The sequence below is a fragment of the Lytechinus variegatus genome, chromosome 4 (assembly GCF_018143015.1).
Source record: "Lytechinus variegatus isolate NC3 chromosome 4, Lvar_3.0, whole genome shotgun sequence".
In the NCBI taxonomy this organism is placed as follows: Eukaryota; Metazoa; Echinodermata; class Echinoidea; order Temnopleuroida; family Toxopneustidae; genus Lytechinus; species Lytechinus variegatus.
This window is the reverse complement of record NC_054743.1, coordinates 56,944,702-57,010,497: the sequence shown is the minus strand read 5'-3', so window position 1 is coordinate 57,010,497 and position 65,796 is coordinate 56,944,702. Positions and strand designations below refer to the sequence as shown.

Genomic DNA, 65,796 nt, shown 5'->3' with positions numbered 1-65,796 from the left:
GAAGCAGTTTAATACATGTCTTCATGAATATGCAATGACCATGATGAAGACGCTTATGATGACATTTCAATATCATTTTTGTATTGTATGAAATTACATTAATTCAAGCATTGTCAACAGTGAATGAACAAAAATAAGATTTTTATTACAACACTGCTGTATTTTTCGGACTGGTTTCGTTGCAAGTGAGACATACCATATCCAAATGTTTAATTTTGTATTGATATCATAACAAAAGAAAGCCGGGAACTGAAATCATCAGCACAACAATTGCATACTGTCTTCCTGACAGCGTAATTGACTGTTTTCGTAAAATAATTATTGAAATTCAATAATTAAACTATACATCAGATATTGCCGGAATTTACAGTTTTTGGTCGTTGAATTTCACATTATTTAGATATAATTATTATTTTTTTTCAATTCAATTCATCTTTATTTCACAAGCCAATTAAAAAGGCTCTTTTTAAAAACAACATACATACAGTATAAACAGTTCAAAGATAAAAATATAACAATGAAAAGTGGCTCATCGCAGGATATATAAATGTTCCATAAGGCATTGTGGTAAAATACAATACATGTTGACTAATTATTAAAATATAAGGACGTGTTCAGAAAATAAAGGCTTGTGAGGCACACCTAAAAAGGCCTAGAGGCCTGCAGGCAAGGTAGCCTGAATAGGAAAAATTAGCTATTAATAAAAGAAGAGAACACATAGTTGGAGCAGGAAGCTTAGAAAAAAAAGAAGAAGAAAGGGGGTACAAAACAAGAGAAGAGATAAGAGAAGGGGTAGATGTGGAAAGAAATAAGAAAAGAAAGAAAAGAGGAAAAGTGAAAAAAAAAGAGCTCCAAAATAGGGAAGATGAGCAGGAGAGATTGGATAGAGATATGCAAGTATATAGAGTAGACATTCCTTTAGACCAGACAAACCCAGCACAAAAACAAAAATACCTTGATGTAATGTACCTATGCTATTATTCGATGTGAGCTTGTAGAAAAGACTTGTAATATTTTTTGAAAGTATTTAATGAAGGTGAGTTCTTTAAGTACGATGGCGTATTATTCCACAGCTTTGAACCATTCACTGTGATCGAATTTGAAGAAAGTACGTTGGATTTCATGAATGGGGTGCGGATATGTTTGTTATGTCTTGTGTAGTAAGAATGAAGGGAGTCTGCAGTGGAGAACATGTTGTCAAAATATGGGGGAGAATTTGCTTGTGGTATTTATACATGAATAAAGCCGTTTGGTATTTAACAATGTCTGGAAGTCGTAGGATATTCAATTGCTTATATAGAGGGGGTGTGTGAGCACGGAAATCTGCATGCGCGAGGATGCGAATGACCTTCTTTTGGAGGATCAGTGTACGGTTCAAAGCTGTGGGAGATGCTCTGCCCCATAATATGTTACCATAATTTAAGTATGGCAAAAACAAAGTATTATACAGTACATGAAGTGTTTTTAAAGGTAATACATGCGACAATTTATAGATTATACCACAATTTCTTGACAAGATTTGATTAAGACTGTCTATGTGACTTTTCCAATTTAAGTTTTGGTCAATAATCACACCAAGAAATTTAATACAATTGACTCTCTCAATAGTGTTCGAATTAAGAGTTATATCATTATTTTTTATCAATTGTTGATGAAAGCCAAAATTCATGAATTTTGTTTTTTGAACATTAATAGAGAGTTTGTTAGCTTGAAGCCATTCTAATAAATTGGCAAGATTATTGTTAATATCCTCTGTGAGTTTTGCAGAATCTTTGTTACTAAATATTAAGTTTGTGTCATCTGCATATTAAACAGTGTCACAATGTGTTAAGGAATTATTAATATCGTTCACGTATAAAAGAAAAACAATGGGCCAAGAATTGACCCTTGCGGAATTCCGCACTTAACAGATAACAGAGGGGAGGAATAAGTATCGACACAAGTGAATTGTCTCCGCCCTTTAAGATAACTTTCTATAAGATCCAGGGCGGTACCTCGAATACCATAGTAATACAATTTTTTCAACATGATATCAAAGTCTAGGGTGTCGAATGCCTTGGAGAGATCAATAAAAATGCTTGTACAAAGTTCTTTTTTGTTCAAGGCATCCGACACCCTATTTATGAAATATAAAAGTGCATGTTCAATGGAATGATTTTTACGAAAACCGAATTGGCTTGGATGTAATAACTTATTTTTTTCAATATAGAGTGATAATCTTTTATAAATAATTTTTTCAAGTATTTTGGAAAAGAATGGCAGGATAGAAACAGGTCTGTAGTTATTTACTTCATGTTTATCACCCTTTTTGAAAATTGGAATAATTTTAGAGACTTTTAATTTATCTGGAAAAATACCTTTCTTTAAGCAGTGATTGAAAATATAACATAACGGATCGGCTATGGAAAAAATTACATGCTTTATGACTTTTGACAATATACCATCAAAACCACTGGAATTGCTATTCTTCATGCTTTTCACATGTTGAATTATTTCACTGGGGCTAGTAGGGGAGAGAAATATTGAGTTGGGAAAATTTGTGTTCAAATAATCGTTAAAACATTTTTTTGGAATTGGAATATTTTTATTGAGTTCTGGACCAATATTCTGAAAGTGTACATTGAATAAGTCGGAAATTTTTTGTTTATCCTGGGTTACATCACCATTACATTGAACATAACTAACATGCGAACCTGCATTTTTGTTGAGTGCATGGTTTATTATTTTCCAAGTCTTTGTTGTGTTACCACATGCAGTATTTAATGCATTATGATAATATTGGCGCTTACTGAGTCTAATAAGTGAGTTTAGTCTATTTCGGTATGATACGTACTTCAACCGTTTCAGGGTGGTTGGCTTTTTCAAAAATTTGCGGTATAAATCATTCTTCTTATTAATTGATTTAATAATGCCCCTTGTAATCCACGGTTGTCGTGGACATTTACGATTTACAACATTCTGAAGGGGCAAATGTTTATCATATAGCTCCTGAAAATTAGAAAGAAAAATATTGTATGCTTCATTTGGGTCTTCAATTCCAAAAATACCAGACCAGTCATGCATGCTCAAAATTGACGAAAAGTGGTTAAGGTTGTCGATTGATAAATTTCGTTTTTGAAATTTTGTTTTGGGTTGATTTTGTAGTTTAGATTTTGAAATATGAAATAAAGGAAAATGGTCAGATATATCGGAGTATAAAACGCCATTGTTTGATTTTTTATTACAGAGATTGACAAAAATATTGTCTATACATGAAATTGAAGTAGCTGATACACGCGTTGGTTTCGTAATAAGCGGTCTGAATGAGAAAGACGCAAGTGTATCAGAAAAAGTTTGAGTGGATGCATGATGAGGTCTGAGTAAGTTGAAATTAAAATCACCCATGATATAGGCTGGTTTATTTTCCTGGGTTATATGGCATAGACATTGTTGTAAAGAATTAATAAAAACATCTGGATTACAGTCAGGAGCGCGATATATGATCCCTATAATACACGAAGTCTCTTCACGTGTACCTGATAATATTTCTATAAATAAAGTATCAATTTTTCAGAACTGAAATTCAGATCGTCACGTGTATTATAGACAAGTTGATCAGATACATATAAACAAACCCCTCCACCTCTTCTTCGTGGTCTATATTTTTGTAAAAAAGAATAATGAGGAATATTATACAAAGTGGAAACAGAGCTCTTGAACCAGGTTTCAGTGAAACCATATATTTGAAAATTATGTGATAAACTCTGTAATAAGTTCATGCAATAGGGGAATTTCTTGGCTAAGCTCTGGGCATTCATATAGAATATAGAAAAAGATGAAGTGTTCAAGTTAGATGTACTACATCAGTGGCGGATCCAGAGGGGGGCGCCCCGGGCGCGCGCCCCCCCTATTTTCGCCGGATTTTTTTTTTTTTTTTTTTTTTTGATGGTTATATTTACTGGATTGGTACAATGTAGTCAATTTCAAGGGCTAGATCTAGTCAAAACTATATTTTAACTTACGCTCATGGCCTTTGTGTTCGCACAAATGCACCTCTGTCATACTGTATTGCAATATGTAAATTCCGGAATTCCAGGGCGCGCAAGTCGATTGGTTGGAAAGTTGCACCACTTGTAATCGGGAGTTGCAGTGCAGTGACCAGTGTGAAGATGTTGGATTGGATATCATTTTTTCCCGAAATTTTGTGTTTTTTGTAACATGCGTTTGTCCGTCTTTATGGCAAATACATGTAAATTGTAAGTAACAGATCGCGAGAGAAAGTGTCAACGATGCGAATGATGTCTATCCCCGAGATTATTCTTCACTCAAAGATGAAGCCCTGTATCGGGCGCCACGTGCGCAGCATTATCATTCTGCCTTGGTCATGTACGTTTTCACTGAAATGTATAGGTCAGACATATTTGTATTTAATGTAAACTAACTTTTACACTTTCTGGTAGATTCAGAGGCATATTATCCAGGGCGCCCCAACCATAGGCGGATCCAGGGGGGGGCCCGAGGGGCCCGGGCCCCCCCCCCCCTATTGGCGGAGCAAAAAAAAGAAAAAAAGGGGAAAAGGAAGGAAAAATGAAAAAAGGAAAAGAGAGGAGAAAAGAAGGAAGGCAAGCATAAGAGGAGGAAGATGAGTGAATAAAATAAGATAAGGGGAATTAAGACTTGGAAATTATTTTTTTTAAATCTTTCATGTCGGGATATAAAATTTTCGCTCGCGCTTTGCGCTCGCATTGCCTTTTAGGTGATATCTTGCTCAATATGGACCTTAAAATATCAAATTCTGAAGTCAATATACAAAACATATTTCAGCTGGGAAATTGAACTTTCATTATTTTGTTTTATTCACAAATTGATTTTTTAAAAGTGTAAACAATTCTGTTTTATGGTCTGAATATTAACAATTTCTGCTTGCGCTGCGCGCTCGCAAAATTTGATTTGTCAGGTACCTATTATTTTCCTGTATTCCATGAAGTTCTCAAAATATCCCTATTTAGGTCAGATTGTCAAAACGTATCAGCTAGCGCTGCACGCTTGCATTTTGATTAGTGAGTTATGTATATCTCAATATTAATTCTAAAACAAACTACTTAAAATCACCATTTGATGACAATTAATCATAAATTTCTGCTCGCGATTTGCGCTCGCATTGATAGATTTTAAACTCGTGCATCTTATGCATAATTACAAAAGTGCTTAAATGTCCAATTTTCAGGCCATAATATTAATAGATTTTGCGCTCTCATGCTTAGGAAGAGAAATAAGAAGATAGTCATCATTTTCTTATGATGACATAATGTCCTTATAGAATATCCCGGTCCTATGTCAAAACTCAAAGTAACAATAATTGAAAATATCAGCTCTGTTTTAACTGTGATCCTTCTTCACCTCACAATTTTTCCACAAAGTGCTTGCAATACAGAGCTTAAAGTGACCCCTTTTCAGATCTGAATATCATATATTTTTAGCTCGCGCTTTGCGCTCGCTTTATTGATTTTCATGGTAAAAAAAAGGTATTTAGAATACCCAAATTCTAGGTCGATATCTCAAACACACGTTTATTCAGATACGCACCTTGTTCTCCATTTAAATAATTATCCAGTTTCAGATAACAATATAAAAAATTGTCTGCTCGCGCTTTGTGCTCGCATTATTAATGTATGAAAATTTCCAATAGCTTAACCTTTTCATGATTTACAAAACATGAATAGAGTGTCCAGAATTTTTCCGCTCGCGCTTCGCGCTCGCATCAATAATGTTCAGTTTTTGTCTTATCCTTTCCACGATTACAAAAAGTGCTTGAAATTTCCATTATTCAGGTAGAAATGTCAAAAATTTCAGCTCGCGCTTCGCGCTCGCAATATTTGAATGTTGAAATATGTAACGTCTTCATGGCTAAGTTCAAGCAGTCCATAACAAATACGTTTTCGATCAGCTCAAAACGTATATAAAAATTTTCCGCTCGCGCTCTGCGCTCGCATTAATAATGTAAGGAAGATCCCCACTTCCTCATCCTTTTCATGATTTACAAAACTTGAATAGAGTGTCTCGTTCAGTAGGTCTAAATCACGAAATTTTTTTGCTCACGCTTCGCGCTCGCACTAATCGTTTAGTTATATACCTATTCTGTTAAGCTACAAAAAGTGCTTAGAATTTCCATTCCTTAGGTAAAAATGTCAAAAAATTTCAGCTCGCGCTTCGCGCTCGCATTATTTGATTTTTAAAAATATGTAACGTCTTCATGGCTAACTGCAAGCAAGTCCTTAACAGTACCTTTTCCATCAGTTCATTTTTGCTCGCGCTTCACGTTCGTAATAATTATTCACTTGCATACACATCTTTTTTCAGGATTGCCCAGAATGTTCAAAACTTTTAGAAAAAAGTAAATAAGATTCCCCCAAAAAAATAGCTCGCGCTTCGCGCTCGCATTATATAAATAATGATTATGGTATTATATATTTATGTTTATTCATAAGAATAAAGCTAAGAAGTGACTAATATGACTACCCCTTTAAAGATACCAAAAATCCCGGCAAATATCATATTCGAGTGGCCGATCGGGGAAAATATGGCTGAAAAAAAATTCCGGGCCCCCCTATTGGCGAAGGCTGGATCCGCCCCTGCCCCCAACTAAGTTTCGCCGAAGCAATCATTCCAACGAATTATCAAGGAGCAAAATTGTATATTCTCAATCACCAGTCGACCCCACTCCGCGTTTGCTGTGTATAGGCAGCTATATGTCAGCGTAAGGAGCGAAGATTTTATGTGACGGGGGGGGGGGGGGAGAATAAAAATACTTTCGTGCAAGCAAGTGAAGAGCCTTTGCCAAATGTATGTTTTGAATGACCGCTTATACGGTGTGTGACTGGAAACCAGCTCCTAAATGAGTCAGTATGTGTCTTTTAGTCATGAAGTTACAGTGATTTAAGTGTGCATTTTTCTTCTAAAGGTGCTCTCAAAATACGACTTTTGGACATGATTTTTTGAAAAAGTCCTTGCCGTGGGAGGGGGTATCCCCCCTCCCACACCCTCCCCGCGCTCGGTCGCTTCGCTCCCTCGCCGCTGGCGCCCCCCCTATTTCAAAATCCTGGATCCGCCCCTGTACATGCATTATTAAAAGAGTCAATCGAGTAGTATTTACAGCTATTGTCAGGCGCGCCGGAACACTTTCAGTTTTGGGGGGGCAAAATCCCGAAGGGGGCACAATATTTTTGACAGCGTGAGATACCAAAGCGATCGAGCGGGAGAGGCTCTGGGACCCCCCCCCCCCCCCGGTAAGGCTTTTGTGTAAAATGGAGTATAAATGTTGCGTTTCTAAGTGCATTCAAAAATAATTTTTTTGAGAATTAAACAGTCTTGGAGTTCTTTTTGCTCCTTCTGTTTCCTCCCTTCTGACCCAGCCTGGTGTTTCTTCATGACCAGGGTCGCAGTTCCAGCAAATTACGAGCCTTATTGCAAACGAAATTTTTTCGAACCAGTGTGATATAGGCCTTTTAAAGACTTTAAGATGACAAACATGACCTTACGCAGCCGGGGGCTAGCCGATCGAGAGTGCAAAATTCACCAAAAGTGTGCACGAAATCCTTCAATTTCATTCTAGAAAATGCAAAAGCTCCCCCATCACAAATCCCCTCGCTCTTACGTTTCTTCGAAAATTTAGGTCTTGCAGCCCCACCCACTCCCGGGTTGTTGTTTTTTTATTTTTGCAAACGTCCATGAAAAACAAAAGCTGGGATGAACCAGAGAACATAGCTGCCATCTCGATCTGATTAGTAACAGGTAATGGGAAGAAGTTTTGGAATCTAAAATACATAAGTTCTATATATGAGCTGAAATAGTATCAGACAAAACGCCTTCCAATCATGCCAATGAAAAGGAATAGAGGAAATACGGGGCTGTGAAAATATCTTAAGATTTTTTTTATAGTAGAGCACTACTGTAACGCTTATTTTTTTTATATTCTTTACATTTTTATTCATATCTCGGATAATATCTACCGGTCAAGAAGACACTTTCACAGATGATTTTATTTTTTTCATGTCTAAACATCTCTAAGTTGCTTTCGAGTGGGATTCACCATTTTTAAATAATTATAAATTATAATCCTCAACACATGATTATTCTGAGTGTAATTTTCTGATAACATGTCTATATTGAGTTGAAATGACCTTGGTATTTTCTTTAGGGAACTGAATTGTTATTATTTGTTTGGGGTCACCTGTGCCTGGGAGGCGAAAAGCGAACTGAATCACTATGATCCACAGGTCTCTCCTCCCGATATAACTGATGGGTGGGGGGGGGGGGGGGTGCAGGTAGATCTCGACACCGGGGTTTCCCCCTACTCTTATACGAATAGTGCAGTGGGTTCTTAACGTGCAAAGGTGGTGACTCTCCTCTACACGGGGCCTCCATTTAACGTCCTATCCGAGGGACGGAGTGTTTTCCATTGTAACATAGCCTGCATCTATGAAACATGGGAGAGACGTTTACACACAACGCACTGACTTCAGTCATCCGCCCAGGGTGGACTCGAACCTACGATCTTTGGTTCGACTTCGACGGGCAGACGCGTTACCGACTGAGCCAACACCGCTCTCTTGTTATCACTGTATTAACTCAATTTATATTTAGTTGAAAATGAAATAATTGAAACAAGTTTCTCGAGATGTTATGGTTTCTGGGCTTGACAGCTATGACATAGATTCCATATCTTGCTCGAGTAACTAGTGTTCACGCGCGTTAGTTATCGGGTCCGGTCTGAGCATAGAGCTATTAACAGAGCTCCATGGTTAGACGACACAGCCAGCATCATAGAATTATAAACCTAATCATTGGTGGACCACCATCAATTTGCCATTCGCTTTTAGTCTGAAATGTATTCATTAAAAGGTTAAACGTTATCACACTGTAATAAGATGGAAAAGGGGCTTATCAACTTGAAAGCTATGTTTCACAGAGGAACTGTTCGTCAAAAGACGCAAGGCTTACTATGATAATGTATTTGCTCCGTCAGGGGCAAAATTTTTCATTTTTGACAATGGAAATGACAATTTTCAGGCAGAAAAGTGCCTTCATTTACTTTTGTCCTTAAATAATTTATCATTTTTCATCTTTCAGGGGGGCACGTTGGGGGGGCAAAATCTCGTTTTGCCCCCCCAAAATTTTATTTGGGGGGGCAAGTGCCCCCCCTGCCCCCCCGCTTCCGGCGCCCTTGGCTATTGTCATCCCTAAAAGCTACGTCAAAATTTGACTCGTCAAGTAGAGAAGAGAAAATCTCTAGGTTCTCAAAATGTCGAGTTTGTACAGGTAAGCATGAGGAACATGAGACTGCATTAACAAATTCTTGTTCATTTTTGATATTATAGAAAGGTAAGATAGAGGCAAGGCAAGATGGACATGGCGAATATGTATTGATACCGAGTCCTACTTTATTTAGACAAGTGATGTGTGCAATGGACTCACATATAGTACAGTTAGCAGTATCAGCTATGTCATTCACATCATTTTTGCAGATAGAGCAGGTGTATGACATGGGCAACACAAATACAATTAACAACCAACAACAATTACACAATAAAAAGAGAAAAATTAAGACTACAGTTGGGTAAAACAAAATTACCCGATATACTCTCAAGACATTAACAATGGAAGATCAATAAGTTCATCGCGTAAAGTCCAGTCCTAGAGATTCAAGAGATCTTGTTCACATGTGATGAGTTTCTTCACAGTCTTTCCATTAGTGGAGGGTAGTGACACAAATACTCTGCCATCAGTGCTCCAACAAGATAGGATCTTGGAAGTTTCTCTCGATTTGAGGACCTTCTGATAGAGGATTTGGCGAACTTGTGTCAAATCTTCTTGGATACTCATTTTCTTCCCTTTCAGAAGCTTTCTAGCACCAATGACCTTAGCTCGGACTCTGTAAGAACAGAACTTTACAAGCACTGGACGCGGGTGGCCATTGGAAGCTCGTTGCTTTACTCTGTGGCATCTGTCGATATCATCTTTGGATACATTGACTTGTAATTCCTTTTTAAACAGAGAGCACACAACATCGTCGACATTTTCTCCTGATTTTTCTGGAATCCCGAAGATACGTACGCTGTTACGCCTTGTATACTGCTCCAGATTATCAATGAGGGAGGTTGCCTTCTGCAGCTTGTTGTTTTGGGTTTCCAGTTGCTCTTGTAGTTTCTTGACCTCTGCGTGACAGGAGACCTGGGATGATTCTATATCCATAATTTTGGCTTGGTTAATCTCAATTTGATCGATCTGGGCCTGGAACTTGGAGATGGCATCTGAGACAGCATTGCTGACTAATGCTAGAAAATCTTCATTTTCTAGAAGATCCTTGAGTATCTGTGTAATTACACCAGTTGAATGGGAACGGGTCATCATGGCAGGTGACAGAAAGACAACATCCACTGAGAGGCTGGTACAATATATCAAGGTGATGTTTTTATCAATATAGCTCGAGTTCAGCTGGAGTTCAGCACAAGTGTCTTAGTGACATACAATAACAGTGGCGTGAAAATGAGATGTAACGTCAGACTGATTTCACAGATGTCTAGAATCTATGTGATAGGTCATGAGAGCTATCGGGCAAGAAGTACAAAATCAAAAAGAAATTACATGATCACAAGTCTAAACACAAAAGGTAAGAGCTATTGATGACGTGTCCCGGTGTTACCGACGCTACCACGAATATATCATAAATGTAGCGGCACAGCTTTGCAAGACGGCCGGTGGCCGCCCACCGTCTTGCGCTGCCCACGTACAAAAAAAAGACGGGAGTCAAAAAATGACAAGTTCGATGAAGTTAAGTTGTGTATCAGGTTTTATTCTAAATCAAAATCAAATTACAAGCTGTATTATAATATATGTCGCATCTCTGGGCTGGACGACCGACGACAGACAAAAATTAAACCGACATGGCCTACGGCGGCAAAACAAATCGGGAACGAAAAACTTGCCCTTGTCAACTAAACACTCCCTTTTTATCCCCTTTCTGGGTCAAACACCGCGTGGCGAAAAAAGCCTTCCCCAAGTCGACCCTATCACTTTTGGTGTAATGCGCGAAATTAATCCGCCTATAATGTAAGTATATAAAACGGAACTTAATTATTGTGTACTCCGATTCCAAATTCAAGTTCTTCGGCTTTCCATTATTCTTCCAACTTACGTAACTCTCTTTACCACTCCCCAACTGCTCTCTCGGTCAATTAATCCTCTTTTGCAACTCTTGTCATTTCAGCCACTCCCACTCACAGCTCACTTCCACCAAGGAATTCACTCCTTGCTTCCACACCTGTTCACATTCTCGCTCTCTCTCTCTAATCACTGAAGAATGCAAGCGAGCCGAAGAACATGAATAAGAAGCAAAGTAGTAAAATAACTGAAGTTCCAATGGACTTCTATTAGCCCTGAACGCCTAGCAACCCAGTCAGTTTGCCCTCTTTCACTTCCACATTCCAATCGCTAGCCTGGCCCAGAAAAACTAGCAAACGAAATCAACACCTTTAAGGAATGTAAACAATGGAAGAAGGCGAACGAACTTCTTTACCCAAACAAACAAATCTCTATTTTCCATCCCGCTATAACTCTCCCCTACTGAATCGATCTGTTCCATAAGATCGCAAAAAATAAGGAAAAAAGATTTGTTGATACTGACGGTCGTCCATCCATGACACTTACAATTTGTCATAAACAATATAAACATTTCAACATCGTTCTATATTTATGCCAAATATTGTTCTTTCAAAATCTTCCCTTTTTGGCAAATAAATTGCATGTATATACAGTGTACCTGTATACCTTCTTCAATTAAAAATAGGATTTGGAGAGCTTCCATCAGGGGAATGTCAACGTATAGGCATTGGGAATTGGATGACCCAAGCTTCCTGCTGCTTCATCGATGACATCACCCCTTCAAAGATGAACTTTCCAGACCCTAAAAAAATGAATTGAAAGGTTTAGTTACAAATTCAACCTCTAAACATCTATTAAACCTTCATTATACCTCTTATGCACAACTAGTTATGTCAAAAATACTACAGGTACATAAACTTACATGTAGAGTAGTAATAATAGCAATGATACATGTGAAAAGTAAAATTATCCATATTCGTATCTGTATCCACCTTACAAAATGAAAACCAACAGCAGTAAATCTGGTCATCTTATATATATATATAAAAAATACTATAAATAACCTTAGTTAACAAGTGCATGTTTCATGTCCAAAATGATACTAAAAAAATCTTTTGCATCAGCATACTTGTATAATGCCCTAGTAAAAGTGTTTATTAATCAATTGAACATTAATCAATGGATGGGTTGTAATTGTAAACCATGAACAATCAACTTCAGGCATTACATATCAACCATGAACATGTATCATAGACAGTAAACAGTAAATATTTTGATATTGGACAGCATGCATGCACATGTTAGACCTCGCTCTGCTATGGTTACAAATAATGACGCTTATTCTGAAAGTTACTATTATTTTGTGTTATACTTTCAGAATCATTACTTTACAGTGTTTTTTTTATGTACAATTTATCCTTTGCTTCCAAACAGATGACATAGTGCACCTCTAGGGTAAACCTCCACATTAAAAAGATAAACAATTGTTTTTTATAAAATCCTTTCTTTCATTCATACAGATTTTAGAAGTCCTTTTACATGGACAAAAAAATAACCCAAAGATTACTTGTTTTCTACCATTTACCAAGACTTTGGGATGATGTCAACACTACCATCAGAGGTGGATATCCCATGCCTCCTCCAGTTCCGTTTGACACCATCCTGCCGTCTGATATGTAGTTTCCTATAAGGACAAATATAATTACATATTTACAGATTAATTAATATCACAAAATATATTAAATGATCCATGTCGGCAAACCAAACTGGGCCAGTCAATCAATAAAGCCAAGCAATCATACATATAACCCACAATCACTGATGTACATCATTCATCCCACAATAATCAAAAAAATTAATTAAATCCAAAAATGTGTTTGACAAAAACTTACTATTCTACGTAGGGTACGTAGGTATAGCTCCTTCCCCCTCTCTGTTAGATGCACTCCATCAAGAATATGATGGGGTGCATCCGGCAGGGAACGGTGCTCCCAAACCCAGAGCATGTCCCTGTGGAAAGATTCAACAGACAAAAGCCTGTTAAACCTCTCCACACGGAGGTTATACTCTGAGAGGGAAAGTGCTGCACCCGCGTACGCCCTAGTCCTTGGGAGGACTGGGAGGGCAAAAATTGCAGTTGGGGTAACTCCTATTCCCCCCAAACCATCTATGAACTGTAGAAATTGTACAAGCACAGTTACTGGGTCCTGACAACACAGATCATTTGTACCCAAATCTAAGATTAATATATCTGGCTTGCTTGCCTGAAGGACCTTGACATATTTTGTACTATGTAGCATTCTTTCAAAATTGAGTCCCCCTTCTCCAAAACTTCTCAATATTAATTCTTTACCACCTACTTCCAAGTTCATGCTCCTTACCCCACTCCCTACTAATCGCTTCACAAAGCTATGTCCAAATAATAAAATTGTCATTGTCATAAATGATTGAAGGCGGAGTCCAGCCCAGAGATCCAAGGTATTTTCTAATTTTATTTTTTTTTTACTTATTACTTTATTTCTTTTCCTTAATAGAATAAATTCTATCTCAATACAGACCTAGGTAAGTTGTATGGATTAGAATGAATGCCTTTATTTTGTCTTTGAGATCTCCTCTGGACGACACCTCCACTTGTTCCGCCTCTGGTTCGACCAGTACTCTCCCCTACTGTTTCTGTAGTTACTCTTTCTGGTACTAGAACATATTCATCCTCAAAATCTTGTCTAGAATCCTTGTAGCTAACAATGGTTTTCCTTCTCTCATCAGAATCTAACCCAAAATCCTCCTTATTTTGGTAAACCACATCTGATTCAGAAGGTACTTTCCTTATTAGCCTACGATTCACTATCTTTGGATTACCTCCATTAATAGGTCGGATACGATAAATATCCTCAGTAGGATTTATCCAATCAACAACATATAATTCATCAAAATAAACATTCTCCAACTTGTGTCTTTTACTAAAAGCACACTTCTTTAAGTAAACAAGAGATCCTATGCCCAGGGGAGGGGAACTTGCAGAGATATTTGCATCAGCTCGGGCCTTATTCCGGGCTGCTACCTTGTCAGTCCTTTCTCTGACAACTTTTTGAGCCCTCTCAACCAACTCGGCTTGTTCTTTAACAAAGTCTTGTTCCCATTCTACATCAGACACACCCAACAAATGATCTAAAGGAATACGCTCTTTCCTACCAAACATAAGAGCAAAAGGGCTGACCCTCGTAGTTTCGTGGGGGGTGGTATTGTACATGTAGACAAGATGAGGCAATAATTCAGGCCATCTACGTCTATCACGCTGATCCAGCGATTTGATTAGGCCAAATAAAGTCCTATTGAATCTTTCAGCCTGAGCATTACCCTCAGGATGATATGGTGTTTTACGAGTCTTACGTATACCATAAAGCCTACATAATTCTTTTATCACCTGACCCTCAAAATTACGTCCCTGGTCACTATGAATTCTATTTGGAATTCCATACTTTGTGAACCAGTGCTCTTGTAGAGCTTTAGCTACTGTTGAGGCGTGTTGATTTCTACAAGGGATTGCCTGAGCTAATTTCGTATATACATCTGTAACAACAAGTACATCCTCAAATCCTCCCTTACCAGGATCTAACTTAACAAAATCAATAGCAATAATTTCCAATGGACTAAATGCCATTAGATGTCTCATTGGGGTTCTTACCCGAGGCTGCATCTCCTTTGCCTTAGCACATTTAATACATCTTTTAACATAAAACTCTATATCACGAGCCATGCCAGGCCAATAAACTCTTGACCTAGCTAATTGTTCGAGTTTTATTTCTACCTTGATGTCCCCATTCATCATGACATCCAACTAAAATACTTGTACGCAAACACTGTGGGAGTAAAATTTGAAATATATTACCAAATAAAGGATCAAGAACCTTCCTTCCTAATATTCCATCTTTAACAGTAAAATTAGACCATTGATATAACCATTGTTTCAAACTATCCGGTTCTGAAAAACGTGCGGGAAATTCATCCCCCGGTTTCCAGTGCGCACTCCACCGTTCCCACACAAATCTCAGTTCTGGGTCAATTTTCTGCATTTGAATGAGTCGTTCAGGCGAAAAGGAAGGAAACAAATTTAAAAAAAGTGGTCCCTAACAATTTTTCCTGGTCAGAAACACCAGACTTCGATTGGATTTCATAAAAGGCTTGCTGCAAAGATTGCACAGTTTGTTTCTTTCCAAAATGTTTTTGAAATAGTTCAATAATACTTTTAGTATCTTATTTCCCCGAAAAAGAACTTTTTTACGTGCTGCACCTTCCAAATTTGCTCTGATTATGCCGCACTTTTTGAGTTTCAGAGATTTGATATTGTTCACAAAGATCTATCTCTTCTAACCATTCGGTAAAGGAAATGCCACCTTGTCCAGAAAATCTCTCAAGTCTGGTACTTCTATCACTAGGGGTAAACCTACACCCTTGTAATGCTCCGGTTAAACGGGTTACTAAATCTTCAACTAACTTTTCAGCCATAATTTTACTATATATATGTGAATACTACTGAAAGGAGATGCAACCTCAACTACGATAAACCTTCAGTTATAACACACTTATTAAATAGTCTACTATCTAACTCTGGGAGAGAAAGGTAACCAATCGAACCAGACGCAGAACCTAGGAAAAAAGGCATTTAGTTAAAATTGTGAAATGTGTAAGTCCAGACCACAATAAACATTGGGGGTCTGATATAAAGGTAAGCACAAAAGACTGCAAATTCTATATAGATTTTCTGAAGATGTATTTTCATGTGTTGCTAAAGAACACTAACAGAATTTAGATTTTTACTATTATTATTCTATCTAGTGGTGTATTTGCAGAATTTATTTGTGCTATCTCCTTCAGATCCCAATGCACACTAATGCAAAACAGACATAATAACAAACTGCATAGCTACACACATATCTTAACACATCGTCATGTTGAGAAGATAACGAGTTCATATCTTTTCAGATACATTTCAAGCATATCTTATAGTTTGTAATACGAGAGTCTACATTAAATGTGAATGACTGTTCTGGAAAAATCTTAACAAGGGCTTCATTACATACCAGCGACTCCTGCTGCTTCACTCGCCAAGGCTATCGGCTTCCAAACGACAGTGCCAGCTTCCACCGTCGAAGATATCGAAGACAGGGTCTACCACACCACGTCGATGACGAAGATGAAGGGCCGTGTCGAAGCGTTGGTTGGAAGAACGATGTCTCGGAGCTCCTCGATAGCGTCCAACTCCCCGAGCCGGACTAGCGCCTGCGGCCTTCAGTACCTAACCTCAATCCATCCTCATGAGACGACCAAAGGAAAAGCAATCGCCCTGCTGAGTTCCTTTACAGCCCCTTCCAAGACGATTCTCGCGCAGTTAAACGACTCCTCTCACCGCAGTGTAATGTGAAATCACCAGACTTCGTCGGTACCAACTAATCCGGAGGGTTTTAGTGGAAACCAGCTATGCTACCCCGTCAGGTCTATTTGCAGTGGTTTTCACAGGTCCCTCGACTCCTCGCTACAATGCAGCCACGCGTGAGTCCCAGGACGAAGGGTTCTTTCTCCTGAGCTCAACGGCACATGTAAGGTCCCAACGTCGAAAACCCGGGCGATGTGGGGGCTCAATCCAACCCCTGCAGCTGAATTTCTCTCTCCAACGTTAAAGTTAAAATAATATCAATTCACATCCTCGAACAAAAAATAAGCCGGAACCGGTGACATGAAGTGAAGCTCTCCTTGTTGAATTTATCTCAATGTCCGATAAACATTGTGTTTATGCGTAAAACCAGACTGAAGGACTAAAACGTTCCCCGAACATGCTAAAGATGACGGTCGACCGACCCCATCCGTACTACCAATTTTGTAGCGGCACAGCTTTGCAAGACGGCCGGTGGCCGCCCACCGTCTTGCGCTGCCCACGTACAAAAAAAGACGGGAGTCAAAAAATGACAAGTTCGATGAAGTTAAGTTGTGTATCAGGTTTTATTCTAAATCAAAGTCAAATTACAAGCTGGATTATAATATACGTCGCATCTCTGGGCTGGACGACCGACGACAGACAAAAATTAAACCGACATGGCCTACGGCGGCAAAACAAATCGGGAACGAAAAACTTGCCCTTGTCAACTAAACACTCCCTTTTTATCCCCTTTCTGGGTCAAACACCGCGTGGCGAAAAAAGCCTTCCCCAAGTCGACCCTATCACTTTTGGTGTAATGCGCGAAATTAATCCGCCTATAATGTAAGTATATAAAACGGAACTTAATTATTGTGTACTCCGATTCCAAATTCAAGTTCTTCGGCTTTCCATTATTCTTCCAACTTACGTAACTCTCTTTACCACTCCCCAACTGCTCTCTCGGTCAATTAATCCTCTTTTGCAACTCTTGTCACTTCAGCCACTCCCACTCACAGCTCACTTCCACCAAGGAATTCACTCCTTGCTTCCACACCTGTTCACATTCTCGCTCTCCCTCTCTAATCACTGAAGAATGCAAGCGAGCCGAAGAACATGAATAAGAAGCAAAGTAATAAAATAACTGAAGTTCCAATGGACTTCTATTAGCCCTGAACGCCTAGCAACCCAGTCAGTTTGCCCTCTTTCACTTCCACATTCCAATCGCTAGCCTGGCCCAGAAAAACTAGCAAACGAAATCAACACCTTTAAGGAATGTAAACAATGGAAGAAGGCGAACGAACTTCTTTACCCAAACAAACAAATCTCTATTTTCCATCCCGCTATATAAACAAGGTCGGCACTACATCAAGATAGGCGGGTGGGACCAGCATTAAGATAGTTGAGTTTTACAGCGGTATTCACTTCCAAGTGAAGGCTTTAAGAAGAAGGTCCGTGAAGCAAAACCGGAGTCCAGTAAGATGTTAAACCTGGCTTCAGATATTTTCAACACCAATCAGCAGACTTTAGTTGGGTGTCTGGAAAACGAAGACCGAAGACCGGGGACACATATCACACTCGTGTGAAAGCGTTTGTAGTTCACGCACGAAGTGTGTACAAAGCAGTGCAAAGTGTGTACAAAACACGTGCGCGGGTTAGAATGGACTTTGGACCTTGCCCCCTACACATGTTCTCCCATTGACATAACGCATGTCCCCGGTCTTCGATCTTCGTTTTCCAGACCTGTTGTTGGGTGTCTGGAAAACGAAGACAGAAGACCGGGGCCATCGCATCCGTCTAGCTAAAATAAACCATTATTATATTCAGATCAAATTCAGGAATATTCTGATATTGGATATGTAATGAATTATGATTGGTTAATGATTAATTGTATGGATATCGTAATGTGAATGATAATTGATTGAGCAATATATCGCGCTCAGCTCAGCTGGCATTAAAATTTTATACCATTGACATAACGCATGTCCCCGGTCTTCGATCTTCGTTTTCCAGACCTGTTGTTGGGTGTCTGGAAAACGAAGACAGAAGACCAGGGCCATCGCATCCGTCTAGCTAAAATAAACCATTATTATATTCAGATCAAACTAAATTCAGGAATATTCTGATATTGGATATGTGATGAATTATGATTGGTTAATGATTAATTGTATGGATATCGTAATGTGAATGATAATTGAGTGAGCAATATATCGCGCTCAGCTCAGCTGGCATTAAAATTTTATACCATTGACATAACGCATGTCCCCGGTCTTCGATCTTCGTTTTCCAGACCTGTTGTTTGGTGTCTGGAAAACGAAGACAGAAGACCGGGGCCATCGCATCCGTCTAGCTAAAATAAACCATTATTATATTCAGATCAAATTCAGGAATATTCTGATATTGGATATGTAATGAATTATGATTGGTTAATGATTAATTGTATGGATATCGTAATGTGAATGATAATTGATTGAGCAATATATCGCGCTCAGCTCAGCTGGCATTTAAATTTTATACCATTGACATAACGCATGTCCCGGTCTTCGATCTTCGTTTTCCAGACCTGTTGTTGGGTGTCTGGAAAACGAAGACAGAAGACCGGGGCCATCGCATCCGTCTAGCTAAAATAAACCATTATTATATTCAGATCAAACTAAATTCAGGAATATTCTGATATTGGATATGTGAGGAATTATGATTCGTTGATAAGTAAATGATTAATTGTATGGATATCGTAATGTGAATGATAATTGATTGAGCAATATGCGCGCTCAGCTCAGCTGGCATTAAAATTCTATACCATTGACATAACGCATGTCCCCGGTCTTCGATCTTCGTTTTCCAGACCTGTTGTTGGGTGTCTGGAAAACGAAGACAGAAGACCGGGGCCATCGCATCCGTCTAGCTAAAATAAACCATTATTATATTCAGATCAAACTAAATTCAGGAATATTCTGATATTGGATATGTGATGAATTATGATTGTTTGATAAGTAAATGATTAATTGTATGGATATCGTAATGTGAATGAGAATTGATTGAGCAATATGCGCGCTCAGCTCAGCTGGCATTAAAATTTTATACCATTGACAAGTCCCCGGTCTTCGATCTTCGTTTTCCCGACCTGTTGTTGGGTGTCTGGAAAACGAAGACAGAAGACCGGGGCCATCGCATCCGTCTAGCTAAAATAAACCATAAATTCAGATCAAATTCAGGAATATTCTGATATTGGATATGTAATGAATTATGATTGGTTAATGATTAATTGTATGGATATCGTAATGTGAATGATAATTGATTGAGCAATATATCGCGCTCAGCTCAGCTGGCATTAAAATTTTATACCATTGACATAACGCATGTCCCCGGTCTTCGATCTTCGTTTTCCAGACCTGTTGTTGGGTGTCTGGAAAACGAAGACAGAAGACCGGGGATCGCGTATAATTTTGTCTAGCTAAGATAGGCCTATAATATTCAGCACCAGTTCAAGAATATTTTGATCTTGGATACGTCATCTGCTATGATTGGCTGCGGATAAGTTATGGTTATTTGTGTGAATGGTTCTAGGACAATTACCCCCGGACAATTACCCCCGGACAATTACCCCCGGACAATTACCCCCCCCCCCGGACAACTAACCCCTGGACAATCACCCCCGGACAATTCCCCCGACAACTACCCCCGAACAACTACCTCCGGACAATAAGCCCTCCCCCCGAGGACACTTACCCCCCCCCCCCCCCGCCCCGGACAATTATCCTCGAGGACAATTACCCCTGGACAATTGGACAATAACCCCCGAGGACAATTATCCCCGGACAATTACCCCTGCCTGAGGACAATTACGTACAAGCAGTCTCAACTTAACTGCCGTTTGCAACTATTTTACTACCATTGATATTACGCGTGTCCCCGGTCTTCGGTCTTCGTTTTCCAAACCTGTTGTTGGGTGTCTGGAAAACGAAGACAGAAGACCGGGGATCGCATCCGTCTAGCTAAAATAAACCATTATTATATTCAGATCAAATTCAGAAATATTCTGATATTGGATATGTAATCAGTTATAATTGGCTGATAAGTTAATGAATAATTGTATGGATATCGTGATGTGAATGATAATTGATTGAGCAATATATCGCGCTCAGCTGGCATTTGCAATTTTACTACCATTGACATAACACATGTCCCCGGTCTTCGATCTTCGTTTTCCAGACCTGTTGTTGGGTGTCTGGAAAACGAAGACAGAAGACCGGGGATCGCGTATAATTTTGTCTAGCTAAGATAGGCCTATCATTCAGCACCATTCAAGAATATTTTGATCTTGGATACGTCATCTGCCATGATTGGCTGCAGATAAGTTATGGTTATTTGTGTGAATGGTTCTAGGACAATTACCCCCCCGGACAATTACCCCCGGACAATTACCCCCCGGACAATTACCCCCCGGACAACTACCCCCCGGACAACTAACCCCTGGACAATCACCCCCGGACAATTCCCCCGGACAACTACCCCCCGAACAACTACCCCGGACAATAAGCCCCCGAGGACACTTACCCCTCGGACAATTATCCTCGAGGACAATTACCCCCTGGACAATAACCCCCGAGGACAATTATCCCCCGGACAATTTCCCCTGCCTGAGGACAATTACCCCCATAAAATCATCCCTTCTCTCAAGCATCAATGTTAGAAGCGGGACCCTTTTTAAGTTTTGGTCGGTGGCACAGGTTTTTCAAAATATTTTCTATTTTATCTGACCTTGATAATTTTTTCTTTCTCTTTGATATTGCTCTTTTTCCTATTCTCTCACTTTCTTCTTTTTTCCGTTTTTTTTTTTTGTTTAGCGGCGCCTTCTGCATCATGAAAAATGGGGGGGGGGGGGTCTTGCACCCGAAATCTCCCAATTGGCTATGCATATATTCATCAGAAAATGTGTAAACTGGCCCTCATACTAAGTTTTCATAGATCAATTGAACACGATTAGTCATAATAATCACAAATGCTGAATATCTCCGATTCCAACTGATCTGATTTTTTGAATATTTATTTTGGGTTCAATTTCAGGAAAGAAATCAGGCAAATAGATAAAACGTAAAAAGACACCTTTATAGGTAAAAATATATTGAAAGTCGATAACGCATCTATCAACACTAACACTGTCAAGTAGGACTTATAATCCTGTTATTTTACAACAATTCAACTAATAAGAAGCTAAAGATTATGAAACGATTGGTGCACATTCCAGCAAGCTCAAAAACTTTATGCAAAGATAATACAAACAAGAACACCTTGTAATTTTACCATTTAGGCCCTAAATGGTAAAATTACAAGGTGTTTTTTGTGTTTTACTCTTGGGTGAAAGCAACATTAAAGAATGAAATTAAGTGTTGATGAAAATTACTAAATTGTAAACAATTGTAAAGAATATGACATAATCAAAAACAGTGTTTTTTCTAAACAAATTGGCAATCATGATAGTAAACAATTCGTGTAAGATGCATTTTAAGGACGGTACGTAAGAATTTATAAGGAAGTAGACCTATGCAAATCAAATAATGCGACTGAGTAGCGTGAGCTGAAAACAGGCGCGTACGCAAGGGGGGGGGGGTTCGGGGGTTCAAACCCCCCCCCCCTTTTCGTTTCGTTTCGTTTCCTTTTTTTTTTTTTTTTTTTTTTTTTGCTTGTCTCCCCAGAGGTCGGTCTGGGTCAAGGAGTTATCTGGCAAGAGCCTGATAACTCCTTGGTCTGGTTACGGACAGTTCCCCTACCCAATAATGTATATGACAGCAATAATGAACAGAATCTCATTTTTCCGACGAAAAACACAGAAAAAATTTCCGCTCGCTTCGCTCGCTCCATTTTATTATATCTTTTATTTCCGCATGTCGCCGACATGATCACGGTATCGCCATTAACAAGGCCATACATGATTATCATGATGTATACTTATGAATACAAGTGAACCAAGACAAAGACATACGTTTTCTTACAAAATATGTTTTACCAATATGAAAACCAAAATGACGGAAAACGCTAAAATGTCGGTTAGCTCGCTCCGCTCGCTCGTAATAATTTATGAAATTCCATAAGTATCTAGTCTCCTGTTCAAGGCCGTAATATGAGTGTTACGAATAGGACATGTAGCATCGACTAATACTTGATTTACTAACAAACTATTGACAAGAAATGTATGTTTTGACGGGAAAACGCGAAAATTTCGGCTCGCTCACTCCGCTCGCTCGTAATTATTCATGACATTTCTCAAGTTTCTAGTGTTCTGATCAAGGCCATATCCAGGTGCGTAGCCAGGGGGGGGGCGGTCGCCCCCCAAAAAAAAAAAAACGTCCCCAAAAAGAAAAAAAGAAGGGAAAAAAGGAGAGGAGAAAAGGAAAAGGGAAGGAAGGAAAGGGAAGAAAGGTAGCTTTGTGTTTTTTCTATTTATTTTTTATTTTTTCTCAAAAGAGAAACTCCTTCACTCTTCTTGCTTTAAATTCATATATGAATTTTGCTTCCGCGCTGCGCGCGGTTAAATGACAATATTGAAGTTCTCCATTGTTCCCCCACCTTTTCTCTAACCCTGTTTTTCCACCTCAGCTATGTGCTTCTTGCCAGTTAAAGTTAAAATTGTATACATTAGGGCATGAATTTGAGTAAGGTTAGGCAGAAGTAAATGTATGAAGTTATCTTTTTTTTTTCAATTGATCGCGCAACTTCTGGTCTGGTCGGCTCCGAGCGGGTAAAATCTTTATATCAGTTTCTGCCGTCACCTCCATAAAGTCAGCTTCTCCCGCTTTTCAGCTCATTACTATAAACAACCATAATTTGGGGGCAAACAGGTTCCTAATTTAAAAAGAGGAAGGTATGGAATTCGTGTATTAAATAAAAAAAGTACAATATTTTTTATCAAATTGTATTAAACTTCATGTCATTTCCCTGTATACATTCATCTCCTGTCCTGTTTTGCGCCCTCAGTTTGAAATTGTGAATGACACTTAAGTTTCTTTATATTTAAAATGAAGCGCTTCATGATAAGTCGAAAAAATTAATCATCCTTTATTATATAGATAGATAATTTCAATAAATCACAGAAATTTCAACTTTATGCGCACTATTTTCCTTGTAATGAAGTTCAATAATCTTAGAAAATCAATTGAATTAGAGACGATTGGGTATTAGAGATATCTACATTTTATGAAACGTCCGCCCTTTGAAATTTCAGAGTTTCATTGCTCATCGTGGGGAGGAATATCTTTCTCTACCAATATTCTCCTCTGTTTTGCGAGTTAAAAATATGCACTGATGCTAAATTGTTTGTAATCAAATCTGATCTTTCCAAAGAAAGTTTCAATATATCTTTGAGAATACCCTTTTCTCGGGACCCGTTTTGTGGCAAGAAAAATTGATAAATCACTTTAGCTTCCGCGCTTCGCGCGGAGTTATTATCATTTTAATTTCCTCCATTGTATACCTCTTTTGTGCGTTTACAATCACTTTTGAAAACAAGGTTCAAAATCGCAATATAGTCAACCGAATTGGAGGTACTAGAGACAAGAGAAACGGCTCCTTTTCATTTAAATTTATGAAACACTAAAAGCTTCGCGCTTCGCGCGGGAAACTCCCCTCCCTGCACCCACCCCCTAGGGAGCGCGCTCTGTAAGTGTTGGCACGCTTCGCGTGCATTTACCGCCCCCTCCAAAATGAAATCCTGGCTACGCGGTTGGCCATATCATGAGTGCTACGATCCGAAGGACATGTATCATCGACTATGATACCAACAAACTATTGACAAAAAGGTTATGTTTTCAACGCAAAAACGAGAACATTTCTGCTCGCTCGCGGGTCATGACCGCACTGTTACATACCCATCCCCTCTTAAATGTTATTGTCTTATTTGCAGCGCTGAAAAAAAAGAAAAAAAATCATCACCTCCCCCCCCGCTCATCACTTTTTAGAGACTGGGCGGGAGATTTAAAAAAAAATCAGCTCGAACCCCCCCCCCCCTTTCAAAAATCCTGCGTACGCGCCTGGCTGAAAATATTAATATTTAGACCTAAAAAGGACATTTTACAGAGCACTTTCAAGAAAAAATCAATTTGTAAATTGAAAAAAATAATGAAAGCTCGATATCCGAGATAAAATATGTTTTGTATATTAACGTCAAATCTTGATATTTTAAGCTCCATATATGTGAGCGCGAAGCGCGAGCTGAAAATTTTTGAAATTGCATGTATATATTTTAACCTGAAAATTGACTATTCTGGGCAATGTTTGTGAACCTGAACAAGATGCGTATGTAACTAGATAATTACTGCAAGCGCAAAGCGCGAGCAGAAATTGTTATTAACTGTCCTAGCATTATCGAAAAGGGACCTGTTAAGGACTGTTTATAGGTACCCACGAAGACGGTATATATTTCAATAAAGCATTTTTTTAACATTCCGACCTAAAAGAATGGTAATTACTTTTTGTATCAATAAAAGGGATAGGTATGTAACGAAACAATGGATGCGAGCGCGAAGCGCGAGAGGAAAAATGAAGAGATTTCAGACCTAAAAGCGGGACACTATTCATATTTTGTAAATCATAAATAAGATATAGTTAATTGGGTATCATTACTAATGCGATCGTGAGGCGCGAGCAGACAATTATTGATATTATGATGTGAAACTGGATAATTCAAATAGATTTTAAATAAAGAACATGCAGGCTATCGCGCATGTTTTAGATTTAGACCTAGAATCTGGGCTTTCTGAATACATTCTTTAATGGAACATTATAGACAATAGGAACTTGGCAAATCAAACAATGTGACCACGCAGCGTGAGCTTTAAAAAAAAATGCTGATATGTAGACAATAAAACGGACATTTTACAGAGCACTTAAATTTGTGAATGAAAAAAAATATTGAAAGCTCGATGTCCGAGCTAATTATGTTTCGTATAATAAATTCAAAACTTGCTCCATATCAGCCTACATGTATTGAGCAAGATACGAATCTCATCGAACAGGCAATTCTGGCGCGAAGCAAAAGCAAAGATTTTTTTTATAGTAACATGAAAGATTTTTTTTTGGCAAGTCTTCCCCTCACATTATTTCATTCACTCGTCTTCCTCCTCTTATTTTCCACTTATCTTTTCTTCTTCTTTTCCTTTTATCTTTTCTTCTTTCTCTCTTTTTTTTGCTCTGCCAATTTTTTTTCAGGGGAGGTGGGCACAGCCCCCGCCCTGAGACAGCCACTAGCTGTTGTGTTCTTAATTTCTTTCTTTTCCCCCTTGTTTTTCTGTTTTCTATTCAGATTTCATGTTAGCATTTTCACATCCCGTTTATTTTAACCTCTTTTCCATCCCTTTCCCGCCTAAAATTTCCATTTCACTTTGCCATCTCTTTATTTCTAACCCCTTTCTCACTTGTTTAATAGTAGGCCCTATTTCAGGATGATTAGATTTGTTCACTCCACGTCCTTTTCCTTTCTCCTCTTGTTTCTTTATTCTCTTTCCCTCTCTCATTGTTTGTCTCGCCCACAAGAGGTGAAGGCGAGACTAATACCCCTTTCATAGTGAGAGCCGAAGTGGAGTTAGTCCGGAGTCCAGGAGGAGTTACTCCACTTTGGAGGGCAATATGAAAATTCTGAGATTAGTTGATCCGGATTCAAAGCGGTGTACTCAACCCACTTCGAGAAGAGGGTTACAAACGGAGTTACTCCGCACCGGAAATGCGGTATGCACTTATCGCTGTGATCTCGCAACACGTTTGGCGCGAACTCGCTTGGAAACTATGGCAACAACTGCGGATACACCGCTGCGGTGTTTGCCAATATGAAAGGGGGTTTAAAGTCGGTCCGCAGTACAAGCGTATAAACTCAATCCGGAGTTATTCCGGAGTAACTCAACTTCGCCTTCAGTATGAAAACGGTATAAATGTCGTCCGCCCGTCGATTCCCAGAGAGGGTTAGCCGATTCTGCGGTGCAAGATAGACCATAAAAGCCAATTCTGCATCGGCTTATGGTTCTGAGCCAAAAGCCGATGCACGTGTAAACAGGGCTTCCAAACGCGTACTGAATGTTGCTGTCTCGAAATGTACGCGTGGGAACGTCTCGGCCGGTTTATCCGCAAAGTAGTAAGCAAGCGACGCACTATTGTTTCATGTTCGCCGACCGTATGGAAAATACATTCACAAGGGCGCGCTTGCCACCTGTCTTAGGTCGATGACATTGCTTTCTATTACAATTAGGTTTATTTTATAAGGAGTTTTTAATGGGATGGTCCGGGCTGAAAGTATGTATAGCTTAATGAATAGAGTAGAATTCACGAATATAATACCGAAAATTTCATCAAAATCGGATAACAAAGTTATTGAATTTTTAAAATTTAGCAATATTTTGTTTGATCAATTATCATTCACATAACGACATCCATACAATTAATCATTAACTTATCAACCAATCATAACTGATTACATATCCAATATCAGAATATTCCTGAATTTGATCTGAATATAATAATGGTTTATTTTAGCTAGACGGATGCGATGGCCCCGGTCTTCTGTCTTCGTTTTCCAGACACCCAACAACAGGTCTGGAAAACGAAGACCGGGGACATGCGTTATGTCAATGGTATAAAATTTTAATGCCAGCTGAGCTGAGCGCGATATATTGCTCACTCAATTATCATTCACATTACGATATCCATACAATTAATCATTAACCAATCATAATTCATCACATATCCAATATCAGAATATTCCTGAATTTGATCTGAATATAATAATGGTTTATTTTAGCTAGACGGATGCGATGGCCCCGGTCTTCTGTCTTCGTTTTCCAGACACCCAACAACAGGTCTGGAAAACGAAGATCGAAGACCGGGGACATGCGTTATGTCAATGGTATAAAATTTTAATGCCAGCTGAGCTGAGCGCGATATATTGCTCACTCAATTATCATTCACATTACGATATCCATACAATTAATCATTAACCAATCATAATTCATTACATATCCAATATCAGAATATTCCTGAATTTGATCTGAATATAATAATGGTTTATTTTAGCTAGACGGATGCGATGGCCCCGGTCTTCTGTCTTCGTTTTCCAGACACCCAACAACAGGTCTGGAAAACGAAGATCGAAGACCGGGGACATGCGTTATGTCAATGGTGTGAAATTTTAATGCCAGCTGAGCTGAGCGCGATAATTGCTCAATCAATTATCATTCACATTACGATATCTATACAATTAATCATTAACCAATCATAATTCATTACATATCCAATATCAGAATATTCCTGAATTTGATCTGAATATAATAATGGTTTATTTTAGCTAGACGGATGCGATGGCCCCGGTCATCTGTCTTCGTTTTCCAGACACCCAACAACAGGTCTGGAAAACGAAGATCGAAGACCGGGGACATGCGTTATGTCAATGGTGTGAAATTTTAATGCCAGCTGAGCTGAGCGCGATATATTGCTCAATCAATTATCATTCACATTACGATATCCATACAATTAATCATTAACCAATCATAATTCATTACATATCCAATATCAGAATATTCCTGAATTTGATCTGAATATAATAATGGTTTATTTTAGCTAGACGGATGCGATGGCCCCGGTCTTCTGTCTTCGTTTTCCAGACACCCAACAACAGGTCTGGAAAACGAAGATCGAAGACCGGGGACATGCGTTATGTCAATGGTATAAAATTTTAATGCCAGCTGAGCTGAGCGCGATATATTGCTCACTCAATTATCATTCACATTACGATATCCATATACAATTAATCATTAACCAATCATAATTCATCACATATCCAATATCAGAATATTCCTGAATTTGATCTGAATATAATAATGGTTTATTTTAGCTAGACGGATGCGATGGCCCGGTCTTCTGTCTTCGTTTTCCAGACACCCAACAACAGGTCTGGAAAACGAAGATCGAAGACCGGGGACATGCGTTATGTCAATGGTATAGAATTTTAATGCCAGCTGAGCTGAGCGCGATATATTGCTCACTCAATTATCATTCACATTACGATATCTATACCATTAATCATTAACCAATCATAATTCATTACATATCCAATATCAGAATATTCCTGAATTTAGTTTGATCTGAATATAATAATGGTTTATTTTAGCTAGACGGATGCGATGGCCCCGGTCTTCTGTCTTCGTTTTCCAGACACCCAACAACAGGTCTGGAAAACGAAGATCGAAGACCGGGGACATGCGTTATGTCAATGGTATAAAATTTTAATGCCAGCTGAGCTGAGCGCCGGGCTGAGCGCGATATATTGCTCAATCAATTATCATTCACATTACGATAACCATACAATTATTAACCAATCATAATTCATTACATATCCAATATCAGAATATTCCTGAATTTGATCTGAATAAAATAATGGTTTATTTCAGCGAGACGGATCGATGCGATCCCCGATCTTCTGTCTTCGTTTTCCAGACACCCAACAACAGGTTTGGAAAACGAAGATCGAAGACCGGGGACATGCGTTATGTCAATGGTAGTAAAATAGTTGCAAACGGCATTTAAGTTGAGACTGCTTGTACGTTATTGTCCTCAGGCAGGGGTATTGTCCGGGGGATAATTGTCCTCGGGGGTTATTGTCCAGGGGTAATTGTCCTCGGGGGGCTTATTGTCCGGGGGTAGTTGTCCGGGAGTGATTGTCCAGGCGTAATTGTCCGGGGGGGTAGTTAAATTGTCCGGGGGATAATTGTCCGGGGGTAGTTAAATTGTCCGGGGGATAATTGTCCGGGGATAGTTGTCCGGGGGGTAATTGTCCTAGAAACATTCACACAAATAACCATAACTTATCCGCAGCCAATCATATATAGCAGATGACGTATCCAAGATCAAAATATTCTTGAACTGGTGCTGAATATTATAGGCCTATCTTAGCTAGACAAAATTATACGCGATCCCCGGTCTTCTGTCTTCGTTTTCCAGACACCCAACAACAGGTCTGGAAAACGAAGATGGAAGACCGGGGACATGTGTTATGTCAATGGTACTAAAATTTTAATGCCAGCTGAGCGCGATATATTGCTCAATCAATTATCATTCACATCACGATATCCATACAATTAATCATTAACTTATCAACCAATCATAACTGATTACATATCCAATATCAGAATATTCCTGAATTTGATCTGAATAAAATAATGGTTTATTTTAGCTAGACGGATCGATGCGATCCCCGGTCTTCTGTCTTCGTTTTCCAGACACCCAACAACAGGTCTGGAAAACGAAGATGGAAGACCGGGGACATGCGTTATGTCAATGGTACTAAAATTTTAATGCCAGCTGAGCGCGATATATTGCTCAATCAATTATCATTCACATCACGATATCCATACAATTAATCATTAACTTATCAACCAATCATAACTGATTACATATCCAATATCAGAATATTCCTGAATTTGATCTGAATATAATTATGGTGCATTTTAGCCAGAAGGATGCGATCCCCGGTCTTCTGTCTTCGTTTTCCAGACACCCAACAACAGGTCTGGAAAACGAAGATCGAAGACCGGGGACATGCGTTATGTCAATGGTAGTAAAATAGTTGCAAACGGCAGTTAAGTTGAGACTGCTTGTACGTTATTGTCCTCAGGCAGGGGTAATTGTCCGGGGGATAATTGTCCTCGGGGGTTATTGTCCAGGGGGTAATTGTCCTCGGGGGGCTTATTGTCCGGGGGTAGTTGTCCGGGAGTGATTGTCCAGGCGTAATTGTCCGGGGGGTAGTTAAATTGTCCGGAGGGATAATTGTCCGGGGGTAGTTAAATTGTCCGGGGGTAGTTGTCCGGGGGGTAATTGTCCTAGAAACATTCACACAAATAACCATAACTTATCCGCAGCCAATCATATATAGCAGATGACGTATCCAAGATCAAAATATTCTTGAACTGGTGCTGAATATTATAGGCCTATCTTAGCTAGACAAAATTATACGCGATCCCCGGTCTTCTGTCTTCGTTTTCCAGACACCCAACAACAGGCCTGGAAAACGAAGATCATTATGAAAAATACGAGACATTTGGCTTCCTCCTGCTCGTACGCACGGGCGTCCGTCGATATAACACATTATATTTTTATGAAAATATGCACCCTTTTTCTTAAAAGTTGATGGAGAGGGGGAAAAATTAATCGTCTCAAGTCGGGGTATTCAGTAATGAGTACAGGAGAAACTATTTTTCACTGATTTTTATGATTCATTCCATTTGATTAACTCATCTATTCGTGTTTTGGGGCTAATCTTTCCCTTACGCATTGCTTTTTGGCAGAAGTTGTATGGAAAATGCACCTTTTTTCACACAAACTTTGAGACACTCTGTATTCATTCCCCCATTGCTCGAGAATGAACGGGCAGTTAACGACGGGGTGAAAGATTTATTGAAGAATGGAGTGTATATTTCACGAAAATGAAAGCCATTTCCCCATTGGATGTTAGATCAATTCGTGTTTTTTAGATGAAGTTAGTTGTCGAATAGGCTCTCCTGGCATTTGAGGTCTCTATCGGTGACGTCACTCAGGATCGTCATGCCTGAACCATTGGCCGGGCAGGGGTCGCAATGGTAGTATGATTTATGCATAATGCACTCGATATATACAATAATCTTGTCCTCCCGTTTAAATGAATGTGAAACTCATATAATTTTCACCAGAGCATTCAACAGGAGTACTGTAGTACACATTTCTTTGTTATAAGTGAATTAAAGTCCCTCCAGTGAGTTTGATCACCCCTATTTAGAAAATGTATCACCCCTAAGTTGTAACACAGTCAGCTGTTTGCACTCAGGGTCACTCCGTGACCTGTGTGTGCGTTCAAGAGTTGTACACGATTTTCTGTCTCATTTAGGCAGAAATCTTTCATAATGGAAGACCGGGGACATGTGTTATGTCAATGGTACTAAAATTTTAATGCCAGCTGAGCGCGATATATTGCTCAATCAATTATCATTCACATCACGATATCCATACAATTAATCATTAACTTATCAACCAATCATAACTGATTACATATCCAATATCAGAATATTCCTGAATTTGATCTGAATAAAATAATGGTTTATTTTAGCTAGACGGATCGATGCGATCCCCGGTCTTCTGTCTTCGTTTTCCAGACACCCAACAACAGGTCTGGAAAACGAAGATCGAAGACCGGGGACCCACGTATTGTCAATGGGAGAACATGTGTAGGGGGCAAGGTCCAAAGTCCATTCTAACCCGCGCACGTGTTTTGTACACACTTTGCACTGCTTTGTACACACTTCGTGCGTGAACTACAAACGCTTTCACACGAGTGTGATACGTGTCCCCGGTCTTCTGTCTTCGTTTTCCAGACACCCGACTTTAGTTCACAGATAAAGATACAAAATAGTATTTTACATTACTTTCTGAGGACTTGTTAGTAGGTATGTTGCATTCAGACTAAATAAAAGTAGACCATGTCCATTTCACCCCGGGTTACCATTTAAACTGCAAGGAAATATATTTACAGTGGCAAAGTCATAGAGAAGATGAGACAAAGGTAGAAAGGATGGTATCTTAATAGTTTCCAGCTGATATAGAAATATGAATATAAATATATTGAAAAACATCAGCGATTTGTAAGAAGGCAGTATATAGGCCGACATATCCATTATTTTTTTTTACGAGATGAAATGACCTTAGATGTCTTTTTCAATGTCTTTTTAGAAATTTCAAATGTTGCATAATGAATACATAATACCCGGATCACCATGCCTATTTAATGAATGATGAATCTTCACGTAACACCGACCAGGTTTTTTCATTAAAGGAAATATGGCAAATTAACAGCCTTTGATTAGATAACCATTATCATGATTAAGAATAATTATATTTCCATTCATCGTTGTTAGAGCTAATTACTGTGATTTTCATAACATTATGTGATCGACGAAGAGTAAGTCACAATAAGTCGATGATTCAGGTTTGTTCATTTAACTGAATGTAGAATAGAGTTCAATGGTTCAATTAGACCCTTGTTTGATGACGTATTTTTATTTCAACATTATGTCACTATTATTCCAGATTGAGTGTCTTGATATCAAGTACATTGATCTCAGTCAACGTCAGTCTGCATCACGTGATCTGGCTCAGTTCATTTGTAAGATGCCTCATCTCAGGGAACTTCATCTCGGGGATAGATATGGAACCACTAGTCCTTCACTTCATGACAAGTTCTATTCAACGTTATCATCCTTAGCATTGTTTGCAAAGGTATATTTTCAGTTTCTTATTGTCGTTCTCTTCATGTTTCATAGCATTTTCTTCCAATTAGTGCAGTATGAAGTGATAAGGACATTCACTATTCAAACTGAAATTTGTCTAATGTTTTATACCAGAGAAATGATATATTATTATAGTTTCATCATTGTGTATAGGCATAAAGCATTTTGCCCAATTTGTATTATTTTTTATTCTGTTGAACATTCTTTTCTATTACCATGATTTCATTTTGACAGTTTAAAATTACATTTTAATCCGGTAGTTATTCCAGGAAACCGACATAAGCAGACTTTGCTTCAAAGTTGATTTCCTTTTCTTTTTGTCTCACCTGCATAGTAGAGTGAGGCTATATAGGGGCCGCTTTTCCGACGGCGGCGGCGTCAATACCAAGTCTTAACCTGAGGATAAGTTTTTTGAAATGACAGCATAACTTAGAAAGTATATGGACCTAGTTCATGAAACTTGATTATATAATTAATCAAGTATTACCCAACATCCTGCCTGAATGTCATGTCACATGACTAAGGTCAAAGGTCATTTAGGGTCAATGAACTTAGACCATGTTTGGGGAATCAACATCAAAATCTTAACCTAAGGTTAAGTTTTTGAAATGTCATCATAACTTAGAAAATATATAGACTTAGTTCATGAAACTTATACATACGGTTAATCAAGTATCACTGAACATCCTGCATGGGTTTCACGCCACATGACCAAGGCCAAAGGTCATTTAGGGTCAATGAACTTTGGCCGAATCGGGGCTATCTGTTGAATTACCATAACTTTGAACGTTTATGGATCTGAATCATGAAACTTGGAAATAATAATAATCAAGTATCACTGAACATCCCGTGCGAGTTTCAGGTCACATGCTCAAGGTCAAAGGTCATTTAAGGTCAATGACCTTTGGCCACGTTAGGGGTATTTGTTGAATTGCCATCATATCTCTATAAGTGTATTGGTCAACTTTATAAAACGTGGAAATAAGAGTAACCAATTATCACTGAACATCTTGTGTGAGTTATAGTAGTTATCAAAAATCAGCACTGCTGCTATATTAAATCACGTGATGCAGGTGAGACGGCCAGAGGCATTCCACTTGTTTGTTCATTATATTTTACTTAAGTTTGTATTTCAATTTGTGTTTGAATTGAAATAGCAGCAAAATGAATTCAATCAATCTATAATGATATTCTTGATTTCTCCTTCTTATAGTCCTTATAGTCACACACTCCAGTCCGCTAATTATACTTAATCCCTCTTTCCTGGTACGTACTGTACTTTACATTTTCTCTCCTGATTAATTAAAGACCATTATAATTTTTATTTCAGATATGTCATAGGTCAGGAGGTAGAGGGTTATTTGATTTTTATTGAAATGAACCATTTTTTTTTACTCTTTTCCCTTGTTCACAAGGACGTAAATAATAATAGAACAAATAACGACAGACGCATCCGTCTAGTAATGTACATAATGTCTAAAATATTACGTTCAAATAATAAACTATGAACCTATAGGTGCCATTCGAATGTTAATTGTTTCATCAAATATATTCGGAGGCTGTTTCTTCTAATTTAAAACAAGCGATTTGAATATCCTTGTACCTTCAAATTTAATCGAAATTTAAATGAATATGACATATAACCTAAGTGGCTCACAATAAAGGTAACCTGTATGTTCTATTCCTTTATTAAGGCCTTGTTTCATGCTGAACGCAATATAATTTGAATTGATAAAGCAAACTCAGAGAAATAACATGTTGATAATTTGATCTAAACTACATGGAATAACGAAGATTGCTTTACATTTGGTGAAGCAGTTTAATACATGTCTTCATGAATATGCAATGACCATGATGAAGACGCTTATGATGACATTTCAATATCATTTTTGTATTGTATGAAATTACATTAATTCAAGCATTGTCAACAGTGAATGAACAAAAATAAGATTTTTATTACAACACTGTTGTATTTTTCCGACTAGTTTCGTTGCAAGTGAGACATACCATATCCACATTTTTTATTTTGTATTGATAGGATTTCATATCATAACAAACGAAAGCCGGGAACTGAAATCATCAGCACAACAATTGCATACTGTTTTCATGACAGCGTAATTGACTGTTTTCGCAAAATAATAATAATTTTTGAAATTCAATAATTAAATTATACATCAGATATTTCTGGAATTTACAGTTTTTGGTCGTTGAATTTCACATAATTTAGATATAATTATTTCATCCCGGGGTACCATTTAAACTGTAAGGAAATATATTTACACTGGCAAAGGCATAGAGAAGATGACACAAAGGTAGAAAGGATGGTATCTTAATAGTTTCCAGCTGATATAGAAATATGAATATAAATATATTGAAAAACATCAGCGATTTGTAAGAAGGCAGTATAAAGGCCAACATATCCATTATTTTTTACGAGATGAAATGACCTTAGATGTCTTTTTCAATGTCTTTTTAGAAATTTCAAATGTTGCATAACGAATACATGATACCCGGATCACCTTGCCTATTTAATGAATGATGAATCTTCACGAAACACCGACCAGGTTTTTTCATTAAAGGAAATATGGCAAATTAACAGCCTTTGATTAGATAAACATTATCATGATTAAGAATAATTATATTTCCATTCATCGTTGTTAGAGCTAATTGCTGTGATTTTCATAACATTTTGTGATCGACGAAGAATAATTCACAATAAGTCGATGATCCAGGTTTGTTCATTTAACCGAATGTAGAATAGAGTTCAATGGGTTAGTCAGACCCTTGTTTGATGACGTATTTTTATTTCAACATTATGTCACTATTATTCCAGATTGAGCGTCTTGATATCAAGTACATTGATCTCAGTCAACGTCAGTCTGCATCACGTCATCTGGCTCAGTTCATTTGTATGATGCCTAATCTCAGGGAACTTCATCTCGGGGATAGATATGGAACCACCAGTCCTTCACTTCATGACAAGTTCTATTCAACGTTATCATCCTTAGCATTGTCTGCAAAGGTATATTTTCAGTTTCTTATTGTCGTTCTCTTCATGTTTCATAGCATTTTCTTCCAATTAGTGCAGTATGAAGTGATAAGGACATTCACTATTCAAACTGAAATTTGTCTAATGTTTTATACCAGAGAAATGATATATTATTATAGTTTCATCATTGTGTATAGGCATAAAGCGTTTTGCCCAATTTGTATTATTTTTTATTCTGTTGAACATTCTTTTCTATTACCATGATTTCATTTTGACAGTTTAAAATTACATTTTAATCCGGTAGTTATTCCAGGAAACCGACATAAGCAGACTTTGCTTCAAAGTTGATTTCCTTTTCTTTTTGTCTCACCTGCATAGTAGAGTGAGGCTATATAGGGGCCGCTTTTCCGACGGCGGCGGCGTCAATACCAAGTCTTAACCTGAGGATAAGTTTTTTGAAATGACAGCATAACTTAGAAAGTATATGGACCTAGTTCATGAAACTTGATTATAGAATTAATCAAGTATTACCCAACATCCTGCCTGAATGTCATGTCACATGACTAAGGTCAAAGGTCATTTAGGGTCAATGAACTTAGACCATGTTTGGGGAATCAACATCAAAATCTTAACCTAAGGTTAAGTTTTTGAAATGTCATCATAACTTAGAAAATATATAGATTTAGTTCATGAAACTTATACATACGGTTAATCAAGTATCACTGAACATCCTGCATGGGTTTCACGCCACATGACCAAGGCCAAAAGTCATTTAGGGTCAATGAACTTTGGCCGAATCGGGGCTATCTGTTGAATTACCATAACTTTGAACGTTTATGGATCTGAATCATGAAACTTGGAAATAATAATAATCAAGTATCACTGAACATCCCGTGCGAGTTTCAGGTCACATGCTCAAGGTCAAAGGTCATTTAAGGTCAATGACCTTTGGCCACGTTAGGGGTATTTGTTGAATTGCCATCATATCTCTATAAGTGTATTGGTCAACTTTATAAAACGTGGAAATAAGAGTAACCAATTATCACTGAACATCTTGTGTGAGTTATAGTAGTTATCAAAAATCAGCACTGCTGCTATATTAAATCACGTGATGCAGGTGAGACGGCCAGAGGCATTCCACTTGTTTGTTCATTATATTTTACTTAAGTTTGTATTTCAATTTGTGTTTGAATTGAAATAGCAGCAAAATTAATTCAGTCAATCTATAATGATATTCTTGATTTCACCTTATAGTCACACACTCCAGTCCGCTATTTATACTTAATCCCTCTTTCCTGGGACGCACTGTATTTTACATTTTCTCTCCTGAATAATTAAAGACCATTATAATTTTTATTTCAGATATGTCATAGGTCAGGAGGTAGAGGGTTATTTGATTGTTAATTGAAATGATCCATTATTTGTTACTCTTTTCCCATGTTCACAAGTACGTAAATAATAATAGAACAAATAACGACAGACGCATTCGTCTAGTAATGTACATAATGTCTAAAATATTACGTTCAAATAATAAACTATGAACCTATAGGTGCCATTCGAATGTTAATTGTTTCATCAAATATATTCGGAGGCTGTTTCTTCTAATTAAAAAAAAAAACGATTTGAATATTCTTGTACCTTCAAATTTAATCGAAATTTAAATGAATATGACATATAACCTAAGTGGCTCACAATAAAGGTAACCTGTATGTTCTATTCCTTTATTAAGGCCTTGTTTCATGCTGAACGCAATATAATTTGAATTGATAAAGCAAACTCAGAGAAATAACATGTTGATAATTTGATCTAAACTACATGGAATAACGAAGATTGCATTACATTTGGTGAAGCAGTTTAATACATGTCTTCATGAATATGCAATGACCATGATGAAGACGCTTATGATGACATTTCAATATCATTTTTGTATTGTATGAAATTACATTAATTCAAGCATTGTCAACAGTGAATGAACAAAAATAAGATTTTTATTACAACACTGTTGTATTTTTCCGACTAGTTTCGTTGCAAGTGAGACATACCATATCCACATTTTTTATTTTGTATTGATAGGATTTCATATCATAACAAACGAAAGCCGGGAACTGAAATCATCAGCACAACAATTGCATACTGTTTTCATGACAGCGTAATTGACTGTTTTCGCAAAATAATAATAATTTTTGAAATTCAATAATTAAATTATACATCAGATATTTCTGGAATTTACAGTTTTTGGTCGTTGAATTTCACATAATTTAGATATAATTATTTCACCCCGGGGTACCATTTAAACTGCAAGGAAATATATTTACACTGGCAAAGGCATAGAGAAGATGACACAAAGGTAGAAAGGATGGTATCTTAATAGTTTCCAGCTGATATAGAAATATGAATATAAATATATTGAAAAACATCAGCGATTTGTAAGAAGGCAGTATATAGGCCGACATATCCATTATTTTTTTACGAGATGAAATGACCTTAGATGTCTTTTTCAATGTCTTTTTAGAAATTTCAAATGTTGCATAACGAATACATGATACCCGGATCACCATGCCTATTTAATGAATGATGAATCTTCACGAAACACCGACCAGGTTTTTTCATTAAAGGAAATATGGCAAATTAACAGCCTTTGATTAGATAAACATTATCATGATTAAGAATAATTATATTTCCATTCATCGTTGTTAGAGCTAATTGCTGTGATTTTCATAACATTTTGTGATCGACGAAGAATAATTCACAATAAGTCGATGATCCAGGTTTGTTCATTTAACCGAATGTAGAATAGAGTTCAATGGGTTAGTCAGACCCTTGTTTGATGACGTATTTTTTTTTCAACATTATGTCACTATTATTCCAGATTGAGCGTCTTGATATCAAGTACATTGATCTCAGTCAACGTCAGTCTGCATCACGTCATCTGGCTCAGTTCATTTGTATGATGCCTAATCTCAGGGAACTTCATCTCGGGGATAGATATGGAACCACCAGTCCTTCACTTCATGACAAGTTCTATTCAACGTTATCATCCTTAGCATTGTCTGCAAAGGTATATTTTCCGTTTCTTATTGTCGTTCTCTTCATGTTTCATAGCATTTTCTTCCAATTAGTGCAGTATGAAGTGATAAGGACATTCACTATTCAAACTGAAATTTGTCTAATGTTTTATACCAGAGAAATGATATATTATTATAGTTTCATCATTGTGTATAGGCATAAAGCGTTTTGCCCAATTTGTATTATTTTTTATTCTGTTGAACATTCTTTTCTATTACCATGATTTCATTTTGACAGTTTAAAATTACATTTTAATCCGGTAGTTATTCCAGGAAACCGACATAAGCAGACTTTGCTTCAAAGTTGATTTCCTTTTCTTTTTGTCTCACCTGCATAGTAGAGTGAGGCTATATAGGGGCCGCTTTTCCGACGGCGGCGGCGTCAATACCAAGTCTTAACCTGAGGATAAGTTTTTTGAAATGACAGCATAACTTAGAAAGTATATGGACCTAGTTCATGAAACTTGATTATAGAATTAATCAAGTATTACCCAACATCCTGCCTGAATGTCATGTCACATGACTAAGGTCAAAGGTCATTTAGGGTCAATGAACTTAGACCATGTTTGGGGAATCAACATCAAAATCTTAACCTTAGGTTAAGTTTTTTTGAAATGACAGCATAACTTAGAAAATATATAGACTTAGTTCATGAAACTTATACATACGGTTAATCAAGTATCACTGAACATCCTGCATGGGTTTCACGCCACATGACCAAGGCCAAAGGTCATTTAGGGTCAATGAACTTCGGCCGAATCGGGGCTATCTGTTGAATTACCATAACTTTGAACGTTTATGGATCTGAATCATGAAACTTGGAAATAATAATAATCAAGTATCACTGAACATCCCGTGCGAGTTTCAGGTCACATGCTCAAGGTCAAAGGTCATTTAAGGTCAATGACCTTTGGCCACGTTAGGGGTATTTGTTGAATTGCCATCATATCTCTATAAGTGTATTGGTCAACTTTATAAAACGTGGAAATAAGAGTAACCAATTATCACTGAACATCTTGTGTGAGTTATAGTAGTTATCAAAAATCAGCACTGCTGCTATATTAAATCGCGTGATGCAGGTGAGACGGCCAGAGGCATTCCACTTGATTGTCCTTTATATTTTACTTAAGTTTGTATTTCAATTTGTGTTTGAATTGAAATAGCAGCAAAATGAATTCAGTCAATCTATAATGATATTCTTGATTTCACCTTCTTATAGTCACAGACTCCAGTCCGCTAATTATACTTAATTCCGGTGTCCCTCTTTCCTGGGACGCACTGTACTTACATTTTCTCTCCTGAATAATTAAAGACCATTATAATTTTTATTTCAGATATGTCATAGGTCAGGAGGTAGATGGTTATTTGATTGTTTATTGAAATGAACCATTATTTGTTACTCTTTTCCCTTGTTCACAAGTACGTAAATAATAATAGAACAAATAACGACAGACGCGTCCGTCTAGTAATGTACATAATGTCTAAAATATTACGTTCAAATGATAAACTATGAACCTGTAGGTGCCATTCGAATGTTAATTGTTTCATCAAATATATTCGGAGGCTGTTTCTTCTAATTTAAAACAAGCGATTTGAATATCCTTGTACCTTCAAATTTAATCGAAGTTTAAATGAATATGACATATAACCTAAGTGGCTCACAATAAAGGTAACCTGTATGTTCTATTCCTTTATTAAGGCCTTGTTTCATGCTGAACGCAATATAATTTGAATTGATAAAGCAAACTCAGAGAAATGACATGTTGATAATTTGATCTAAACTACATGGAATAACGAAGATTGCTTTGCATTGTCAACAGTGAATGAACAAAAGTAAGATTTTTATTACAACACTGTTGTATTTTTCGGACTGGTTTCGTTGCAAGTGAGACATACCATATCCAAATGTTTAATTTTGTATTGATATCATAACAAAAGAAAGCCGGGAACTGAAATCATCAGCACAACAATTGCATACTGTCTTCCTGACAGCGTAATTGACTGTTTTCGCAAAATAATTATTGAAATTCAATAATTAAACTATACATCAGATATTGCCGGAATTTACAGTTTTTGGTCGTTGAATTTCACATTATTTAGATATAATTATTTCACCCCGGGGTACCATTTAAACTGCAAGGAAATATATTTACACTGGTAAAGTCATAGAAGATGAGACAAAGGTAGAAAGGATGGTATCTTAATAGTTTCCAGCTGATATAGAAATATGAATATAAATATATTGAAAAACATCAGCGATTTGTAAGAAGGCAGTATATAGGCCGACATATCCATTATTTTTTTACGAGATGAAATGACCTTAGATGTCTTTTTCAATGTCTTTTTAGAAATTTCAAATGTTGCATAACGAATACATAATACCCGGATCACCTTACCTATTTAATGAATGATGAATCTTCACGTAACACCGACCAGATTTTTTCATTAAAGGAAATATGGCAAATTAACAGCCTTTGATTAGATAAACATTATCATGATTAAGAATAATTATATTTCCATTCATCGTTGTTAGAGCTAATTACTGTGATTTTCATAACATTATGTGATCGACGAAGAGTAATTCACAATAAGTCGATGATCCAGGTTTGTTCATTTAACCGAATGTAAAATAGAGTTCAATGGTTCAATTAGACCCTTGATTGATGACGTATTTTTTTCAACATCATGTCACTATTATTCCAGATTGAGTGTCTTGACATCCATTACATTGATCTCAGTCAACGTCGGTCTGCATCGCGTGATCTGGCTCAGTTCATTTGTATGATGCCTAATCTCAGGGAACTTCATCTCGGGGATAGATATGGAACCACCAGTCCTTCACTTCATGACAAGTTCTATTCAACGTTATCATCCTTAGCATTGTCTGCAAAGGTATATTTTCAGTTTCTTATCGTCGTTCTCTTCATGTTTCATAACATTTTCTTCCAATATTAGTGCAGTATGAAGTGATAAGGACATTCACTATTCAAACTGAAATTTGTCTGTTTTATACCAGAGGAATGATATATTATTATAGTTTCATCATTGTGTATAGGCATAAAGCGTTTTGCCCAATTTGTATTATTTTTTATTCTGTTGAACATTCTTTTCCATTACCATGATTTCATTTTGACAGTTTAAAATTATATTTTAATCCGGTAGTTATTCCAGGAAACCGAGATAAGCAGACTTTGCTTCAAAGTTGATTTCCTTTTCTTTTTGTCTCACCTGCATAGAAGAGTGAGGCTATAGGGGCCGCTTTTCCGACGGCGGCGGCGTCAATACCAAGTCTTAACCTGAGGTTAAGTTTTTTTAAATGACAGCATAACTTAGAAAGTATATGGACCTAGTTCATAAAACTTGGTTATAAAGTTAATCAAGTATTACCCAACATCCTGCCTGAATGTCATGTCACATGACTAAGGTCAAAGGTCATTTAGGGTCAATGAACTTAGACCATGTTTGGGGAATCAACATCAAAATCTTAACCTAAGGTTAAGTTTTTGAAATGTCATCATAACTTAGAAAATATATAGACTTAGTTCATGAAACTTATACATACGGTTAATCAAGTATCACTGAACATCTTGCATTGGTTTCACGCCATTTGACCAAGGCCAAAGGTCATTTAGGGTCAATGAAGTTTGGCCGAATTGGGGCTATCTGTTGAATTACCATAACTTTGAACGTTTATGGATCTGAATCATGAAACTTGGAAATAATAATAATCAAGTATCACTGAACATCCCGTGCGAGTTTCAGGTCACATGCTCAAGGTCAAAGGTCATTTAAGGTCAATGACCTTTGGCCAAGTTAGGGGTATTTGTTGAATTGCCATCATATCTCTATAAGTGTATTGGTCAACTTTATAAAACGTGGAAATAAGAGTAACCAATTATCACTGAACATCTTGTGTGAGTTACAGTAGTTATCAAAAATCAGCACTGCTGCTATATTAAATCACGTGATGCAGGTGAGACGGCCAGAGGCATTCCACTTGTTTGTTCTTTATATTTTACTTAAGTTTGTATTTTAATTTGTGTTTGAATTGAAATAGCAGCAAAATGAATTCAATCAATCTATAATGATATTCTTGATTTCACCTTAGTCCTTATAGTCACACACTCCAGTCCGCTAATTATACTTAATCCCTCTTTCCTGGGACGTACTGTACTTTACATGTTCTCTCCTGAATAATTAAAGACCATTATAATTTTTATTTCAGATATGTCATAGGTCAGGAGGTAGATGGTTATTTGATTGTTTATTGAAATGAACCATAACTTGTTACTCTTTTCCCTTGTTCACAAGTACGTAAATAATAATAGAACAAATAACGACAGACGCGTCCGTCTAGTAATGTACATAATGTCTAAAATATTACGTTCAAATGATAAACTATGAACCTGTAGGTGCCATTCGAATGTTAATTGTTTCATCAAATATATTCGGAGGCTGTTTCTTCTAATTTAAAACAAGCGATTTGAATATCCTTGTACCTTCAAATTTAATCGAAATTTAAATGAATATGACATATAACCTAAGTGGCTCACAATAAAGGTAACCTGTATGTTCTATTCCTTTATTAAGGCCTTGTTTCATGCTGAACGCAATATAATTTGAATTGATAAAGCAAACTCAGAGAAATGACATGTTGATAATTTGATCTAAACTACATGGAATAACGAAGATTGCTTTGCATTGTCAACAGTGAATGAACAAAAGTAAGATTTTTATTACAACACTGTTGTATTTTTCGGACTGGTTTCGTTGCAAGTGAGACATACCATATCCAAATGTTTAATTTTGTATTGATATCATAACAAAAGAAAGCCGGGAACTGAAATCATCAGCACAACAATTGCATACTGTCTTCCTGACAGCGTAATTGACTGTTTTCGCAAAATAATTATTGAAATTCAATACTTAAATTATACATCAGATATTGCCGGAATTTACAGTTTTTGGTCGTTGAATTTCACATTATTTAGATATAATTATTTCACCCCGGGGTACCATTTAAACTGCAAGGAAATATATTTACACTGGCAAAGTCATAGAAGATGAGACAAAGGTAGAAAGGATGGTATCTTAATAGTTTCCAGCTGATATTGAAATATGAATATAAATATATTGAAAAACATCAGCGATTTGTAAGAAGGCAGTATATAGGCCGACATATCCATTATTTTTTTTACGAGATGAAATGACCTTAGATGTCTTTTTCAATGTCTTTTTAGAAATTTCAAATGTTGCATAACGAATACATAATACCCGGATCACCTTACCTATTTAATGAATGATGAATCTTCACGTAACACCGACCAGATTTTTTCATTAAAGGAAATATGGCAAATTAACAGCCTTTGATTGGATAAACATTATCATGATTAAGAATAATTATATTTCCATTCATCGTTGTTAGAGCTAATTACTGTGATTTTCATAACATTTTGTGATCGACGAAGAATAATTCACAATAAGTCGATGATCCAGGTTTGTTCATTTAACCGAATGTAGAATAGAGTTCAATGGTTCAATTAGACCCTTGATTGATGACGTATTTTTTTCAACATCATGTCACTATTATTCCAGATTGAGTGTATTGACATCCATTCCATTGATCTCAGTCCACGTCGGTCTGCATCACTTCATCTGGCTCAGTTCATTTGTAAGATGCCTAATCTCAGGGAACTTCATCTCGGGGATAGATATGGAACCACCAGTCCTCCACTTCATGACAAGTTCTATTCAACGTTATCATCCTTAGCATTGTCTGCAAAGGTATATTTTCAGTTTCTTATCGTCGTTCTCTTCATGTTTCATAACATTTTCTTCCAATATTAGTGCAGTATGAAGTGATAAGGACATTCACTATTCAAACTGAAATTTGTCTAATGTTTTATACCAGAGGAATGATATATTATAGTTTCATCATTGTGTATAGGCATAAAGCGTTTTGCCCAATTTGTATTATTTTTTATTCTGTTGAACATTCTTTTCCATTACCATGATTTCATTTTGACAGTTTAAAATTATATTTTAATCCGGTAGTTATTCCAGGAAACCGAGATAAGCAGACTTTGCTTCAAAGTTGATTTCCTTTTCTTTTTGTCTCACCTGCATAGTAGAGTGAGGCTATAGGGGCCGCTTTTCCGACGGCGGCGGCGTCAATACCAAGTCTTAACCTGAGGTTAAGTTTTTGAAATGACAGCATAACTTAGAAAGTATATGGACCTAGTTCATGTAACTTGGTTATAGAATTAATCAAGTATTACCCAACATCCTGCCTGAATGTCATGTCACATGACTAAGGTCAAAGGTCATTTAGGGTCAATGAACTTAGACCATGTTTGGGGAATCAACATCAAAATCTTAACCTAAGGTTAAGTTTTTGAAATGTCATCATAACTTAGAAAATATATAGACTTAGTTCATGAAACTTATACATACGGTTAATCAAGTATCACTGAACATCTTGCATGGGTTTCACGCCAGATGACCAAGACAAAAGGTCATTTAGGGTCAATGAACTTTGGCCGAATTGGGGCTATCTGTTGAATTACCATAACTTTGAACGTTTATGGATCTGAATCATGAAACTTGGAAATAATAATAATCAAGTATCACTGAACATCCCGTGCGAGTTTCAGGTCACATGCTCAAGGTCAAAGGTCATTTAAGGTCAATGACCTTTGGCCACGTTAGGGGTATTTGTTGAATTGCCATCATATCTCTATAAGTGTATTGGTCAACTTTATAAAACGTGGAAATAAGAATAACCAATTATCACTGAACATCTTGTGTGAGTTACAGTTGTTTTTAAAAATCAGCACTGCTGCTATATTGAATCGCATGGTGCAGGTGAGACGGCCAGAGGCATTCCACTTGTTTGTCCTTTATATTTTACTTAAGTTTGTATTTTGATTTGTGTTTGAATTGAAATAGCAGCAAAATGAATTCAATCAATCTATAATGATATTCTTGATTTCACCTTAGTCCTTATAGTCACACACTCCAGTCCGCTAATTATACTTAATCCCTCTTTCCTGGGACGTACTGTACTTTACATTTTCTCTCCTGAATAATTAAAGACCATTATAATTTTTATTTCAGATATGTCATAGGTCAGGAGGTAGATGGTTATTTGATTGTTTATTGAAATGAACCATTATTTCTTACTCTTTTCCCTTGTTCACAAGTACGTAAATAATAATAGAACACATAACGACAGACGCGTCCGTCTAGTAATGTACATAATGTCTAAAATATTACGTTCAAATGATAAACTATGAACCTGTAGGTGCCATTCGAATGTTAATTGTTTCATCAAATATATTCGGAGGCTGTTTCTTCTAATTTAAAACAAGCGATTTGAATATCCTTGTACCTTCAAATTTAATCGAAATTTAAATGAATATGACATATAACCTAAGTGGCTCACAATAAAGGTAACCTGTATGTTCTATTCCTTTATTAAGGCCTTGTTTCATGCTGAACGCAATATAATTTGAATTGATAAAGCAAACTCAGAGAAATGACATGTTGATAATTTGATCTAAACTACATGGAATAACGAAGATTGCTTTGCATTGTCAACAGTGAATGAACAAAAGTAAGATTTTTATTACAACACTGTTGTATTTTTCGGACTGGTTTCGTTGCAAGTGAGACATACCATATCCAAATGTTTAATTTTGTATTGATATCATAACAAAAGAAAGCCGGGAACTGAAATCATCAGCACAACAATTGCATACTGTCTTCCTGACAGCGTAATTGACTGTTTTCGCAAAATAATTATTGAAATTCAATACTTAAATTATACATCAGATATTGCCGGAATTTACAGTTTTTGGTCGTTGAATTTCACATTATTTAGATATAATTATTTCACCCCGGGGTACCATTTAAACTGCAAGGAAATATATTTACACTGGCAAAGTCATAGAAGATGAGACAAAGGTAGAAAGGATGGTATCTTAATAGTTTCCAGCTGATATTGAAATATGAATATAAATATATTGAAAAACATCAGCGATTTGTAAGAAGGCAGTATATAGGCCGACATATCCATTATTTTTTTTACGAGATGAAATGACCTTAGATGTCTTTTTCAATGTCTTTTTAGAAATTTCAAATGTTGCATAACGAATACATAATACCCGGATCACCTTACCTATTTAATGAATGATGAATCTTCACGTAACACCGACCAGATTTTTTCATTAAAGGAAATATGGCAAATTAACAGCCTTTGATTAGATAAACATTATCATGATTAAGAATAATTATATTTCCATTCATCGTTGTTAGAGCTAATTACTGTGATTTTCATAACATTATGTGATCGACGAAGAGTAATTCACAATAAGTCGATGATCCAGGTTTGTTCATTTAACCGAATGTAAAATAGAGTTCAATGGTTCAATTAGACCCTTGATTGATGACGTATTTTTTTCAACATCATGTCACTATTATTCCAGATTGAGTGTCTTGACATCCATTACATTGATCTCAGTCAACGTCGGTCTGCATCGCGTGATCTGGCTCAGTTCATTTATAAGATGCCCCATCTCAGGGAACTTTGTCTTGGTGATGAATACTACAGACTCACATCTCATGACGAGTTCTATTCAACGTTATCATCCTTCGCATCGTCTGCAAAGGTATATTTCAGTTTCTTATTTTCTTCCAATTATTGCATTATGAAGTGATAAGGATATTCAATTTCTTCAACTCAAATTTGTCAAATGTTATATACCAGAGGAACGATATGTAGTTCGAACATTGTGTATAGACATAACGCGCTTGGCCCAGTTTGTATTATTATATTATTCTGTTAAACATTCTTAATTATTATCATGAGTTCATTATAATCCGCTATTCCAGGGAACCGAAATGAGCAGACATAATTACTTCAAAGTGGATTCCCTTTTCTTTTATATTTTACTTAACTTTGTATTGTAGTTTGCGTTTGAATTGAAAGAGAAGTAGAATAAATTCAGTCAATCTATCAATCAATCATGATAATCTTAATTTCACCATCTTATAGTGACATAACCCAGCCTGCAAGAAAAAAGGGCTTTCCTTCCCCAGCCCGAGAAGCATTCAACGTTAGCCTATTGTCTGCGGTTGTGTGTGTGTGTGTTTGTGGAGGGGAGGGATGCTTGTTTCCAACCAGGGGCGGAAATTTCTCCCAAAAGGTAGGGGGGGACAAGGTCTGGAAAATTTGAAAAGCAACACAAAAAAAGGCTATTACCTAAAATTTAAGGTCATTTCGACGAAAATGTATTTGACAAGCAAGCAAAAAAAAGGACATATCGTCTCAAAACGCACGTTTTATTCCCATTTTGAGAGATATATTTCTTAGCCTCACCAAAGACCAAAAATAGTAGGGGGACATTTGATATTGTGTCCCCCTACTATTTTGAGTAGATGGGACACGTCCCCCCTGTCCCCCTGGATTTCCGCCCATGTTTCCAACCATCCGTTGAATAGGTAAATATCAAGCATGTTTTTATCCAACCTTTTCTTAACCTTGCGTCAATCATATTTACGCTTTTGGTCTCATAAGGAAGAGGAAAAGATGGCTGATCGATGTATTATTTGTTTTTCCGAAATAGTAAAAGCCAGAAAAACTGACTAAAAATTGCAGATTTTCTCGTGCAAATTAGATTCGTAGCACCATTTTCCATTGTTTTAATTCATTCATGCATGCGTTAAATAAATGTTGAGGTATCAAATAAAAGAATTGAAGCATAATTATTTTTCCATTAATTTTATGAGGAGAAGTTATGATTCTAATGGCAAAAAAAAACATTTATTCCGGTGTCCCTATTTTCGATGACGCAATGTACTTTACATTTTCTTTTTTGAATGATATTAGACCATTAACATTTTTATTTTAGGGTTGTCAAAGGTCAGGAGGTAGGGGTTTATTTGATTTTTTTTATTGAAATGAACCATTACTTGTTAGTCTTTCCCCTGTTGACAAGTACGTATATAATGGAAACAAACGATGAAAGAACAAATAACGACAGACGCATCAGTCTGGTAATGTACGTGAAGTCTAAAATATTACGTTCAAATAATCTTTAGCATTATCTGAAAGGTATATTTTTGCCTCTTTAAACCTAAACCTATTTTTACCTTATAATTATTGAAGCGTCTAGGGATAAGCATATCATATAAGCATATCATCATAATTATACATTATTATTATGTAAAATTCTTATTACGTAAAATTTAATGTAATCAATTTTGTAACGGTTACACTATGTAAATTATCATGACATGCAGAAACAAATAAATAAATAGATATAATCATGATCGCCTTGGTTTTGTTTTAATCATGATAATCTTGATTTAAAGCTTTCTTTTTTGTGTGTGTTTTGAAAAAAATAATAAATCTAGTTACATTTTGCAAGGTTTATGAAAAAGGCAATTTGTCATTTCAAAGTTAATATACAGCAATCAAGATGCATACAATATTCGAAATGACAAACATTAGTCCAGTCTTTTATTATGTAAAAAAACAGCAAATGTTTGATTAGTGCTATCGATGTAAAAAAAACAATAATAATTAAAAACGATCGGAAAAAATATTTCTTTTAGCACATTCTCTACATTACCAATATGAACCAAAATCTGTATAGGGTTAAAAGCTCATTTTATTTGAATTGTTCATGAGCACGGAAGATGAACACAAAATTGTTTTTTTTCTCTCTCTGGTTCGTTTCTTTCCATTTGTTTCAATTAAACTTTACATGTATATGCATTCGTATCTCATGAAATTATGATGTTGTCTAATTATCTTTTGCATAAGGATTTGTAATGAATGTACCTCCATGACCTCAGACAATGGCCCAAGAAGTGAAATTTGCGTCTACTGTTCAGTCAAAACTTTTATTTCTTAGAGTTTATATCAATTTGCCACTATGCTTTATTTCTGTGAAATAAAACATAATGTGATAAACACATCCAGAACTGAAGTTGCTTAAGTTAATAGACTCGTCCAACATTAACAATAGTCTGTAGTATGAAAATCATTAATTTCAGTATGATTTTAATGTGGTATTTTTCATGGCGTAAGAAATGAAGATTGTTAGATTTATGCTTTAAATGAAACAAGCATCTTGAGCACAGAACCCGTCTACATAATGATGAAAAAAATTGATAGGTATTTATATAGCGCCATCTATCAAGACATAATCTAATCCGAGGCGCACTGCTAATTATTATTATTACTCGACTTTAGCTATAGCTGCCTTTCAGCGCTTAGTGCGTTTGAGAAAATTAATTCTGCCGGGTTGGGTGCAGCACAGCGTGGATAAATTGCTTGCTGAAGGAAATTACGCCATAGCTGGGAATCGAACTCACGATCCTCTGTTTCAAGACTAATACACTGGGCCACAACGCTCTACATGAAAATTATTAATACTTAAGATCCAACCTTATTATTCATTGTTTCTTACGTTATTCGAATTCAATATAGTTATTATGATAGTTTTATTCATCAGTTAAGATATCAAATCATGTTTTGGTTCCATTGGTGGTATTGTGTTCAATAAACCACTGCAGTTCTTGAAATTAAATGAATAAATCTATTTATCAAAACCTAAAATCCTTTTAAAAGCATTTTAAATGTTAGTAACTCATGAACCCTCCAAGTTATTGTGCTATAACCAAACATGTGTTTCATCTGACTAAAAGGACTATATATTTCACCCTTTTTTATTGTGTATTTTCAGTTAATAATCGGGCCGATACTATCAAAAACACGGAGTGTGGTATGTTAGCAGATATGCAAAACGCGATTTCGATGAAGATTTTATATTATGATATTACAGCCGTACTAGATTGGTGTATTGTTTCCTGGATGATATTCATGATAAATTTGATTTTTATATTCACATTTCTGTGTACAGATTAATGTAAAGTATCCTTGATTTCATCTTTATGTTACTATTATATCAGATTGAGATTCTTTATCTCAGAGAGATTCTCAGTGAACGTCCATCTGCATCACGTGATTTCGCTCAGTTCATCTGTAAGATGAATCATCTGAAGAACCTCACACTCTACGGTCAGTATCATGGTGACTTCTACTCAACAGCATCGTCGATGGCATCAACTTTAAAGGTAATACATGTATATGTTAAGAGGTTTTTACATGTAAAAAAGTAGCACTTACAAGCAAACCATACAGGTTATGACTTGTATTCATGCTCCTCATTCTGTTGCCATTAATCTTTCTAATTGGGCTATGATGCCTCATATAAAGCAAAATTATACATATCTATATTGAACTGTTATTCTTGTCAATCTTCTTTGATTCTTTCAATTATGCTTAGGGTATCTCAGTAGCACACCTCTTATTCCAATTCATTATAGAGTATTATGAAAATTGTATTTAACAGTTAAATATCAAATCATGTTTTGGTTTCATTGGTGCTTTCGTGATCAATAAAGTACTTGCATTTCTTGAATTTAAATGAATAAATCTATTTATCAAAACCTAAAATCATTTGTAAACCATTTTGAATGTTAGTAACTCATAAACCACTAAGTTATTGTGCTATAACCAAACATTTGTTTCATCTGACTAAAAGGACTATATATTTCACCCTTTTTTATTGTGTATTTTCTTTCAGTTAATAATTGGGCCGATACTATCAAAAACACGGAGTGTGGTATGTTAGCAGATATGCAAAACGCGATTTCGATTAAGATTTTATATTATGATATCACTTTGTATTGCCATGATTACAGCCATACTAGATTGGTGTGTTATTTCCTGGGTGATATTCATGATAACTTGGATTTTTATATTCACATTTCTGTCTACCAATTAATGTACTGTAACCTTGATTTCATCTTTATGTTAATATTATATCGGATTGAGATTCTTCATCACAGTGAGAATCTCAGTAAACGTCCATCTGCATCACGTGATCTCGCTCAGTTCATCTGTAAGATGAATCATCTGAAGAGCCTCACACTCCACGGTCTGTATCATGATGACTTCTACTCAACATCATCATCGATGGCATCATCTGCAAAGGTAATATATGTAAAGTTTTTTACGTGTAAGAAAATAGCACTTACAAGTAAACCATACAGGTTATGATTTTTGTTCACGCTCCTCATTATGTTGCCATCGTATAATGGGGCTATGATGCCTCATATGTAGCGACATTTTACATATCTTTACTGAATTAATATTCTTGTTATTCTTATTTGATTCTTTCAAAAATGTTTTGGGTATTCAAGTAGCACACCTCTTATTACAATTCATTATAGAGTAACATGAAAATTTTATTCAACAATTCGGTTTCATTGGTGCTATTGTGTTCAATAAACCACTTGCAATTCTTGAAATTAAATGAATAAATCTATTTATCAAAACATAAAATCATTTGTAAACATTTTGAATGTTATTAACTCATAAACCCACCAAGTTATTGTGCTATAACCAAACATTTGTTTCATCTGATTAAAAGGACTATATATTTCACCTTAAGTATTTATTGTGTATTTTCAGTTAATAATCGGGCCGATACTTTCAAAAATACGGAGTGTGGTATGTTAGCAGCTATGCAAAACACGATTTCGATTAAAATTTTATATTATGATATCACTTTGTATTGCCATGATTACAGCCATACTAGATTGGTGTGTTGTTTCCTGGGTGATATTCATGATAAATTTGATTTTTCTATTCACATTTTTGTCTACGGATTAATGTACAGTAACCTTTATTTCATCTTTATGTTACTATTATATCAGATTGAGATTCTTCATCACAGTGAGAATCTCAGTGAACGTCCGTCTGCATCACGTGATTTCGCTCAATTCATCTGTAAGATGAATCATCTGAAGAACCTCAAACTCTACGGTCAGTATCATGATGACTTCTACTCAACATCATCATCGATGGCATCATCTGCAAAGGTATATGTTAGGAGGTTTTTACATGTAAAAAAGTAGCACTTACAAGCAAACCATACAGGTTATGATTTTTATTCATGCTCCTCATTCTGTTGCCATTAATTTGTCTAATGGGGCTATGATGCCTCATATAAAGCGAAATTGTACATATCTATATTGAACTGTTATTCTTGTAAATCTTATTTGATTCTTTCAAGTATGTTTCAGGTATTAAAGTAGCACCTTTCTTAGTTCAATTAATTATAGAGTGTTATGAACATTTTATTCAGCAACTTGGTTTGATTGGTGCTATTGTGTTTCATATAGCACTTGCAATTCTTGATATTAAATGGATAATTGTATTTATCAAAACCTTAAATCTGACTAGAACGACTATATATTTCACCTTAAGTTTTTATCGTGTATTTTCAATTAATAATCGGGCCGATACTTTCAAAAATACGGAGTGTGGAATGCAAGCAGATATGCAAAACGCGATTTCCATTAAGATTTTTTATTATTATGATTATGGTATTTATTACCATGATTGCAGCCATACTAGATTGGTGTGTTGTTTCGTGAATAATATAATAATAATAATATCTGTTAGGAGGTTTTACATGAAAAATGTAGTACAAACAAGCCATACAAGTTTTAATCTTTTTTAATACATTCTATTGACATCATGTCTAATGAGGCTATGATTAATTGTACAAATCGATATTGTTCATATCTATACTGCATTGTTGATATATCAATTGTCAATTAATAGTTAACAGTAGCCATGAACCAATTGTATAGGTCTTTCGGCCATCGTTTACATTTTCGTTAAAGAATCTAGAACAAATGAGTAAGGGATTAGTGCCCCCTTATTTGATTCTTGAGCTCTACCAAATGATACATAATGAATTGATGATTTAAGCATAATGCAATCAGATGTATATGTTTTTCCTATTAATTTTCGAATCATATTGTGTTTTGATGCAATGGAAAACTTACAATTTCGGAGGTTTGGACATTTTATCAAAGCTAAATTTCTTTTGAAAACATATTGAGTATTAAAACTGATTGACCCATTAACCTCGTCTGCATTACTAGTATAGTCATGATAAATATGTATCACATGACGATTAGGCCTGTAAGGTTTACCCAATTACGCAAAGTTGTTATCTAAATTTACTTTCGGATATATAACACTTACACTTCGTAATGCAGATTAAGGTTTAACACTTAGCAGATTAAAAAAAGTGTGTTATGCGGGATATTTTTGCAGGATAAATTTTCCCAAAATGTGGTGCGTGACATTTTCGTTCTGGTCCTTCTCTATATAAATCAATTTCTCGTTTTCCTACCTCTGTATTGGGATATGTGAATTAGATTTTTTTTTTATTCTAATTTTGATTTCAGCTGTTATGATTAAACTACAATCTTGATACACTAGGGGGCATATCAGGCTCAAAAAGAGATGTAGATGTATTCGTCGGCATAGCAATAAATGAACATCGGATTACAGATGAAAATCACAACATGATTGTTCCTTTATTACAAAGGCAAACAAATTTATTCGCTGCTTTCAATCTATCGCTGTTTTTTTTTGCCTCTCTTTCCTAAAAAAAAATATTTAGTTCTTTCAGCCACAGGTTGTGATTGCACTAATGAATGTACTAGGGTGTGGAAGAGAAATGCGTGATGTTTTCTAGCCATACCAAGCCCGCATACCATTTTGCCATGTTTGCTGCACTTCGAAGGGTTACATTGAATGAAAATAAAAATCAAACGAGCTCTCTAGTTTGTTTCAAAAACCGGATGTCAAATGAGATTTTGCTCAAATTTATAAAATAGTTATGTACACATTTTAATTATCAAGCAGATGAGGAAACCGAAGAAGTCACCACTTACAATTGTATTTTGATATACTTCTCATCATGTAAAACCAATTTGATTTGTCTCTAATCAAGTACACGGCAAAAACTGCGGTGTTAATCGGTGTACTTAGAGGACCACACCAGTTATCTTACACCGGTGTCAAATTGGTGGTGTTAGTTTTACACATATAGGTGTTATTACAACACCTTTTGTTGTTACATTTACACTCTTTGGTGTTATGCTTAATCTCTAGGGGGTAATTTTAACACCTCAGGGTGTGGTCCTCTATTAACACCAATTGGTGTCAGTTTTAACACCGCAGTTTTTACAGTGTAAATTGCCATTGTTGTAACGTCATTGTGTTTTGATGTAGAGTCTCTTTACTGTAAAAATAAAAATATTGTTTAATTAAAACGAGAAATTACGAAATGGATAGTGAATTAGGAGCATCGACTATCTCGTTTGCATATCGGTATGCTACGCAAAGTGTGTTTTGTGAAAACAAAAAAATCTATGCCATAAGCTTCTCATTTTAAATCAAATTTCGATGAAATCATCAGTGCTATGCTATTTCTTTCATTTGTCTCGCTTTATTTTCTGAGCAATTATAGGTTCGCTGTTCTTATTCATGAAATAATTTGCAAGACATGTTAGTTTATAAGTGAATTTAGCCTTCAAATTCGAAAGCATATTCTGAATATGGGTGCAGGAAAAATAGGAATCAATTTTAATGCAATTTTTTAATTATGATTAAACTGACAATAATACAATCGTAGTAAAGAAAACACTTCATTGATGACTTGTTAAGGATGATTTTTCATCTTTAGTGTTTTGAATAATTTCTCTCTCTCTCCATTCTCTCCTCCATTGTGTAAATTATATTGTTCATTTTACATGACTTTGTGTATGAATAATTAATCTGTTGTCTTAATTATGTATTTGCACGGCATGTACACAATTTCCATTTGTTGACAATGTGTGAATAATTATACTTTCTTATACGTTTGCTTATATATTGTCAGTCGATGTGGATGGTAATAAATATAATGTTTCCACTAGTATGATGTCTTGTCATCTCTTGCTTCATTTTATTATTGTTGTTCATCAATTGTAGGGTAACTGCAACACGAGCTCAAATGTGACTGATCTGACCGTTACTGATAGGACACTAAACGAAAGGCTGGATTGTGGATCGATGTTTGACAATGTGAAGAGGATCACCATACAGGTACGGCGCACGATCAGATGTGACGTCATCCAGAGGATCCATCTTCCAGCAGCGACAGAGCTCACCATTCAAACATATGAGTATGCTTGGGAACCGGCTTCTCTCCACGATGATCCCACTTCACTACCCAATGCACTTCACAAAGTCTCATCTCAGCTTGTCAAGGTCACATTCACAGATCTCAACATCGGTAATAGTGAGGTTAGAGACATCATTCAAGCTTTCAGATCATCGGACGACCTCAAACATCTGAGGGTCCTAAGGTATGATACATTTAGTACATTTTAATATTTTGTTCGTTCAATTTTTTCAAGGTGTGGTCTTTATTGTGGAGAATAGGTGTTTTGCTGAAATTATAATAAGAACCTCTTTTTGAAATTCCGTGACAATGTTAAACATGTACGTTTGAATATAATACATCATGCATATACAGTGCATGTATAACGTAAAATAAATGCTCATCATAGCGAAAAAAACGAAAATGCGTTATTGGTATGCCATGCTGCTCTTTACCATATAGAGATAAAAGCTATGATCCTTTAAAATGAAATCCCTCCTTGGCATGTCTGTTTAAAATGTGCAACCCCACGTATTGACATGATCATTACAATTTGACATAGTTTAGATCCTACTAAATGTTTCCATACATCAATTACCGAAATGATTTGTTGTCTTACATTTCACTTTGTGTTCATGGGCATACATGGGGTACCGCGCTTCTGGTAAAGGACGACAATACCTTGCTCTAACATTTTTTTCATTTTGATTTGATTTCACTTGTAAATCTAGTTTCATTGTAGTTACAATCTAATCTCTTATACCTTAACACTGTAACAAATGATTAAACTACTCAGTTTTGTCTCCGCCTTCGCTGGTGTTTTTACTTTGCGTTCCCCAGAGCAGACGCACCAAACACCAGCCTTCCCCCCAACTGATATAAGATACACAAAATACTTCTTCTCTCCACGTTAATACTATTAGATTCATACGATGTGGGACTGATGAGAGATTAGATCGTTCTAGTATTGATTCCGATGATGAACATAAGGTAAAGGTGGAGATAGAACATGGCAAACCAGTTGGGTAAGTCATAAGACCTCGTTTTATCAAACAATTCCCCTTTTCAACGTATTTAATTCGAGTTTCTTATACAGAGGAATTAGCTTTTTTTCTTGTTTGTTTCTCATGTACGAATTTTCTGTCTCCATTTACACTTGGCCATGAAACATGACGAGCATCATTGCTTACTTTTCAGATATACAACCATACAGTATGCAAAATAAATCTTATCCTTGCATTGTGCTCTTCCATCTAATCTCCTTATAATATATATTAAATATTCTGATAGAAAGTATGAACTCGAATATTTATAATGAAGCAATATATGTGTTTTGGGTCGCGTAGTCTTAAGCAGAAAAATCACATTGTAAATCTGCATTCGGGGGGGGGGGGGGGTAGTCAAAAATAACACGAGCTGACTAAAGTTCAGAGTGTTTAAAAAGAGTTGAAATTAAAATGATCTCCCATACTTTTTTCTTGTTTAGACAGGAATAAAAATATGAACTGAAAATCTATAGCCAAACAAATTTGGTCATTGATTTAAAATATGTTTACATTAATCTAATTTCCACCTTTCTGTTCTCTTTTTTTCTTTCCTTTATAATATGTACGCATACATGAATAAGTCCACAATATTTCCAAGGAGGATTCACGCTTTAAAAGATCTGCTTTTAGTGGACCTACCCCCCCCCCCCTCATTTCCATTTATATGCTAAATTGTATTTTTAGCGAAGTAAGAATGTTCATCTGTAACATTGTTTCTGATTTACATTACTTAGCATTATTTTGTTCGAATGGAAATAGAATAAGGAATCTAATATAGTATCTGGATATAAAAACAGCCCAAGTCTAATTTTTTGCGAAATTGAGTCATATAGGCCTATGGGAAATTATTCCTTATAAAATGACTAATCTTGTGTATAAATAATGAATCTAAAATCATTTCAGAAATGTCTTAAATAAAGGAGGAAAATCTGATATGAGTGTAAGAAAAGCCCAAGTCCAGGATATGGGCTTTTCTTACATTCATATCATAGCGACCTCTCTGATTCCTTTACTACCTACTACCATGACTACAGAATTCTACCACGTATATGAATGTAAGAATGTTCCAGGTCCATATGATTCGTACAGCGACCCAAATTCACCAGATAAAAGAACCAACCCACAATTAACGGGAACATTAATGTTCCTCAAAAAATATACACTTTTGTCATATATCAGATGACAAATATGACACTTAAATTTGTGTTATGATATTCTGTAATTTCGTCAAATATAGGCCTACATTAATTGCCCCCCAAAAAATTATCCAGTTTTTTTCCCGATTTTCTCGAAATGACGTCCTAAGGACTTGGGCCTGTTTCATATTCATATGCCCAATTGAATCGAATTTAATATAAAGGTCACTGTGTCGGGTTGCAAAATTCCCGGGAATTTTCGCGGTGGAAACTTTTCATGGGAATAAATGGGAAATTATTGGGAATTTTGAGAATTCGCGGCAATTTACTGGAATTTTAAAGAATGTTGGAAAAAATAGACATTTTCTGATATTTATATACAGGAATTGAAAGGGTTACCATGGCAGATGAAGCTTGATTGTGCTTTGAGCCCTCAGCAAGTTTAAGACCAAATATTATACTAAGACAGTCAGACAATGCAGAATTTCAATGAATTTCAAGTAACGGTTGATTACTGTTGTAGTGGCTGAATGTTACGTGCGATGGCAGGTCATGTACACTGCATGCAAATGCTTTACACAAGGGATATACATACACACCGTTCATGCAATGATGCAATGGATATTCCAATATTATTATTAATTATTAATATTTGATTATCATTTTTTATTTATCATTTATTTCTGCATCGCAGAAGTGAGAACTTTGCGCTGTTTGTGGCGTTAATTTGATGAGTATAAATACAGATTGCTGGTTCAAGCTTAAAGTTTAGTTCAGATCAATTTACCCTAGATAAAATATAATGAAACTGATATGAGATTGTCATTTAATATCATAAAAGATATAATAATAATTATGATCATAAAAGGCATTTATATAGCGCAATATATCTAGAAATATTCTATTCCGAGGCGCGTTGGTATTATTATTACCCGGGTTTTAGCTCGAGCTGCCTCTCAGCGGTCATGCATTCAAGGAATTAATCCTGTCAGGTCATGCATTCAAGGAATTAATCCTGTCAGGAATTAATCCTGTGAGGTGAATGGGTATTCACCTCACCTGGGTCGAGTGCAGCACAATATGGATGAATTTCTTGCTGAAGGAAACTACGCCATGGATGGGATTCGAACCCACGACCCTCTGTTTCAAAGTCAGAAGACTTATCCACTGGGCCAAAACGCTCCACTTGATATGAAATTAATAACAAGTTTCTCAATCTCAATCAATGAAGGTCAAAGGTTATTTGAGGTCAACAAACTTAGTGCATGTTTGTTTATCCATGGTTTATCCCTTTGTGAAAAAAATATTCATCTTGATTGCTTTCAAAGTCAGCCATTATTGTGATTTCTTGCCCCCCCCCCCCAAAAAAATAAATTAGCATTGTAACATTTTTTATTCCTGGACCTGGTTTTTCCCATTTGAAGACTCAAGCCAGTGCCATTGCCGCTGGTGGGAATAGTATGCTGTGCATACCTAGTCTGCAGACCCAGAATGCAACTTTAATCAACAAGTGGGTCTCCACACAAAGACTAACAACTAAAATCTTGTTTCTTCCTGAGCGAGAGGGCCTTCAGTACACAAGGCGTGAGTAGGCTGTACATTCAGATCCTCAACTCGAGTTAAGGCTTTGCACAGTAGACAAATGCAAATCCTTCCTCGAGGAAAGTGGTCTGAATATGCAGCCTGAAGTTTCTGCCAATGACTCCAGAAGAACTTTTTGTTCAATAGAAAGTTGTATTTGTGCTAGTCTTGTATGAAGACCCACTTGTGGATCAAAGTTTCAATAAGGGTCTGTGCGTGCAGACTATATGTAGGGGGCAATATTGTCTTAACGTGTTATTATAAAATGGCATAAAAAACTAATGACATTCAAAGAAAAATGAAAAATAGTGTAATGCAAGGTTTTATTTTTCCCCCATGTTGAACTGAAAAGCTTTAATGCTCCATCGTGCAATGGATACATGTACTACAATCTACAGTTTGATAAATAATTTACACCCTGGGCAATTTAAAGAATGAAAAATAGTTTTGATACAAATAGAAAACATAATATTCGAGGATATCAATTAATAATTTTGTTTTTAAAAACAGAATTCGTCATTTTTTGTGACAAAATGAAAATTCCCGGCACCTGAAAATTCCCGAAACTTTCCATGGAAATTTTCAGAAATCTCTGGAAAGTCTCCGGCCCTTTGCAACCCTATCACTGTGTAATCCCCCCCCCCCGCTCCTTGAGCAAATGCGCCCTCTCCCTTTCTATTTATTCTTTTCCCTCTCCCCTCACTAAACTAAACCCTATCTCTCTTTGTATTACTCGTTAACTTCTCTTTCTCTATTTTCTTATTTTATTATTAGTCTTTTTTTATTTCCAATACACAACAACCTTATTAATATGTGTATATTTCTCTATCTTCTCTCACACACCACTGTACAGTAAGTACTTTTGAAGATGGAGTTGCGGCATCAAGGTCATGACGAATCAGACGAGCTTAATATTTAAGGATGGCAGCCAACAAGAAGCCATGAGTTATTTTATTTCGGAGTACCATAATTGGAACAGATTTACTGATAATGAAGATCCCACACCTCAACCATTTGTTAATGTGTCGGTTAAATAATGGACCTATTAGACATTCAACGCTATCATTTCTTTGATCGAACCAGATCCGCCACCCAATGATAATGTGCATCTTAATGAGAACATACAGGTATTTTGACAATAGCGACTACCAAGGCGTATCTCATTATTTTCAAAGCACAACTTTACTGGTTTTAGTTATGTTGGCTGATGCCCTGTGTTAGAGAATGCTTTTCAGTCAACATGCTTTAGATTTGCAGCAGCAAAATTAGGAAGCAGCCGATTTTTCTGAATAAATTATATTATCATTTTATCCGCTGACTTCCGTACGCACATAATGACCTCAATCAAATTAAGAGATAAACGCTCTCTACATAATATGAGCCATGCATTTCTTGAATATTAGGATAAAAAAAGGGATTATAAATATAAGGCAATCAATCACAATATTGCATCTATCTTGAAATATGCATAGGGTAAACCAGAACTGTACATTTATTTCTTAGGATTTAAGTGATTTTTCATCTTCTGCGCATGCAGTTTGTGCAATATCAATGCCTTATCACGAACTGCTTCTTTCACCTCAAGGCCGAATTGACAGCGGAACATGGTAGGATGAAAGTAGAAAACATATAAACCGAATGAAATTCAGCAACATTGGCCACGGAATAACTTTGTTAAGGGTTAATGCCCGCCTCTCCGCGCAGTCCCCGCTCACATAATACTCGGGGGGGGGGGGTAATGCGCATTCTGGTCGTTATGCAAATGAAGAATTAACACAACCGACTCATTATTCCTGTTGTGTTTCATTATCAACCATTTCTATATGCTATTTGCCATTGTTGCAATCTATGGTGATTCAGTGACAATTGATTTCCTGATGTAAAAATCCATACATTGGATAATAGAATTAAAAGGAATTATAACAGTATCGTGGAAATGAGTGAGACTCTTTAAAAAGTGTATAACTTATTAAACTAATATAGCTTACTGAAGCGATGACGTCGGTTGCCATGCTGCCATGGTTGCCTGGTTCTAAACAAGTGAACCTGGAAGTATTGCAAACTGCTCATATCACAAAGCACGTGTTTCTCAGGAAAAGAAGGTTGCTATCGGAATTTCATCAACCTCACAATAATGGTAACAATCAGGGACAAACACGTAATCAATTTTCAAAATTAGAATGTGTATAAACGATTGTCAGCTGCGACTCTGTTTAGAACCAACCGGTTCATTGCCATGACACCGTGACGTCACAATTCGGTACTGAAAACGTCGGTCCATATTTTACATCCGATTTTGAAGAAATTTCGCTTGTTACACTTGTTTTGCGTCCCCTATTTCATTCAAATTTATCTTCTTGGTGGTGGACAGGTCCTTAAACTGAGTTGTGACCAACCGATGCAAAAGAGTCGAAGATGAAAAGATACCCAAACATAACCACTGCAGTTGCAAGACCGTCCTCTACCATGGAAGGTTGTGTTTGATCGAATATTGTCATAGTTCTATTAGATATTTCATTCCTACCGAGCAGTTACAACCTTTAAAAAAACAATGGACGTTCGTATGCAATTAATTTGTAATGCCTGATACGATACTTATTACTAGAAAAAAAAATAAAAGTGGTTACTTTTCATTGAACTTTTACATTGTTATAATTTTGTTTAGAAACAAGCAATCATTCTAATGTGTGATATGAAGTTGAATCATCTGTAAATAGGGTAGCTACATTATTTGTACAAAACGTAATCTAAGCAGAGAAATGGAAGCATCCTAATATGTTTATTAAAAACATTAATAATAATTTTATATTGCTCATTACATCATTGGCTTGATGTCTTGTTTTGTAGCATTTTATATACTGTAGAGATTGATGGGATTACCAAACAAAAACAAAATCCGATAAGTTTTTTATCATCTCGTAATTTCATTTAATTTTTCATTTCACTGTTTCCAATTTCCCGCGATGGCATATAATGTTTTGTTTGTTCATCTTGACATAATAAGCAAATACAACATAAAAAAAAATATTCAAGTACAATCATACAAACTGGTAATGACAGGAGGATGCTGCCAAAAAGTTTGTTGAGAGATTGAATGCATGAGCCCTGAAAGGCACCTCGAGCTAAAGCCTGGGTAATAATAATGACATCGCGCCTCGGAATAGAATATTTCTAGATAGCGGGCGCTATATAAATGCCTACTATCATTCTTTAAATTATTTTTGCAAATATTATGAATAATAAAAAAAATCAGAAAAGGAAAAACCTTATTGCCTACAAATTGCACACAAAGAGAAATAACACAAAAGAGGTCAGGATAACCTTTTTTGTCAATAGAGGGCAGTTAAATGAATGCGAAGTACGTCGTAACAAACATGCATGGACATGGTAAACCTTAAACTGGCGTGCAGAAAAAGATGGGTAAACATAAATGGTTCGCTATAACAGTATAAGGTTGAATTAAAAAAACGGATTATGTTCAACAATTTCTACAAACTCACAATATTGCTTGTTACTGTATTCGGATCGAATCACATAGTATCTGATGTAAAAAGTTTAAAAGTGGTGTCTAATTATTGTGTAAGTACTACATGTATAGTACATAACTTCGTTGTATTATTTGTTTATTGTTCTTTTTGTGCATTATTTTGCATTACTGTAGTTTTTCTTTACTATGCCCCACCAGACTAAGTTTGAGATGAAATGAAATGTGGCTCACACATTGGTCGCGAGTTAAAATTGTGCAGGAAATAATGTTTCTGTACGTCACAAATCGTGTTTCCGTGGTAACTACATATCTCAAAATTATGCCAAAAAAAGAAACTTGTACTACTTCATCAGTTTATAAACAATTTTCATATTTATCCCAAACATTAGTCTTGGGGTAAGAATAGTCAAGACATATACCTTCATGTGTTAGAAACTGTTGACATGGTAATGACATACAGGTGGGGAATTGGTAACCTACATTGATAGTTCTAGATCCTATGTTTGAAGTCAACAAGGGCACATGACAAAATGTATATATATATTTGTATGGAACTAACCTTACAACGTAAGTTTATTAAATTTGTATATAGTTTGTTAAAAAGTTTTTTTAAGATTCGGTCTCCTCCAGGTATTATAATATATTGATCATCAAGAAGTTACATTAATCTTCCACTAAAGTTAATGTACTTGAGTTATAGTATAAGAATGTTTTAACGTTGTAAATTTTACTATTCCGAGGCCAAATTCCGATGTTTAGTTTAATTGAATACTCGAGTTCTAGCCATCAGAAACAACGATTTTTTTGCTGTCGAGCAACATGCATAGAAATCCAGTCATTAGATTTGTATTCTAAGTATGTTCAAAAGAAAAAAAAGTCCAATAACAACTATAAAGTTGGACATGATCGCAAGTATACATACTGTATTTTCTAACAAGTATACAATGTCATGTACTTGTTTTTAAAGGTCAAGAAGGGGAAGAATGTTGCTGCAAGATTGGCGGGTTTATGACGTGTGTTACATACTGGTTACTAAGTGCTTATTGTCCCTAACAAACATCGTGGGTGTTGTTGATAAATAATTGATGAGTGTAAATGACGCCTGGATTTAGCCCTGGAATTGCATTCGATCCTACGACCTGATAATTGACAAGGAAGAATCAGAACCACTGCCGTGACTACTAGTCTCTGTTATCATCCATGTTTATGTTGACTCGCTGAAACATTTCAATTCTGTATAACCTATATTGCTTAATGTTTTGTGATTCATTTTAATTTGTAATTTATGTTTAAATTGCTTAGTGAAAATAACGCCTGAGGTAAGATTCGATCCTACGACCCGATGATTGAAAAGTAAGAATCAAAACCACTACTAGTCTCTGTTATCATCCAGGGTTATGTCGACTCGCTGAAATATTTCAATTTTGTATACTCTATATTGCTTAATGTCTTGTGATTATTTTTAATTTGTAATTTATGTTTAAATTGCTTAGTGAAAATAACGCCTGAGGTAAGATTCGATCCTACGACCCGATGATTGAAGTAAGAATCAAAACCACTACTAGTCTCTGTTATCATCCAGGGTTATGTCGACTCGCTGAAATATTTCAATTTTGTATACTCTATGTTGCTTTATGCATTTGATTCTTTTTAATTTGTAATTTATGTTTAAATTGCTGAGTAACAATAACGCCTGAGGTAAGATTCGATCCTACGACCCGATGATTGAAAAGTAAGAATCAAAACCACTACTAGTCTCTGTTATCATCCAGGGTTATGTCTACTCGCTGAAATATTTCAATTTTGTATACTCTATGTTGCTTTATGCATTTAATTCTTTTTAATTTGTAAATCATGTGTATATTGCTGAATGAAAAAAAAAACGCATGAGGTAAGATTCGATCCTACGACTGATGATTAAATAGGAGGAATCAGAACCACTACTATTATCTGTTATCGTCCAGATTTATTTTGCCTCGCTGAGATCTTGAATACTCCATATTGTTTAATGTTTTGTGATTCTCTGAATTTGTAATTCATGTTCATTTAACCATGTAGGCCTACTTCTAGACATGATGCTTTGGTAAGATCGATTTATATTAGAGATTGTGGATATTTTTGTTTAGATCTATTCAAGGGCAGAATCATAAATGATTCATTCTGTAGAGGCATATTTATCTAAATACATTTATTAATCATGATCGTTCTATGCGTTATATCACAGTGCTACAAACGGTTTATTGCCTTAATTATCAATTTGTGCCCGTCAATCAAAATCTGTCTTTCTACTACATATCATAAATTAAATGAATTCCGATGTGTTACATATTCATTGTATATTCTTCATTTACCGAATAAAGAATAAAAGACACAAATAAATGTTCAACATTTTTATTAATTGAGTTTGTAAAGATATTCTATGTAGTGAGATCTCGCATCGAATACACATATATCATAGACGAAGAAAACCTAAAGCGCCATGAAATAAAGGTTGTGTTATTTACCAGGCGCGGATCCAGGATTTCGAAGGGAGGGGGGCCCAAATTCGACCTGATTTTGGCGCCCCT

At 36.2% G+C, this 65,796-nt stretch overlaps 2 protein-coding genes and 1 long non-coding RNA gene across 3 annotated transcripts; all 3 read left to right on the top strand.

Annotated features, from left to right (window-relative positions):
• The first annotated feature begins 35,641 nt into the window (after positions 1-35,641).
• On the top strand, positions 35,642-40,135 carry LOC121413095. The gene is made up of 3 exons (XM_041605859.1): positions 35,642-35,863; positions 38,700-38,888; positions 40,115-40,135. The coding sequence occupies exons 1-3, from the start codon at positions 35,657-35,659 to the stop codon at positions 40,133-40,135; spliced, it is 417 nt and encodes a 138-aa protein (XP_041461793.1). The 5' UTR covers positions 35,642-35,656.
• Positions 40,136-41,580: 1,445 nt separating this feature from the next.
• LOC121413094 lies at positions 41,581-53,036 on the top strand. Its single transcript, XM_041605858.1, has 3 exons — positions 41,581-41,787; positions 44,491-44,679; positions 52,687-53,036. Exons 1-3 carry the CDS (start codon positions 41,581-41,583, stop codon positions 52,885-52,887), a joined length of 597 nt encoding a protein of 198 aa, XP_041461792.1. The 3' UTR covers positions 52,888-53,036.
• Positions 53,037-56,875: 3,839 nt separating this feature from the next.
• On the top strand, positions 56,876-60,993 carry LOC121414381. Its single transcript, XR_005969852.1, has 2 exons — positions 56,876-57,004; positions 60,596-60,993. It is a non-coding gene; the product is annotated as an uncharacterized LOC121414381 (long non-coding RNA).
• The last annotated feature ends 4,803 nt before the right edge of the window (positions 60,994-65,796 follow it).

What these genes read in the sequence shown, in the direction of transcription:
- LOC121413095 (XM_041605859.1), top strand. Translation starts at nt 35,657, where the DNA reads ATGTCACTATTATTCCAGATTGAGCGTCTTGATATCAAGTACATTGAT. An exon ending in CCTTAGCATTGTCTGCAAAG is followed by an intron (nt 35,864 to 38,699) that starts GTATATTTTCAG and finishes CTATTATTCCAG; the next exon opens with ATTGAGCGTCTTGATATCAA. An exon ending in CCTTAGCATTGTCTGCAAAG is followed by an intron (nt 38,889 to 40,114) that starts GTATATTTTCCG and finishes ACCTTCTTATAG; the next exon opens with TCACAGACTCCAGTCCGCTA.
- LOC121413094 (XM_041605858.1), top strand. Translation starts at nt 41,581, where the DNA reads ATGTCACTATTATTCCAGATTGAGTGTCTTGACATCCATTACATTGAT. An exon ending in CCTTAGCATTGTCTGCAAAG is followed by an intron (nt 41,788 to 44,490) that starts GTATATTTTCAG and finishes CTATTATTCCAG; the next exon opens with ATTGAGTGTATTGACATCCA. An exon ending in CCTTAGCATTGTCTGCAAAG is followed by an intron (nt 44,680 to 52,686) that starts GTATATTTTCAG and finishes CTATTATATCAG; the next exon opens with ATTGAGATTCTTCATCACAG.